Below are 60,948 nucleotides of genomic sequence, written 5' to 3' on the forward strand. Positions count from 1 at the left end.
GAACATAAGTTTTACATCAACTCACTCTGAATAATGGATAGCCAGGAGTCCTTTCCAAAGTAAGCAATTCTTATACTATCACTGAAGAGGCAAGATACAGTAAAATAAAAATATATGGTAATGGAAAGAGTATAGAAGAAGAAACATGGCTGAAGGTAATGACTCCTGAGCAGATAAGCTGCTTGCAGGAAAGATTTCAAAAGATCCCAGTGACAGTTTTACATCCATAGATTAAAAATTGCAAAGTGCGTCATAGGTAAAAGGTGAGGAAAAAGGGGGAGAAAAATGCTTTAAAAAAACAACACCAGAGCTCTTTTGTTCTACCTTAGCTATTTCAAGACACTTTGAAATCATAAATGAAGTGTTCTACCACAAGAAAAACTAACAACTTCAAAGTGATTGTTACCAAATGGCAAGAGATGTTTAATCATTTGCTTCAGTAGACTTGTGAACTGAATTTTTTGCAAATTTTGGAGGAGTTAATACCATTAAATGAAACTTCCATTTCCACTCTGACTAGCTCAACTGCAATAGTATTAACTCCGTATATGAGAAAACCCTCTCTCTAGCGCTGTTTTCTGCATTTGTATGCTCATATTAAGAGATATTTCCTTCTCTCACAGAAGCCAGATATCCATAGTATGAGCAAGAGAGCCTTCTGGAGCACTTCTTATGTAATCCAAGAGACTGAGGGAAGCCTAATTTGGACATACCATGGGTCACTAGAAGTCAGAAGCAGAGACCAATGATGTGGGTCATGGGATGTTCCTCCCCGGAATTACCCTGGTGAGCTGCAGTGATTAGAATCCACGCAAGCTCAGGAAAATATCATCCCCTTAGGTCTGCGCTTTTGATTGACCCTTCCACATTGTGTCAGCTGATGACTCCCTCGGGTTTTGTTCCCATCAGGTACTAAGGAAACCTGCAGGGATGACCCCACTATGTTCACCTTGCAGCTCGCCCCTATCCATTTCCCAGTGTGAACAAAGCCAGACAGCAGCCAAGAACAACCCGTGCCTTATACGATCGCTCACTTCTGCATCCCTGTAGCTGTGAGAAGACAAGCCTTTTCAGCAGTCAGCAGGCTAGGTCTCTGAAATGGAGATTTCCTGCTGCTTTCTACTGATAAAAAGTTATCTGAACTTCTTCCAAAATGTTGCACAAACAAATCTGAAGAGAACAAACAAAAAGTCTGGCAATCTGCAAATTCCTCCAGACAGTAAGCTTCCATTTTGAAGGTAGGATGATCTCAGTTGCAATGAGGTAAATGCAGTCAGATGCCTCACAAGGTATCTCCTTGTATCTGTGTATCTGCGATACACAGAAAAGTTGGGTCTCTATGCTGAAATTGGTTTAATGCTTACCCTCAGATTTCTCCTTGTTGGTGCTCGTGAAGGGCAGAAGGGTACTTGCCCAGAGTTTGGCCTGGAACTGATTGAAATACGGGCCCTGTATTCATTTCATTTTTAAGCATCTAGCTGAAAAAAGGCTTGAGATGATTGATATGAGGATAGCACTGGAGAAAGTCATATTACAACTTAAAGCATAACAGATTTCACTTGGCGCTATTCAGTGGGAAATTGAAATCAAATACAGTAGCAGAGCAATCTGTCAAAGAAAACTTGTTTCACTGAGCAGCAGAACCCACTTAAAAGTACATAACTCACCAGCATACGAAACAAATGACATTTTCATTTCTTTCATTCCTCATGTCTTAAGGATATGGGATCTAATGCATAAGATCCATTATTATAAATCAGAAAAACTATAAGAGTCAATGTCTATAGGTTACTCTGCATTTAAGATTGTTCTGTACCTTTACCTTCTTCCCCAAGGCTTATCTCTCAGCCACATCTGTCTTAGTAAGAATGACATAATGGGAAATTGTTACAGGTTTGAAGAATTTGTAGAAGAATGACTGACTAAAGGATTAGTCATTGCGCTTCCTGCATTCCACAGATAATGACAAGGTACTATCCTCATCACTAAAAATAAATTTTCAGGGTGACATGTTAAACTATATCAGGTGATTAGGAAGAAAGGGCAGGCTGTGTAACATATTGGCTTTTCACAAGAACAACAGAAATATTTTGTCGTTCAAAGTCACTTCTGGTGACTGTATAGTAGGAGTCTTGCAGGAAAGTTGGCGAGTAAGTAATTTGGGTTGGAATTTCTCAAGTTTACCCATGCAGAATAAAATAGACAGCTCAGAAGTGTGTTGAGCTCCAGTATGCCAATGTTGATTACTCAGAGCCATAAGGAAAATGGTAGAATTCTATTTATCTTTTTGCTTAGAAAATTTTTTTTTTGGCAGCCTGAGGGTGTTGAGCTTTTACTGACATTTCCTGCTGGTTTCAATGGCAGTAGTCAAGATGGGTTAAAACCTTTACTGTCTGTGAGCTCTCACTCAAAACTTACCACTTTAGAAGAGGCAGAGGATCACACGGATTGCCCAACAACTTGAACCCAAGTGGATAGCAGTTGAAATTAGTAGGCAGGGCTGTGCAATCTGGTACCCTTTGTCAAGAGCATGGCTGGAGAGGGGTACAGTAATCTCCTTAGCCACTACAACCAAAGCAGGCAGGATCCATGGCTCAGAGACCTTACCAAGTAATTTCCTTTTCCCCTACCCCACTTCAGTCCTTTTCATGCATGTTCTATTCCCACCCTCTTTCGGACGCAGTTTCGCAAATATCATTTGTGGGACTTATCTTGGGGTTAAATACCTAACCTTGTCATATTAAACCACCATAGCCAAGCATGAGCTCTCTCAATCCTGTTTTAACAACCCCCTTGCTCCCTCCAGGCCTGCAATGCTCTGACAAGTCATCCATACAGTGTGAACATATATATCACACATAGGATCTCTCACACAAGAACGTGCATTTCTCATGGCTTTTCTTGTATTGCTGAGCCTGTGTTTTCCTCATGACACTTTGCCTGCCACTTTATGTTAGACCTGAGTATTACATTTCTGGAGTGAGGGAGAAGTCTCCTGGGTAACAAAATACTTTATCAAGAAGAGAAACATGTGCAGAAACATGTCAAGGATACCTTCGACTGTAACCTTTCCCATTACCATTTTTTATTGTATTATTTGATATTAGAAAAAAAAAACCAGCAAGGAGACTATAAATCATTAACTGCAGGTCCATCAATACAGTGTTTCAAGGTGTCACTCTAAAGGCAGCCAGAAATCAAAGACATATTGATCTATGCAGTTGCATGATTAGCAGCATGTCACTTTTCAGTTTTGCACTCCAAACTGTTTTTCTGCTGCTGAATACACATCAGATTTTAGTGCAAGTTAGCAAAAAATATAAAATTCCTCTTTAGGATGGAAAAAGTGATATGTTTTTTCTTCATGTGTCCTTCAGTTATATAAAATGTGGCACAAAAGTATTAATAAGGAAAATATATACTCAAAGATATCAGAGAAGTAGGCCACCAAAGTCAAATGATATGGCTATAATTTCACACAAATTCTTTGTTCCAAAATCTTTGATTTCTGCTGTCTCGCCCAGCATAGGTCAGCAGGCCAATGAAATGTCTTCTTTGACCCCCTGGGGAAGGGACCAAACTCTGAGATGGGAAATAGGCCATTTGATGGGCCAGCATCAAGAGGTAGGTAGCAACAGAAATGGACTCGCCTTAGACATAGGAAGAGAAATCCAGATTTCCCAGTCCTAGTATGTTCCCACTTAGCAAAGAGCTGTGCAACTCATTTGCCCCGGCTGTGAGAGATGTGGCTCTTCACATTTGCCCGTTATTAATAGGAACTATTTTCTTACCCAGGTAGATCACACTGCTGCACTGCCTTTGTATCAAAGGCGCTAATAGTCTCTTTTGATATGGTAGCACCACACCCAAGAGCTATGAGGAAGAACCTTATCTGATGATCTGATGGAAAGAGCAAAGAGTGAGATGGTGGAGACAGCACTGCTGTACAAAGCTCCATGCCACCAGAGAGGGAAAGAAACCTCTGACTGTAGCAGACAGCATGTGACAGCAGTGGCGGCAGAAGCCCAGCACTGGCCACAGTATGCAAATCCTACTTCCTGGGAAACTGCATGGTTTTGGAAAATGTATTCTTTTTAAATCAGAACAAATGTTTGATGAAAGGTTAGAGCTGCACATACACACTGCCAGTGACACTCTTCAGGGCACTCACCTACTGGGAAGCCCAGACTATAGCTCTTATCATCTGCTCTGAGGCTGGACTCATGACCTCCAGGTGAGATCCCTCACCACTGGGCTGCTGTCCGGCTTAAAAGTGCTCAAATTCTCTCTCGTCACATTGCCTCTCAATGGGGAGTATGCAAAGAAAGGCATCACCACATACATCCTCTGTTCTTAAATTCTTTCCATGAGCATCTAGTTCCAAGCACTGGCTGAAAATAGGATCTTTGTTCTGATCCAGTAGAATCAGATGTATGTGCTCTCCCATTTCATCCTCCCCCTTTTCTCTGTCACCCTCTCCTGAAGTCCCAGTCCTCTGTGAGAAGACTTTACCAGACATAACTTCAACAAAGCTTTCTCAATGAAGTTTCCTTTTCAACAAATCAGTGTTTTACAATAAAGTTTCTCATGACAGGAAAATTTTCCAGCTCAGCCTTGGTAAGAGCTTTCTCTGAGACAGGCAGAAGGTTATCCTTACACTTCGCTGATACCATTTAGCTTGTCATGCAAATAAAGTCTCACTGACTGTGTGTGGAAGCCCTTGAAGTTAAAGCCCTGGCTTTTTCCTATGTAGCAGCAGTCTGTCTCAGGCAGCAATGTTCCTGGCATCCCACCAAAGTCCATGGAAAGATTGATGTATACGTTTCAGCAGGCTTTGGTTTAGACACTCTCTCCATAACTAGGAGGCTAGGCCAGTAGGAGATATACCTACATGCATCAAAAAAAAATTATGGCATTTTAAAATTCAAAACTAAATGGCACCTAGTAATTATCCTACCTTGACGCTTGTGTGGCTCTCTTGAAGAGATCCAGCTTATTTCAAGAGTATTCGTAAGAAGATCCAATCCTTGTTGCAGCATTGAAAACAAAATAGATTTGTTCCTCATGGGAAGTTAATGTTGTGCCCTGTGCACCTGTAAGGGGAAGGTGGATAAAGATGGTAAGCATCCAGTCGTCCCCTGATCCTGGAGTTGGTGGAAGAACTGCACCCATACGTCTGGACAGCACTGAACAGACTGCTGCCCTCACCAGCCTGTTCCAGCATGTCCCCATTTCAGAACAGGGAGGAAAGATAGGGTTGAGCTGTCATAGCTGAGACGACTCCAGGCTTTTAGTGCAATGGACCATCACAAAAGGGCCATAGATGTTTTAGGATCCCATGGCCCTGAAACACTCCCTAGAAACCAACTGGTTTCCAGTGACCCAGATAGCCAAATCTGAAAAGATCAATTAATTACTCTACTACATTCTCCAGCGACCCAGAACCCAGAACTGTGACCCTAGAAACTTGGTCTGCTTGAACCTTGTGTCCAGCGAGTCCCCACATAACCACAGTAGGCAGTTTCGCAGTATGTGGAATTGTCATTCTGACCCCAGGCTCCTAAGAGCTCCAGTGAAGCCAACTGCCTTTTTCCTTATGAGCCGTCAGGAATGACTGCACTGAAGGCAGTAACCACACTGAATGACACTCCTGATTGATAGAGCAGCATTGAGCGCCGAGTCTCATAGTGCTCCCAAACCCGTAGGTCTGACTGGTGCTACGATGGGGGAATTCAGGCTTTTCTGCCGCAGTGAGCATGTGAATTGTTCTGCGCAAAATGGACACTGACTGCATTCCAGGAAGGAGGCAGAGGATTGTACAAAATAGGGCTGGAAGGGACTGCACGGGGTCACCTTATCCGTCCCCCTGCCCCAAGGCAAGCTCAGCTCTACCTTAACCATTCCTGACAGATGTTTGTCTAACCTGTTCTGAAAACCATCCAATGACAGACATCCCACGGCCTCCTTAGGCAGTAAAAATAACTTTTTCTGATCTTCCAGAACTCAGCTCAACAAATGTACCAACTTACTTAAAGTACAAAGATGAGAAGGATGTCAACTTTTAAATGTGCAAATGGGATTTAACTTCTTGATTTTAAGGAAAGCACTCATGGATACACGGGTGACAGCACAGTATCTCACACACGTTTATACTGAAAGAGAAGGAGGCCTTCCAAAGCAGCCAGCGAAGGAGTGTAGGCCAGCAGCTGATATGCTTTGAAATAACAGCCATAATTCTGGACTGTTTTATTCCCTTTACACCAATGCTGCTGCAGGCACTTTGAAAGTACCTGTGACCCATCTGGGCACACACAAGTGTATCGGCCCCTCTGTGCTTTGTAGTGCAGTCTTCAGCAGGGCTCACAGCCTCAGTGCCTGGAAGGATTGGTCTTGAGGGAGGTCCCTGAGGTGTCCCCAGTGTGATGTTCTCCCACGCTCCTGCTGGGGAAGTCACCAGGAGGAATCAGTGCAGACGGGTGCTGCCATTTCCATGGGATCTTCCCTTCTCTGGGAGACAGGTGGGAGACAGTTGTCCCCCAGTAGGCTAATGGTTGTTTTAACTGATGGTGGAGGAAAAAGCAAAATAACAGAATATGACTCTGTATGACAGCAGTTCCCCTTTCAGTATGGATGTTTGTGTATGTGCATGTGTTCAAAAAAGTGAACAAGAAACAAGTCTCATAAAGGTCAACTCCTGATTTCAGCATTTTCCGTAACTTCTGACTTCCGTTCTGCTAGCTGGAGTGGAAGAGACCCAAAAACATACGTCCTGTTTGATTTCAAGACAGTTTTCTGGAGGGGAAAAAAAAAAAAAGGATAACGTGTTTATTCTTTCATGTTGTCTTTCTCTCCACCAGGAAAGTGGCTGCACGGTAGTGGTGTTGAACACAGTTAGAGTTTCACCCTTCATCCCTCAAAGTCAAGATGTCTTGAAGATGTCTTCAAAATACCCTGTGTCAATTTATAACATTTTTTGGAAGCCTGCAGAATAGAAATTAATACAACAGTTAGGAGAATAACCAATTGATTTCAGTATAATTAGACAAGCCATACTTAGAAAGAAGGGGAAAGATAGGATGACTAAAAGGCAAGTAGTGTAGTTTCTAATGGAGAACACAGCAGAATGGGAGAGAAGCTCCTCTGTGACTGGTGGATTGATGGCCTCATCCAGATAAAACACATGAGGAATCTGCATCACTTCTCTTCTCCCTGGAAACATACAGTTAGGTGAGACACGACTACGAGTTACTCTCAGGCAGAAGAGTAATTCCTGAGCTACGTGACTGCCCTGAATTCGTCATGTAGCTCTAGCTGCACAACGCTGCATGCCCCAAAGCTTCCCCCTCACACATGGCTGCGAGTTGCTTTTGCAGTATCAGTGACCTGAATATATGAGAGCAAAACTCTCAGAGAGAATTAGATTCAAGAGTCTTGAAGCTTCCCAGGAATCTGAAAGAGCTGGCATTTAGGTCTTCATGGCCCACTAGAGCCAGTTAAAAGGTCAGAAATAAAAGGTTATTGACCTGTGGATTTTCTTGAGACTCAGAGGGCACCATGACTTCAGCCCTTGAGTTCTTCTCACAACACAGGGATCATAAAGGGGTTTGCAGGTCACCGACCCCACAGCATATGAAATCAGGAAAATGACTGGTAAATTTACTCTGTATTTTATTTGATTGCCATTGAATTTAAATAAATTACTAAGCAATTATCACCAATCGGGAAAGCTCATGAAGGGCACAAGTAAGTCTCACTGCAAGAAATTCTAAGTGACATTCTGCAGCCTAAATTACATAGCCAGTCAAATGATGAGATCATAAGGTCCTATGTGACCTTACAGTCTATGAATCTCTGTTGTTTGCCTGTAGCAAAGCCAAGTCTCTCTGTGTCTGATTTTAGTTTTCCCTGCATTCCTTAAGCTATATCTCTCAAGACCGTCCTAAAATCTACGCAGTTGCCCTTTCTTCAAACAGATACAGACCATGCAACAAATCATATTATTATATATTACGCACAAGAAGGGTTTGTTCTTGACATGTTGCCAAGAAAGCTTGAGAACACAAGTCTCTCTATCACTTTGATCATGAAAGACAAGTGGCTCCAGTTATTTGAAACTGTATTTGACAGGATGGAAGTGAGATAGGAAGTGAAATGTTAAACTCTACCATTAAAGATCAATGCTTGAGATATATATATATATATCTATATAAGCAAAACAGAACAGAAGTGGATTTTCAAAAGTCAATACAGGACGATCAGGGGAAGGCTCTGGTAAACATTTTATCAAATATCCCTTTAAAAGCCTGGCCAATGGTGCAAGTGAACCCTTGATTGTTGCTGTGCTCAGAGCACCCTGGCTAATTCTAGAAAGGCACTCGCTGGCAACAGCAGATTGCTGGTGTTTAACAGTGCTAATCTGCATCAAAATGCCGCTACAGCTTTATGAGCACCTTTTCACCCACATTCTTCCCTCACAGCGACTAAATCCTTGAAGTCAGTAGAATTAGTCCTGATCCAGGCTGGTGGAAATGAGAGGAGAATCAGCGCCTTGTCCCTTCGAGTGATAATCCTTGTAATCGTATTTTCCTAACAGGAAAGCAAAAGCCACTGCCTGAAGAAGTTACCCCAACTTTCATCTGGACTTCAAATATTTTGCACACAAAGCAAAGCCTTGGAGAAATGACATCAGAAGTGGATGTTTATTTTAGTGTGGTTGTCCTGACATTACTGAGCAACTCAAGTTTTGCTTCAGGCCAAAAGCGTATTATATAGATGAAAGACTAATAGCCTATCTAGCCAGCCTGATGACTGTTAGGATAGGGCTGAGTGAGAGCAAATTTTTTTTTAATGGAAATAGTTGCAATTTTTTAAAAGATTCAAAGAGCTGAGGAATTCTTTGTGCTTTTCTCTGTATGGAGTTTCTGTTTAAAGACCGTTATCGGCCAATAGACTAATGAGACAGAAGCAGGCATCGTGGTGACAGCTCAAAGTAAACTGGATTAATAGCCCTGGAAGCACTTATCTTCCCTCTAGCCAGGAGAAGATATACCTCAAGCAGTAACTGCTCTAGGTCCCACTACTATGGGTCCCTTGACATGAGAGACCAATGCAACACAGTACAGCTGCCATAGCCATTAACGCTTTCTGCAATCCGCTTTATACTCCCATGGATGGTGTGGGCAAGGACACATAACATGTAACCATTGAATAGCGAGCCAGCAGTCAATTTTTTCCCACAGAAACTGCCCCTTCATGTGTGTTTTCATCCCACGATATCACTTGGCAAATGCAAACTGGTCCATCCATTTTTCATCAAAGGGCACACAATTTCAAGCTGCCTCACCCTTACCAGGGAGGAGGAGCAGGCGTGGGAACCTGCAGACCAGCTGATGTAGAGTAACCTGTTATCTCCAGTGACTTCTTCACATACCCATGGTTTGAGAACTCTCATGCAGTTCTGCAATATTGACACCAGCCAACTGGGAAATCCATTTTCAGCTCACATATGAGAATCAACAGCCTTCAGTCAATTCTAACCTGAGATCAATGAGCCCTGAGCCTAAGCCGCCAACCTTCCTACTATTGTTTTAGCTAAGAAAATCAGTTTCAGCTGTTAGCCTTTTTTCTTCCTCTGGTGAAAACCTGATCATAATTCCTTTGAAACCAAAGTTCACATCAACATTTGTGCTATGAAGCCTGGAATAACATATTAAAACGTCAAGAGCTGTTGTAGAGATCTCAGAGATAAAATCAGTGACAGACTGTGTTGCAGCAATCTGGCTGGTAGGCCAAACCAGAGGCTGATATATTCTCTGACCTGCTTTCACTCAGCCAGCTCTGAGCAGGTTTTGGAGAAGCAAGGAAAATAAGACGTTCCCATCATGTCCTACTGAGGAGAATAGAAGAACTGGAAATGTGGCAGTAGGTCTCAGAATGAGCATTTAAGAATCAACAGCTGTGGCCTGACGTCCGTAACTCCTCCACAGCAGTGTAACGGCAGAGCCACCAGAATGTATCTCCACTTGATCTTTCCACTGTTTCCTTACATTCTGACATCTGACAACACTTATTTGTTTCCCATGCTAGACGTTTTGCTGGGGGCATAGGAATCATTTTTTGTCCGTGTTGGAACATCTGCATGCACCAGGCAGATCTCATTGCGTGTGGTGGAATATCCTGACATATGGTATTACAACAATAAGAAATTACATTTTGCTTTTGTTGTATTTAATAATAGATAGAGATACTGCAACCATTAATCCCAGCTATGCTGTAAAGCCAGCAGGCCTGGATGTCTTCTGTTTGTGTTGTTCCCCACCATTTACTACTGAATGCCCCCCTCTGTTCCCTTCCTGTCCAACAATACTCATTGATCCTCTCTTATCTTTCCATAATTGGGCCATTACTAAAAGCTGAAAGCCTTCTCATCCACAGCTCATTATTTACTAGCTGTTTTCAAACTACATCCAAAAGCAGAGCTGGCTGACATACACGCTGAAGCAACACAGAAAGAGCAGGAGAGAGAGCATTCCCCTGAAGAAAGGGCCACAGGACCTCATAATGTTCTTCCACAGCTGTTCCAGTTAAACATTTTCCTCCTGCTCCCTTAGCTTTCCTCAGTCCCATGCTTGTAGAGTTGGGGATTTGGGCATTACTGCTGCTGACGCAGTGAATGGGCTAACCCCAGGCACCAACGCTGCTCAATAGCTCTTGAAACAGAGGTAAAGGTTCATCCTAGTGCATTGTGGTGTTGACTAGAGCAATAGGGGTATTTTCACACAGATTAATCCAGCAACGCTAGTATATAACTATTTAAACTGTTCTCTGAATTGCAGTAACTGGTCAAACCTGTTCTAACAACAGCTTCTGGCTTTGAGAGCAGGCAATTCCAGTGAGGCTGCTGCTGGAGGGTATCTGATGTTTCAAATGGAAGTATTTTACACCAGTTTGGACTTTCTCCAGGCAACTGTAAATGATTTTTGGGACAGGGCAAAGTCCTACACCTATCTCTCCAACTCAATCATCATTCTTCATTCGCAGCATTTGATAAATTTTTTTCCCACCTTAGGAAAACATATCATTGTAGGCAGAGTGCATATTCCCACCAGGTACTTTAACATAAGCTGTTAATGACTTGTGACTTCCTTATGCAGTCAGGCAGAGAAGACTTGTTTCACACTAAGCAGGTAAGCAAAATTTAAACCAGATGGTTCCAAAAGGAGGGGCATTGACAGGAGCAGGATTAACATAATTTTATATACCTAAGCAGGGGGGCCCCAGCATGGGAGGAAAATAGCAATACATCAACAGCCTTCTGTGCTAACTCGGAAGACAAGACAAGCAGCTCACCATCTGGAGTCCTAGAAAAAACATTCTCAGTTCGGAAGTTCTTGGAATGACTTATAAAACTTGACCTAGAGCATGCATTTAATATAACAAGGTTCTTGGTCAACTTCTGGCTTGTACAGTTGGACTGTAAAGACAGACTGCGAGGCATGGATCGCGTAACATGGAGAAATCATCCATGAGAAGACTGCTTTAAATTTCATGAGCCATCATGTGAATACAATTTCACCTGCCTTTCCAGTTCGAACAACAGAACTACATGGATATGTGGATTTTCAGTTGGAACGGAGGGATGATGCAAATGAAAGCTTTTCGTAACACTTCAGCAGCACCTCACTTCACTGGAACAGGGAGCAAACTGGTATTTGCAATCAAACTTAAATCTGGTTCCAGTAATTAAAGGGATCTTCTAAATCTCCTCCTCAGTGGCAGGAGACTCTATTTACTGGTTAATTAAAGACTGTTTCTTAAACCCTTTCAGAACAGACATTTAAAAAAAGAGTGAGAATGCAAGGCGGCAATTATTGGTTAGGCTCTAACCAAAAGCGAAGATTTACATTTATCCACTAGCTCATATGTGCCTGTGTTTTGAAATGTCTTGTTTCTTTTGATACAGCTGAGGGTGAGAAGGAAGGCGCATGTCTCCTAACAGCTTCCTGAGCACAACTGAGCTTACCAGAGCCCCGTGTCCCAGCCGGGATGGGTGGTGGGCTATGGTGCAGGGGACCCTGAGCATACTCCAGATGTCTACAGACATACAGTACAAGAGAGGGGGAAGGACAGTAAGGGAAAGATTAGCACAGCTGCAATATTAGTGTGACTTTATGACTGTCAGACCGATCGGGGAAAATGTATGTATGCGGTATCTTCAGACGTCAACATTATTTCACTTCGAACAAACTTGCCTATGTTTCATTCTAGCCATTGGGCTCATTGATTTTCAAAGTAAGGGTGGTCCATCAGTCTGGATGCTGTTTAAGGCTCTGGAAGATCAGGATTTGTTTCTGTCCCACACCACAAAGTTCTTTTGTAACCCCTTGTTATCACAGCGTAAGACAGTACAAATTACAGCTTACACGGCTATACTCCTGTGACTCCCTGTAACGAAGTGATTGCTCAGTAAAATTACCTCACGTACACAAGACTCTCTGTCCCTCTTTGCCAATGCACAGCATGAGGTCTCCCCTCAGGGACCTGTTATAAGAACAAATACACTAGAAATCCCCTGGTTCCTGGGATCCATTTCAGTGGACACAAAACAGGTTTTCAGCCAGAGGAGCATGTTGAGCTGTCCTTAGATCCCAGCACTAAACTGCAAAATAAGACTTTCCAAAGCCAAGATCTTAAAACATTTTGCTAATGCATCTAGTCAGTTAAAGGTAAGTTCTTGCAGACCCAATGCTGAATTGTCTGTGGGGTGTTTCTCAGTCAGACAGAAGTGAGTCCTTTTCCTGCTCCAAGGCAACAAGGAGCACCATGCACAGGTCAGTACAGTCCAAGCAGCAGCTGCTACCGCTTCAGTTCATATACTCTGACCCTTAGAGGCTTAGTTCCTCAGCTTTAGAATAACGTTATCTACTCCCACTCAACTTTCTGTCAGTCCAGGCCATGAACAGTCTAGCCGCAGTGTATTGTTCTCTCCAGTTTGTTGTTAAAACAATTACCCGGCATCCTTCCTCATAAATATAGGACTCTGAATGTTTACAGTAGATTACTGCATAATATAATATTTAATTTGATAACACTTCTCTACCTCACAGCCAGAATTAGAAAGATTTATACAGTTCTAATGCAGTTGTCTGTTCGGTCCTATGCAGATTCTTACACCATCTTTATCAGCATAAGACTGCGCGAATTCAGGCAGTGCGCTGAGCACACGTGGGTGTTGCAAAGGACAGCTGAGTGTGAGGGCGAGGGGTGCTTTGTAGGTGTACACCTGAATTTATACGTGCACATATACACACAGGCTGCTATGCCTCGGTTTAGAGAACTTGGGGAAATGTGAGCATAAAGGCAATGTAATGGATCTTTTATTCAAAGGAAGTTAATTTCACAGGTTTCTAAAAACTCTGTTCTTGCTTTTTCCCCCGTGTGCCCCAGTTGTCTCTTCCCACACAAGTCCCGTCTCCTGCCCAGGCGGTCCTAACTCGCCTGTGGAGGTGCTGGGGAAGCCATGCAGACCCCAGCCCAGCACCAACAGCACTCAGTGAGGTTGACAAAACGCCAGGCATGGCGAGAGTCACACACCACAGTGCAGCTTTATGAAGACAGCCTTTGACCACTGTGATAGCTTAGCAGACAGGCATGAAACCAGGCTAAAATCTGATACAAAAGCATCTCAACCGCTTGCACTGTGTGCCTGAATCAGCTGCCTTTTCTTCGTATGCTTAAATCTTGCTGGGTATTTTGAAATAGAGGCTGCATAAAAGTTCTCCAGTGACAAGGCCATGTATGATGGTGCTCCCTACGCTGGCTGTGTTCACAGTCGTGAATTCAACACAAAACTGTACTCGTCGTCTTCAGAGGGCTCTCTGCCTTGTTCCTGGCTCTTGCCATCTCACAGGTGTTTGCTTTTCCAGCAGGCATAGTCGCCTGTCTCCACTGGCTTGATCGTTTCCCTGTCCTCTGTGTGGTCATGGCTGTTAGGAAGTGTCTTCCTCTACCAGCCAGGTTAGCTTTTGGAAAGCTCTACCTCAGCCTCCTCAGCCCTTCCCGCATAACTCCTTTCAGTCATTATGCTTATTTAATCCTCCCTTTGGACTTCTTTCTCATCCATAGCAGGGAAGTGTGACAGACAAGTAAATCTTCAGCTGTCGTCACTTCTCCCCTGGCGAGAAGAAGGACTGACAACCTGGCCTTTTCCCACGGCTGAGCAAACTAGAACCCATGGGCTACACGTTTGCCAGTAAATTAAACCACTAATCTGTTGCACTTAACTGTTACAACAGGTCTAAGCATACTTTCTGCCAGGGCAAATTCACATTCTACTAAATATTACTGATTTATACACATCATTGGTTGATTAGCACGTTCTGTTCTTGTAAGGGTATGTTTTACCTCTCCGTTGCATACTTTCCAACAGGGATGATCTGTCTCAACTCACTGATCAAAAACTGATCACAACCTGCAAAAGGCAAACCCTGCTGTGGTTAAAGTCAGCAAAGTGCAGTGCCATGCAGCTTGCTGCGTTTGTGTAAGTCACTCCAACGCCCAGCATCAATCAAGAGGTGAAAGTTGCTGACGAAGGCCACCTTTCATAAACATTTCCTCATCCCACCACTTTCTCAGCCCTTTCTTTGTCCTCTGGGAAACAAGTAGCCTTTTTGGTTTGCTCCCAAATTCTCCCAAAAAGTATGGGCCTAACAAAGTCACACCTTCCCTTTGGAGAACATCGCAGCCCCCATCACCTTCTGGTGGCCAAAACAGTCAAAAAGTTATGAAGCCTCATCCTTCTATTATTCACAGGGCAGACCATACAGAGGTCTCAGAGCATCCCCTCTGCACAACCCTGTCATGTCCTGCAGCAACAGTCACATAGAGCCCAAACTCCTCATGGATGACAGCAGGTACAGCGAAGCAGTGCTAACCACTCTTCAGCCAAGGCTATTCAGTACTCCATCATGAATCACACACAAAACGCAAGCCAATTCAAAGCATGTAAGCATGTCTTCAGCATTTAGAAAAAATGGGCATGAGACACCAGGTACAGAAAAATTCCCTGTCTTGGAAAAGGGGGATATTTGTGAATGCTACTCCAGAAAATTGCCTCTAAAACATAAAGAAAGATGTCGAAAGAAAAGGCAAAGGCTTCTTTAGGCTTTTGTTTGATTATGTATCAGTGTGACCCACCAAGTTAGCTCTACATCTAACCGGTTGTATAACCTTGGGAGGGTCTCTGAAGCTCTGAATTTCAGTTCCCAGCCACATTCAGCCATCACTTGGTGTTTTCCAAGGAACTCCATCTCCATGGAAACACAGGGGAGAAAGCCTGAGTCGTGTTCTCTGTAACATTGTCAACGATTAACGTTTAAAGGCAATAGTATGATACAAACAAGACAATTTGATTAAATCATATAGTTACGGTTGCCTCCAGAGGGGAGTGACTTCTTCTTATCCTTTAAAGATTATATGATAAGAACAGTCAGTTTCTTCCACCCTTTTAGTCTTTGTAACCAAAAATTGTTTTCACTTTATTCTACTGGATACACATTTAAAATTTTTAGCAATAACTGTTAGGCCTTGAATCTCATTGCTTTTGCAGTCAGGAATGAGTCTTGATCAGAGAACATTGGTTTACGCAATGCTACATTTTCACAGTGTGCAGGCTTGCGTGTAGATTTAAAAATGTATGTATTGGGTGAGAAATAGCAGCATAAGAGGTTTTCAAGTTTCTCAGGCTAATAAAGACCAATTTTTAAATTAATTTAAATGCCAAATTCAACATCTCCAGCAAGCTGGAGGTTGTTCCATTGGAGGCAGAGAGATTCCAGCTCCTGAACACTTCCAGCAGGGCTTCTGAACAAAAGGCACCCTGTTGGGAAGACTGCAGAGAGACTGTGTATGATCAGAGGAAAGCTGGATTGAATGTGCACTGATCAGATGCACCTAGCAACTCTCAGCAGCTCATTAATCCCTTTGTAACTCCGGCCTATATCACTGTGATCATGGCTTTTTATTGCAAAGTGAAAAAACTGAACATCTAAAACTATTTTAAGCATGTTTTTGAATGGTGGATATCTTGAAAAAATGACAATCAACTGTTTGGTTGAAAATTTTAATTGTTTTAAACAGTGGGGGACAAAAACAATAGGTGGAAGGCTGTGGCTAAAATTCGTGGAAAAGGGGAACAAAAATAAATCTGAGTCTTGAATCTGCAAAGGCTGTTCCCTAGAAAATTTTCACTGTTTTGGAGATGGCCTTGCCCACACAGACCTGTTTGAGAGAATGCTTCCGGGCAATGGCCACAGTCAAAGCAAATTCCACATTTTTCCAGTTGTTTTTTGGTGGGTTTTTTTGCAGCAGTAGTGTTGGAAGTATGCACTCAGTGACAGCACCGTAGTCAAGACAAAACACAAGCAACTAGTTCTCTCTTTCTGATCTATAACACATGTTAACTAATCCACTTTTTAATTGACCAGTAAACCAGCAGCTAACTATCTAACGGCCTGTCCTACCTTCATGACAAACTGTTTCTGTAGCTTTGGTTTCATGATTTAGCTAACAACATGTGGAGGCTGAGCAGCACTTTTTCCTTCCAGATCCTTACAGAAATATAAGGTATTTCACTATGACTATCCGGTTAAATAAAAAGAGTCTTTTGAGTTCAAAAATCCCAACAGCACCATTGTTGCCATGCTCCAGCTGCACAACAGTGTGCATGTGTTTTTTTGGCAGTGAGTCCAAAGTGTAGGTACAGAGATCTGAAACACAACAGGAAGGTTTAGGTCTGAAGTTATTTTCATAAGGGCTGATGCCTTTGTTGATGATTTGCATTTCACCTCTACACAATTGGGGTGGTGAATAAACTATCTGTTCTACTCTCTGTGTCAAACACTATTTACTCACTTGCTAATAGACTTATTCCTCCTAACAAAGCCTCTCATACTGTCGTTTTAGAACTTGCAGCAACACCTCCTCTGCCTGCAATGTATCAGCGCCATAACAATGCACTGTTAGCAAGTTTTGTACTTTGTTGGCTAGAGGTCTATGTAAGTCCTGCTCTGCTTCTCACACCCATTGCCTACTAATTCCTTTGTGAGCATGATGTTTACTGAAACAGAATAAAATCTATCTCAGCTACTGGCAGAAAGGGACACTTACCAGCTAATAACAAGAAATATTTTCCTTACAAACTTTACATATTTTAATGTATTTGCTAGCCAACTCCCCCACCTCAGAGATTATCTACCTCGCTCATTGGAAAGATATGGCCTGTCTATAAAACAATACTGATTTCTAGGTGTCTGCCTTATCATAAAAAGACCAATCCTTATTTTATTACATTCTGAAAATGTATTTTAAGAGGTAGAGCAGCAGACTATATCTCTGAAGTTCACATACATGGTTAATATATTCAGGGTTCATACAGTAAAAGTCCTGGTGAAAGAAGACACAATACATGGATTTTGTAATTTAATAGATACCTCCTGTTCCACAAGAGACTCTAAATTCATCGGCTATATTATAACACATCATTCTCATTTTAATTTAGTACCAAATCTTGGTTCGATGGGTCATCACTAGCCTCTACTAGCTTATGCAAATCATACACGTTCATTGTAAACAACTTCAATAAAACATCCTTTCTACTATAATGCCATTTCAGCAGATGGTTTTAAAAAAAAAAGAGAAACATTTGTCTGTTTTAAAAATACAGATGAATTGAAAAGATGTAGTCAATGACCCAATGGGAGAGTGTGGAGTCATATCAAGACTCTTCAGAGCACTGCCCGGTGACAGCACAAGAGGCAATGGGCACAAATGGAAATATAAGAAATTCCACTTAAACATAAATAAAAATAATTTACTGTGAGAGTGGTAAAACATTGGCATAGGTTTCCCAGAGGGGTTGTAGCAGATATTGGAGATATTCAAACCTGACTGGACATGGCCTTGAGCAACATGCTGTGGCTGACCCTTCTGGGAGCTAGGGTGGAGGTTGGACTGTACCATCTCCAGATGTCCCTTCCAACCTCAGCCCTTCTGGGATTCAGTGACTGTGTGACGCTTGAGTGTGCTGGATAGACACTCATTTTCAACTCTTTATACTAATAAAACTATAAAACTATTATATGCACCATGTTCCAGGTCCTGTGTGACTGCAGGTCCTTGGTTGAGATCTTCTGTCCCTTGCTGCAGGCTCAGCTGGAGGAAGAGTGTTTCCCTGAGCTGTGGTTGCTGCAGACAGGGTAGCTCTGAGGCTGGTCACAGTCACAGGCTGCTGTGGGAGAGGCAGTACTCAATCTAGGTGACTTCAAGGAAACCATTTCATATCCAGGAAAGCAAAGAGAAACTTCTCAGGAAGGTTAGTTACGCCACAGGTACCTGCTGCAGGGTTTCTTGCAACTGCTCTCATGCATTTTATAAGGTGATTAATCCACGCAGGATGCCGAACTAGAGTTACACCTGTTTGCCGCAGCATGATGGTAGCCCTAGTCTATGCACCTGATCCCAAGATATGCCCAGTGCTAACCGCACATTCACTAAGCACGTCTCCATCAGAGGTGCTGCTGGTGTTCAACAGCACCAGAGAACGGGTGGGTCACTAGTTGTCACGGTCATAAGAGCAGAAAAAAATAAATTTAAGGTTTTTGCATCTATTTCTGCACAAGTATTGTGAACTGTCAGGCTAGGCTGTCAAGATCACTAAGTAGCTAATCTCCCTATTTATTCAGAGAAGAAAAAGTAATGCCGTTTCCCTCTCTGCCAATACAGCTCTTGGCAACCTGCTGGAAAGTATTTTATACTTTTTTTTTTTTTAAACGCCCACCCCGTGTTTAGACAGGGAAAATTTCAGTGAACACAGAGTATGTTTCAGCATTTTGTCCTGTATAGAAACTAATATAGCATAACTAGAAAAGAATGCTAAAAAAATTCTAACAATGACAATCTAAAACTATTAAAATTGTATTGTTCATATGCTCAGTATTAGAATATTCCAAGCCATCTTAGTTGCTCTTTGTCTATTCTGTTGTTTAAACACTCTTAGGAGCAGGTAGTCTCTGTTTGTCACAGGAACAATCTTTTTGATGCCCTCAATAGAAAAATTAAACAGTTTGGCCATCCCTCAACCCTTTATGTCAGTACCCTGCAGTGCTCCATCATGAAATTGTTTCCTGTTAGCATGGGCCTCAATTCTGCAACTGACATATGCTAACATTATGGTCTCTGAGTGAATCCACTGAACTCAACAGGAGTAGTCAGGCTTTGTGAAGTTAAGCACACACAGACTTGCTTGCAGGGTAAACGTTGTATCTGAGATGACAGAGGGAAAGCTAAAGCATTTTATAGGCCAGCTTTTAACCATAATAGCTCAACAAAAATAGGAAAAAGAGTCTTTATGTATTTTAGATATCAAAAGGAATCCATTGTTTGCTATTCCAACTAAGTAAAAAATTACTCTTACACCTTTTTATTTAAATATTCTTGTTATGAGTCTTGACTGTACAATTGTCTAACCAGCCAGCTAGTTTAACTCTGAATTTATGAAGCCCATATCACACTTTTTAATGTTTTGGTGGTTTTTTTAACGATAATATTTTTCCTCCTTGCAACTTTGAAATGGATTAAAGAAGCAGAAAGAAACAATTTGGTCTTCCAAGAACCAAACTAGCTGCAAGGAGTGAGAAAACGTGCCTCAGCTTATTGGCAGCTGCATTCATAGTTATCTGAAGTTGAGCCTCAGCACAGAGTCAGGATGCAGGGCCACATCGTCAGCTTCTGGGGCTGCAGTTAGCTCTGAGCCATCTGTCCACCGGGGACAGCAATTACAGCAAGGTCATTTCTCCCCATTTTCTGTCCATAGTCCTGGGCTTGCAACGCCAAGGAGCAGCTCGACACAACCCTGAACAAGGCAAAGGCTTGAGGTGAGTGTGTCCTACGCTTTCCTGAAAGCGAGATGGACTGTATATACCCACAGGCTTTTGATCAATAAGGTCACATTTTATTACAGCCTCAGATAAAAAAACCTTTTAAATAGAAACACCCAAATGGACTGCATGAGGTGAACAAAGTGGAGGTGCTTGGACGCAAACACCATGTTTTCTTGGTGGAAGAGGGTGACTCAGAAAAATATGTATTTTTTCCTGAAGCCTTGGCTGCTAATCCAGCAACTGAGAGCATTGAAGAAACCCCATAAAATCTCCTCTGGATCCCTAGGAAACTCTCTTCCTTCAGCATCGCAGAGGCTTTGTGTTAGGTCTGCTCCAACTGGAAAAAAGCTCCTGTATTTCTCAAGGTGCTGCAGTCACCACTCATGCTACCAATGCCTCCATCCCTGCCTCCTGGGCTGCACACCCAGAGTATCTCCCACAGGCTTTTTACTGGAGCAGATCTCTCTGCATCCCACAGTGCCCACCCCGCTGCGATGCTGCAGCCAGGAGGACACGAGCAGATGGGTTTCCTGGCAGCTGCCAAGTCACACCTTGAAAAAAACTTCCACTTTTGTGTAGAAAACCGAGCAAACCAAATGTCCATCATAAGAAGACTGGCAAAAAGGCACCTGCAAAAAAACCCATAAGGTGAGGAAAGACAGACTTACCTACTCTGTGCCTAAAGGGGTGGTATTTTCATTTGGGTGGGAGGTGGGGAGAAGAGAACTCTTTCTTTCGACTCAAATCGGTTTGCTTAAAATGCACAGTAGCTCATAAACGCCAACACAAACCCCCCGTTTAGAGAGATGGTGTTTGGATGGTGGTGAGCGGCGCGAGATGGCCCCTGCGAGAGCGCCTGCATGCACCCAAATGTTCCAGAACCCCGTGCGCAGGGTCACCAATGAAAGGCATGTTTCAGCTAAACAGAAGAGGGCATACATCAGCACTGATGGCTAACCCTTTTAAAGCTAACAAAACACTAGCTAACACAACACATCGGATCTTACCTTATGACATGAGTATTTTCAGGTTTTTTTGCAAAGTTAACCAGAAACAGCTAGATACAGGCCTGTGCCAAACAGGGCTGCAAAGAGCTAATAGCCGCCAGCCATGTGAAAAAGGGGCTAAAGCTCTGCTATTCAGGTAGAGCGAGACAAAGGCAGATCCTCTGCAGGATTATCGGGCCATGGGATAGAGCTCCTGGACCCTATTCAATGGCAATATGTAAGCAAATGTCATCAAAAGCTTTTCACCTCCCTTCCTCCTAATGTCTTCCAAATTCGCTACTCTCCCCGCTCCTGTACGGGCTGGGGCGGTGGGCCTAGGAGGAGTTTACACAGGAACCGGCTGAAAGAGCAAAGGCAAAGGCGAAGGAAAGCAAGGGCTAAATTGGCATGGAAATGAAAGCTGGACCGCTATCCTGTGTGCCCAGGGAAGCCTCCCCCAAGCCACTGACCTCCTCGCACCCAGTGGCTTCCCACACCCTGACCCAGGCCACTCCAGCCGGCCATTCGCCCCAGAAGAACATCTGCGTGGCCCAAGTCCCTTCACAGCGATCCCCAGGCTTTACGCTACTGTTTCCAGTATTTGTAAGACAATAGGTTTCCATTTTTGGAATGGAAAACAAAGCCTGTTGCCTTCAAGATAAAAAGTCCAACCTGCATCTTTCTTTTGCTCAGTACCTCTCCATACTTGTAGGGATGATGAGGAGCAGGACAACATTTTGAGTCTGCCACCAGCAGCTCCCCAAACTTGTCTGCTTCCTATCAGCACTCTTTAGCTAAAGAGTAACCCTCTGCCTGAAAGAACTATTGTCCCTCACAGCTATATAAAAAGCCGGCTCACTTGTGTTTACCTTGTGGCAAGTACCCCCTAGTTCTGTTAGTCCTGGGAGATGACATCTCTGTAAATAGTTTAACCCCTTCTCAAGCCAATTAACAACATGAAGGAGATGATGACAAGTTTTCACAGCCGGTCTCACAAGGCAGCCTGATGTCTCGTTGACCAGCACAGTGCATGCAGTGGCTCCAGGAGAAGGTGCCAGGAGACCTGAGGAGGCTCTGCTGTGACGCCTGTTGCATCCTTCCACAAATCCCCTGATATTAAATATTTTTGCTCCCTCACAAACCTGGTGTTGGGCTGAAATCTGACGAGAGATGTTGAAATCTCATGGAAAGAGCTGCAGATTTGTAAGATTTTAATTTGTATTTGTGACTCTGGTTTATATAAATATATAACACAATTAAGTAACACAGTCAACCATAAAATTTACCTCTGAATCAGAGCACAGGCTATGACCCAAAAATGCTGCACAGTGATTACAAAATATCTAATGAACTTCATCTAATACACAAGAATCAAGTAATTTACTAAATGTCTGATAAAATAAGAGCAGGATTAGGAAAGGTCCTGGCAGAAATTCCAGTGGCTTTGCCTCCTTCACAGCTCCCCATCGCTTCAGAGATAAAGATTATGGTTTCTAGGGTAACTAGACACACACACACAAAAAAAAGGACACATTGTCTAATTCGGCTTCCTGAGACTGTCAGAGTATTATGGGGCCAGAAGCATAGCCTAAACATGATTATGAGAGAAATTTGCAATTTATTTAACCACTTGTTTTAATTCACAGTCATGCCTCACATACATTTTTAATTTTAAGGGTAATTCTCATATTTCAATGTACAGTTTCTGACAAATACTGACACTTTAAAATTCACAGACCATTATTAAAGACACATAGGGGACAGATGGTCCTGTTGTGTATGTGCATATGTTACCACTGAGGGAGTTTGTACTTTGCTTCTTGCCACACCCCCACATAAATATAAAGATTTTAATAAACATATAATTTTCCTATGATATTTATGCTTCTGCATAGTTTATGTGCATCCACATGCACAGATGATAGACCAGATTACCATTTCAGATCACAGCCTTTCACACTGTGGAGGGGAGTAAATTATGCATGTCTTACAGAGGCGTAAGGGCCAGAAGCAGTGATATGCTGGTAAAGCTGGGGACTAGTGATCCTTTCAAACAAAAGAGACTTAACTTTGTCTTATTTGGTATTTGCTAGCCAAGGGTATAGGCACACATAGGTGTTCCCACGTGGACACTTGAGCTGTCTCTTTGTGACACAGCTCTGCTGCATTTTCTTTTTTTGGAAACCAGGAGAAGACAGCACGCTGCTGCTGCTGCTGCAAAGTCCACAGGTCGCTGCCACCTCCTACCTTCAGGCACACTAACCGCTCTTCCCCCATGTGGGCTCTCCTGCCCTCTTTTCCCCGCACTTCCAAAGCTTCGTGTCACGGCATCTGAAGGAGCAGCATGCCTCCACATCTTCAGGACCCGTCTTTTCCATTTACCAAGGTCTGGGTGACTCGGAGACAGCATTCCTTCCTCTGCCTTCAACAGGATTTATGTCACTAACGCTGGCCCAGACAACTTCCACCCAGTTATCCAGGACCTAAATATGATGTTACTCAGACGTCCCAGCTGGGGCAATGGCAATACATTAAACCACGCTCAGCAATGTTCCCAGGCAGCGGAAGGCGATCATCAGTTCTGCTAAATTGTTTGAGTGGCCCCGGCAGGTTTCTGGCCCATGCAAACTTGCGCTCCGCTGGAGTGTTCCCAGGTGGGGTTCAGGAGCCAGAGCATTCCCGTGACCACCCCAAGCAGCTTGCATGTGGTCACCCTGTCTTACCAGGACGAGGGGATGCTCACGGCTCTTCTGTGCCAGCTGCCCTCTGTGACAGGGACCGTTCCCAGGCATGCCCAATTTACTAGTATAGACAGAGCCTTTGAGACTTTCCCAGGTCAGGGCTGATCACCCAGGTATGCTTGATGGAGCCATACTCAGTGCTAATAAGCAGATTCTTTTCTAGTAATTCAAGTTATTTGCTATTCATACTTACTGTGAATAGAGCCAATGCCTTGCAGGTGTCTGTTTTGCAGATTATCAGCTGTTTTAAATCTAAATGTAATTATCTATTTTAAATTCTCGCCATAAACATCAGACCTCCAGTATGAGGAGTCTTCCACATTCAGAGCCCAAGCAAGAGTTTGAATCCATGACAAAGTCCCCCAGTAAGTAACTGGATACCCTAAAATGACACCAGTGAGTCACTCTACAGCAGTCTGTTCATACCCAGTGCTGCAGTAAGGATCCCAGGCCCTGGTGAAGTCCCAATGAAAAAAAACCAAAACACCCAGGTTACTACTGTCCAGCAAAGAGCAAGCAAAGGGCACTGTAACTGATTTAACCTTATCCTGTTCTGTGGGAAGGCTGATTTCTTCCAGTATCCTTTGTATGTCAAGATTCTCTGCGATAAGTGTCTCACTCCCCCAGCCAAGACCGATTGCAAAGGCCTCAAACACAGGTTAACTGAGCGGTGGCGAGGCCTGCAAGTCACTTACTTAATACTGTGGCCCTGACTCTTTAGGGGAAATAAAACACCCCAAGAAACCTGTGACTTTCAGGAGGCAGCTGCAGGAATTTTAATAGGTAGATTAGGAGATTTCAGGCAACTTAATTCTTGCAGAAAGCAACACTTCCTGCTACTGCCTTGCCTCTCTCTCTCTCTCTCTGCTAAGCAAGCGCTACGATTTCATTTCCAGGGCCAGGAACCCAGGTGCTCAGTTACACAAGTCACATTGTACAGGCTAGTAACAGCAACCAAAGCATCAGCATCCTCGCCACACTGTCCTGACACCTCTGCACACCTCCTTCTCTTTTACCCTCCCCTTCAGCGCTGTATAGGCAAAGGGATGAGAAGACAGGTACCAAAACAACCGAGCAAGGAAGGCAGGAAGGAAGGAAGGCCCTGTTCCCTTGCTCCAAAGCAACGGATGCACACTTAAGGAAAATCCTCTTTTTTCCTTGAGGAAAAGGCAGGAGAGCAGGTCAGTACTTAGCAGACCCAAGCAACTGAACCTGTAGGGTGTGCGCATGAATGCCCCTGCACGATGTTATTTTAGACTTGGACAGTGGTCAGCAACACCTTAAGGCCAGAGAGGTGCTAAGCCAACATAGAAAATCAATAGCATTAAAAAACAAAAAACCAAACCAACCACCCTGTATACACATGAAAAATGTAAATACGCTTAAAAGATCAAAGAGTTTGGCTATATGTGTGAATTATATAGAACAACTGGAATGTTTTACACACAGCCAGCATTTTTTGCCTTGAGATTAGGAAGGATTCGAGATGCTTAATTCCACTTCCAAGTCGTATCAGGCACTAGCTAAACTGTACTGCAAGCATCAACAAACTTGCATTTCCTGTTCTTAAACGTTTTGAGGCTCTCCAGTTTTAACTGCTGAACTTTGAGATAGAGATCATAGTAACAGCAGCAGAACAGAACAAAGGAAAGGGAAGTGCAACTGAAGCAGAAGCTTAAACCAAAGCAGTAAACTGCATGTTGTCAGTGTGCTTTTATTAAGAGGACATGAAAAGGACATTATAAGGGATTCAAAGCATTTGGGGGTGGGAATGAAGGGGAGGAAGAAATGACGTTGAAATAAACACTCCATGGAGAGAAAATCTCTAATAATTTATTGACCTTCAGTTTCACATTGTGAAAAAAAAAAATGCAAGTCTTACAAAACCTTAAGATGTAGTAGCAAACAAAAAGACACAACATAGACAATTTTACTTCTTCACTTGCACAGTTTTCTTTTAACACACGAACCACATCGTCAATAGCCAGGAAAGGGAACATTATTCTGCTCTAATCACTCTTATTCAGACAGGTGTCAGACCTAGAGAAAAGGGGCTGCACAATTATACCAGAAGAGGAAGGCTGTCCTTTGTTATATGTTTCTACAGCAACCAGCCTGCAAAATAAGAGGAACCTTCCCGTCTTATGCCAGGGTTTTTGTGTGCACTCCGCTGTGAACTGCATTTGCTTCAAAGTGTGGGGTGTTTAGCAGGACTGGAATGGTCAAGTAGCTAGCCAGGATTCCCACATCAATTCAAAGAGCAAGAGCCTAGCGTATTCCCCGCAGAGCCAGAGGCCCACCCTGACTTCAGCTTCCTTCAGCCTACACACAGGAATTAATCGAGGACTTGAAAGCAGACCACAACTTTGGAAAACAGCTGCAGAAAATTCATCCCACTTTCGGAAGTTGCATGGCACTACAAAACAGATTTCATAAGCTAAGTGGTTATATGCAACGCGGCTTCACGGCTGGACTCTCATCAGCTTGACGGAGAAAAGAGGTCTCGAACCTATATGCCCTTATTCAAACAAGGGGGCCCCCGGCAACCCAGTTCTTCGTTTCCTCGTGCAGCCACTATCGCCTGGGGAGAGGACATGCAAAGCGCTGGAAGTCTGATTTTATGGCTCCCTTCCCCTCACGCCCCCAGGAGTGATCCACAAGATGAAAAGCAACAGCAGTTCAAGGCTGTTTGCTTCAACAGGGCAACCTGTGCAAGTGCACGGATATAGAAAGGAGCCCTACCCTACCTAAGATATTTTCCTATTGCTTAAAAGGCATCTAAGAGAAAAGAATCAATGCTGGGAGGGGGCAGGGGGGAAGGCTATGGGTTTAAACACTTTTTCAATCTATCATTTCAAGAATACAGTTTAACCAGAGGAACTGTAACTGTTCACATCTAGCTGGGCCTCACCCTTTAAAAAACTGCTAACGTCTTTGCTAATTCATCAATGTTCTCTCAGTATTCACAGAACTCCAAATACTCTATTTCTGAAATGTACAGGTCTACTCCAAACAGCAAGTCAAATGTAAGGCAGCACAGAGAAACTTCCAGTGACCAGTGTAAACACTTCTAGATGACAAAGCTTTCACAAATACAGCTACATCACTGTCACACAGAGAAAGGCAAGCATCACCAATGTGACTATTTTTGTTTTGCATGCACGCATGCAGCTGTTTACTTATACGTCAGCACACACCAACCATGTATCTGAATGCGCCAGTTAAGCTGGGCTCCAGAAACATTTAGGAAAAAAACACAATACGATACATGCTTCATGACAGGATCTGGCAAAGAAAGCACCTGTGAAACATAAGCTTCTGAAATCCAGAAGAAAAAGAGTAGCTTCATCTCTGTCTCAAGACCAGACTGGTAAGAAACAAATTTATTTAAAAAAATCAAAGTTTGGTTTCGCAGGATTGTATCTGATGCTTCTGAGTGACCAAGTGTTTAAAGACACACCTAGCTAAGCAAAATAAAAGGCAGCAGAGTTTGAGGGCTATTTTTAAGATTAAGAGGTCTGCAATTAATTTTATATCCCCATAAGAATTTTGCCAGAGCACTTGGGTCTTTGACATCTGGCCACTCAGATGATCATCTGAAATCCAGATGGATGAGGCAATCCAGTCAGTGCAAAACTACTACTCCCCTTCTTCCTTTTTATTTTTTTTTTAATTTTATTTTAAGACTTCATCACTAACCTATCTCGAGGTTTTTTGTTTTTATTCTTGAATCACCATACTCCACTCACTCAGCTCAAGGTGGCTACATCGTACGTACCCCTCCTCCAACCCAATAAATAAATAAATAACTTTGGACAATGACTTCATCTGGGCTTGGTATCCAGAAGCTCTTCCACAGTATTTGTGTTGCAATCAGGAAGCTGCACAAAGAAAGAGCTGCATGAGATTTTGGCTATTTCCAGATTAGAAATTGAAAGGCATGACCAACAAATGAAATGTAGCAAGGACACCATCTACAAGACACACCACATGCAACCTGGGGAGCTGGTGGCCTGAGAAAGTGACCTCCATGGCTTCTTCCTTTAGTACGTGTGTAATTTAAGATCCTACCTTGTAATCCTTCCATTTCCGACCGGGAAGCCACCCCTCCCTCCCACCTCCAACTGTTACCCAACAGTCTTCTTTCTTTGTGCAGCAGAGCAAGTCAGCGATCACAAAATGTGCAAAACATACAACAATTCACGCAAGCCCTCGCAACATGAAGACAATTGCAGGCATTGTTTCAGCATGCAAGCACTGAAAAATAAATAACTACATCTACAACAAATAACATAACAGGAATGGGACAGTTTGAATCACTTATAAATACAGGGAGGAAAGGGAACAAGGAGCATTTGGGGGATGCCATTTGTTCCCCACTGTTGCAGAAACATTCCACCACTGGGCTGTTCCTTATCAAGCGGAAGGTGACTCCCGATGCACAGGGCAATGCAAGGCGGGATCTAAGAGATGCTGTGGGCACTGCCCACAGGCAAGCAGAGTTCCGCAGCAATACCGCTGTATCTTCATTCACAGCGGCACCTCGCTGCTCCAGATCTGGCCTGCTTCCCCTGCAGCTGGCGCTTCAAACCACCACAGAGAGAGATGACAACCATTTCAAATTTCACATACAAACAGCAGAGTCCACGGAAATCAAGTGCTGTGTGCTGCACAGCTCAGAGAAGTTCTGTCTCTTCTTTTTCTCCTTTGAAGGACTGATTAATATTGGCATTAATCCACAGTTACTAGCACAAGGACCAGATCATAGGTTCGTCCATTCATATTTAAACCACGTGCTGAAGCACTGAAGACAGTTATTTTTCCTCCCATTCCTTCATGTCTAGGTTAGATAATTTACAAGGTGCAGATGATTTTCTTCAAATGCAAGAGACGGTGAACGATTTTTCTTCATTAAAACCATTTCTCCAGATCTGAGGTTCCAATTCTCTTCTCCAAATAAAGCAGTAAACTAAAAGCATGGCAAGAAAAAAAAAAAAAAGGAAAAAAGGAGAAAAGACTTAAAGTGGTTTACTGAGACAATGTACCATAACATTTTTGTTAGATGTCAAAGAAAATCTCAAAGCTACACTCGGGATGCAATCCAATTGATCAGCTTCCTCACCCCCCCACCACCTCAGTGTTTCTGCGCCAACTACTGATAAATAAGCCAACCAATAACATAACAATTTGGGGTCAGATTCTGCCTTTATTATTCTACTACACTGACTCTGCAAACCATCCTCCTGACCCCAGAAAGACTGTTTAATCATTAGTCATTTGAAACCTAAATCAAACTGGACCAATACAGTTCAACGTGACAGGCTCTGCATCCTACATGTTTCGACATTTCTATGTTCCCCCAAAATCTTAAAGCTTTGTGGATTTGTTTTAAGTGAACATAACCTTGTGCAACTTCTTTTCCACAAAAGCCCACATATACACTCAGTGCAGAGTTTTTTCTATTCCCAGGCCAAGGCAAACCTGGTTGGAGTGAAGCAGAAGGGGAGGTGAAGGTGTCTCACCCCAGTTCACCATGAAGAATTCTGAATTGAATTTATTCACAATATAGAAAGGAACATATAATCCCCTTACTTAAAACATATCTGCCATTCATTAGAGCAGAAGTCTGCCTCATTTCTTTTCACACAGCAATGTACCATGTGTCAATAATTCCATCCAAGAGTCCTTTATAAAAATTGATTATTCAATGAGAAATTCAGCCTTTGGATGCTGAGATTGTGCTTTGCTTTTTCACTATGAAGCTGTATTAAAATGCCAGCTTCCAAACCATCAACAGCTTATCACAGTCATTTCTGACGGCACTGCTAGAATTTCAGGAGGCAAATCCTACATCATTACAATGCAAAAGGAGCTCCAGTGAACTCACAGTTCGTTTGAATATACCACATTTCTCTCAAGCTGTAATGTCTAAGAACAACAGGGAACGCTCACAGGAAACACCACAGCCTACATAACAGCCCAGAGCATCAAGCCATTTTGCAACTGTGGACTTGAAACACACCATCTTCACAATGTCTAAAAAAAGTGTTGATTAATATTTTCTAGACATTCTTCAGCGTAACGTGCTATTCTTCCCACTGAAACACACTACCAACACTGAAGCCAAAACAATGTTCCCTGTCACAGGATGACCTTGAAAAAATATTATAAACAATTCCGAAACAGAGGGGGAAACAAAAAAAATCCCCAACCTATTCAAAAGCCCTAAGTTTGAGGAACAGGACAAAGCAGACTGAAGTCTTCCTAAAAGCTGTAAGACCAGGGCCACACAGCGCCATGAAAACAGAGGGTAATCAGAAGTAATTTCCTTTTTGTCCCTCCCAACCACTGACAAAGCAGCAGGAGTCAGTAGGAAAAAAACCCTACTTGCTGGATGAGCACACAGCTTTGGAGAGATTTCAGTCTACGGCTGCGTTCAGCCAGTTATCTTCTGTGTTAGTTAAGCCAGTTATCTTGTGTGTTGGTGAAGCTAAAATAATGGCTTTTAACAAGATACTGCAGGGCAAAGGAAAGCTTTTTTGCACCGTTATATTCTGAGGACTCTTTTTCAAAATAAAGCACTCCCTCTCATGCAGTGTAAACTTCAGAACAATTAAGTCAATCTCAGAAGAATAAGTCAATATTTTTCTTGGCACAGACCTGAGTCCGGGCATTCAATACTGCTGCTCTGATAACACTGAGAACTGCTGAAAGTCAGTTAATAATAGAAATTAACTGAAGATGTCAAGACATTGTTCCCAGCTAGGGAGGAAGCTGCCGCACAGAAATCAGGGCTTCCATCTGCTGGCTGTTCGGGGGTGCGATTACTCCCAGCACCCAAGATCTGGTTAAGTCTCAAGGGTTTGCCCTGCTTTCCCAAGGGTAAATCCGGGAAAAACAAAGTGAGGAGCGGATGGAGGGCAGTGTCTCCCAAGACAACCACCCACCTGAGACAAGAGCAGCTGATGGCTCAACACAGCCCACTTTCACACTAGATTTCCAAACTGACCTGCTGCTTTGCACCGGCCCAGCCTCGTATTCTTTACTCAATCAAAGCTCCCAGCCAGCTGAAAGGCAACTACAACATGAATACTCAGTGTATCACAGAGAAAGGAATTTCATGACTACCCTGTGTTTCTAGGTATACACTTCTATCTACTCTGCTTCAAAGACATTTGGGTTTCATGTTTACTGCAAGAGTCAGGCAGATGTCTCCAGCTGCAAAGGACACCAGAAAAAAAAAAAAAAAAAAGTATGGTCTGTCCCAAACAGAAGAACCTAGTGAAATCTTTATACACAAGCTGTTCTTCCTATTTGCTGGAGAACCTCCATCAGTCTGGACTTCTAGGTAACTTAGATGCAAAGGCAGAGCTCTTTTAATTACTGCAACTGTTATTTATTTGCCTTGTTCATTCTAACTTGCCTGCCTTCATGATTAGGCTATACACTGTTCAAATCCAAAAAGAAACTACCAGTCACAGTGCCTGGATTATTTAGGATTAAGCATGCCACTATATTTGTTTGGTTGGCTGGTGGTAACTGTGATTCTGTACTAAAGTCTCAAGCAGGGAGTGGGGGAAAAGAGCAACAGAACACTAAGAGGAGTCTGCCAGATTTGTTGCAAAATACACAGATTAATAGTTCTGGAAAATGTCTGTGACTGATTTTAAGTGATGTAATTCTAGAAAAGATAAAAATAAGGAAAAAATAGTAATAGTTGAAGTAACAGTTAGTAGTTAGCATGAAAAAAACAAATTTGAAAAATAGCATGTGTAAGTACCCAGATTTGTTAGTGTTTTTTTTTTTCTCCCCTCCTCCTAAAAAAAATAAGAAATTCACAACAACCAAAACAAGAAAGGCCAAATTCAGACTTGCTTGCAAGAAGATACAATGCTGAAGTTGCACCCGGTAAGAGCTTCGCCCATTATGTATAATTAAATTGTTTTGGAACAGTGTGTGCTATAGACTGGTAATTATTTTAGCCAGCAATATTAATTATATGTCTCCCCAACACTGTATCTAGTCCAATATATATGACCATAACTATTTTGAAAAAGTCTGTATTTTAAAGTATATCAATGGAACAAACACAACCTTTGTCCATGCAGGTGCAACCATGCTGCCTAGATGAGATGGAAAATTAGGCCTGAAGTGCCTGTAAAACACCCTTCATAAGATAGCAGGTTTCCCCAAAGGCTGTCAGCATAGAGAAAGCATGCTGTCTGCCTGGAAATTCAAGTGAATTCACTATCAGGCTTCAGATCGGAATTTACAGTAGCTTTTGGGGGCCCTGTTACTGGATATACAGAGTAACTTGGCCTCTGTCATCAGGCACCGAACCCTTGTTTATCATGTATTTAGTATCTAAATGCAGAGTAGGATTCAATTTCCAAATTTTCTGCACTTCCACACAAGTAAAGAACTGAGCAAAAATAACACTTCCAACACCTAAATCACGCAGGAAAAGGCCCTGTGGCTGCAAGATATGTGGCAAATGACTTCCAGCATCTTGGCTTTGTCACAGACATGGTGCCTGGCTTACAACAGCCCATGAATATATGTGTCTCAGTTGCTCCACCTGTAAAATTGGATTGAATGTACTCACCCTCCTCAGAGCTGCTGCTGAAAAGCTTTGTGAAAAGCATTATTACAGTGGAATTCAAAGGTGCTGTTTCTTACCTGATAATTTGTAATTGCAACATACACCAGAATTATGAGGGAAGGTGTTTCCATGTGCTGACAAACGCCGTGGGAATTAACGAATAGGGCACAGTCGTTATGCTGTTCCACACATCTAACGTGGGATCGTAGCAGTCCAACGTTTTGCACCTCTGAATGCCAAAATAGCCTCCAACCACGTACAATTTGTTTCCAGATGCCACTGCGTGGCAGCTCATTCGCTTCGCTGTCACATCTCCCACCTTAGTCCACTGGTATGTCTCACTGTTGAATTTATAAGCAGAGCACGCAGAGAATTCGGTATCTCCGCCCATAATAAAAATCTGGTTACCCAGAACAGCTGCCGCTGTGTAGCGCCAGGGCTGGGGGCAGGTGGCTGGGACTGTCCATCTGTTTTCACACTGATCGTAGCACTGAACTTTGGGCAGCTTGTCATGGCTAACGCTGGTACCTCCAAAAGCAAACAGCTTAAGCTTTGCGCTGACTACAGCTGCATTGCTTACTCCCTCTCGCAGCGGGGCAACCATGGTCCATTTGTTGGTCACGGGGTCATATTGTTCTACTTGCTTTAAGGATACTGAAGGGGATGCTGGAAGGCAACCAGTTGCGGCGGTGTGTCCCCCTACTACATACAAACAGTGCTTAAGTTCAGCAGAGCCATGCCCAAACCTAGCTACCAGCATGGGAGCAGCCTTCGACCACTCCTCGTGAAGGGTGTCATACACCCACACATCTTTGGAGACTCCATTTTCTGACCCTCGTCCCCCGGTGATATACACTTTGCAGCCTATGGCACAAGCGCTGAACTCTTTCCGTGGACTCGGTATGTCGGCCTTTGGAATGATCTCCTTTGCCTTTTGGTCCACCAGGTACAGCTTGTCACACATAAAGGTCTGGCCACCCAAAAGAAAAAGTGAATGGCCAGTTTTACGGGGTCTGGCACACAAACTAGTGACCACTCCATCATTCTGCAAGATCTTTAACTTGCATCTTATCGATTCTTCTACAATCTCTTTGCTTTTCCTTTGCTTGGTGATAAGTTCTTCCATGGCCACGTTCTCCATAAGGTATATAGCTGGCAAGAGGGCCAGTCTCACCGTCTGCAATAGCTCGGGCAGATAGCAGTGACGCTTAGTCAGGTCATAGTTGACCCAGTTGATAGCTGATTCATACACCAGCCTTTCATCTTCAGTTTCTAATTCTTCACTGGAAAGGAGCTGCACTACCATGTCTTTTGGCAGCTGGAGGAAGTCTTCGCTTTTACTGATACTCTGGAAGTTGCTAAGGCACATCCTCCAAGAGAGTTCATACAGCTTGGTGCATTGGTGAGCATCTGACAGCAGCAGCATGCCAAGACAGTTGGTGGGATGAAGGTTTTTCTCCAGAAATTCTGCACAAGCATCCCGAATGTCCTGAAACTCCAGCATGTCACCAGCCTCCAGCAGCGACTCCGCGTTCTCCTCGTTGATGATAACCCTGGAGGAATACGCATAGTCCAGAAGAAGCTCCAAGACTTCTGGGTGAATCGAGTTATGAAAGTTGACTTCACTGTCCTGGCTCTCCTTCAGTCCTCCGCTGAACATTGCTTCGAAATAGCGGCTACAAGCAGCTAGAACGGCTCTGTGGCAGGGGAACGACCTGTTCCCAGCATGGAGAAGTACATCTGTGAAGAGACGCTGCTGACGCAGAAGGTTCAGGTGAGTAAGGACACTATCAGCATAGGATGACTTGTGGAACAAGTATATGTTTATGGAGCCAGTGCTGGCCCTAGATTTGCGATTTTCATGCATGCTGACTGACATTTTCTTTCACACCTATAAAAAAAAAAAAGATTAATGAGACAGTTAAATTCATTATTATTTTTTACATACCAAAAAGTGTATCTATTATTCACTATAAGATGGAAAAAAAAGCCTTAATTTATAGATGAGTGGACAGAGAATTGCATCTACCTTTGGCATGTGTTTATTTTTTTGTAATATGAGTTTCACAAATGACATACTCCAAATTCGTTGCCCAAGAGCAGGTTTATCTTGGGAAACCTGATCTCCAACTTTCATAGCAGTACAGTAAGCAAGTAAGTCGGAGGAGAAAGAAAAGGAACCGGGACTGATTTTCTCACCCTTCCCCAACCCAGACCAGCTGATTCATTACATATGTACACATGCACATGCTTGAAACATTCTCCTGTACTGAATCATAGCAGGAAGAGCTACCAGACAGAATACCTAAGGAATGTCAAAAGCTGCACAGGGAACAAAACCCTACTAATCCCATTAGGAAGCTTCCCTTTGGTATAATGATTCCATATGCAACAGCAGAGAATGAAAAAAGGGAACTTTAAAACAAAAACCTAGCAACAGTCATAAAATTACACTTGTGAAACCTTTAAAAAAATGTGACGTGTGAATTTTAGAGATTACATCTTGAACTCTGCCAGCGGCTGCCTGTTGCAGTGATAGAGCATAGACACAGGCAGAGTCAGCAAAAAAGCATGTTTTGACTATCAACTGAAGTCACCGAGGCATCGCCTCTGAAGCTACCTCAAGAGTCAGGTACTCAGAGCACAAGCCATTGGCTCATTTTGAGGTTTGGAGGAGACATAAAACACAAGACAGGTCCTATCCTAACAAACACGATGCGATTCAGTCCCTGTTTGTGGTGGTGAATGTTATGTTATCTGCCATGATACACAAGTCTATGTTCGACTACAGCAGCAAGTTTCCAGATTTAATTCAAGAGTCAAGCCAAACCTGTATGGAGTACAGGGAAAGAGAGGAATATTGGCAGCCATATAAAGTTAATGGCTAAAAAGCCACAGTGCAAGTAATAGGAGCTGAAGCATACAGAGCCCAGTGCAAGCTGTGGCTGTGACCGCTGCTGTAATAATCTCACTTCTCTCTCCCCAAACTGCAGAGGAAGCTTGGAGAAAGAAGAGAACTAAGCTTCCCTAATTAGCATGATATTCACATGCCCAGAGTCCCTTTTGCTGCTCCTTTAAATACGGAACAGGGCAAAAGCCTACCTGGGAAGCACCCAGAGCTCAAAGTCAGAGCATGACCTGGGGCCACTTGTGTAGGTTTTTAATGTGGATATACTTCCCTCTCTCACAGACTCAAACATTTTCATATTACTAAGCATGTTTAAGCAGTACAGAACTGTAAAACTCTATTCCCACATTTCATGCTTCACCATGACACAAGAGCTTTACAAGACAGAAAAAATTAAAAAAAGGCATTTTAAAATAAATATATATATATTTCTAGATTCCTATGACCAGAACCTTCAACAAAATCAAAACCCTGTATGATTAACCTGGGCAGCGGACTCAATTTCAGAACAACCAATTTGTCTACATGCAATATACAACACCTGCAGATTAACTACAGCACAGCAAATACCATCCTCCTTGCTACCTGTGCTAGCTAGCGTACAGGATAATTGATTCGTCACATCAAACAGCAAGCCTGTGATACACCTTTCCCTTCAGTCAAAGCAAAAAAGCCCCTCAAACAAACATCAATTAAGGAACAAAGAGACGCTTTACTGCAAAAGTACCAGAGACCATTTCCTTTAATCTGGAACATGACTTCCTGGTGAAACTTAACTGGGATTGAAAAGAAAAAAAACACTACAGCTCAATACACAATGCTCAATCCAAAATCCTCCAAAAGAGAGAGGAATCCTTCCCCTCAGAGCCGCAGGGCTGGGTAGCTGTCTCACTCTACTACAGAAAAGTTTGGAAAGTTATTTTACCAGTTATTAGACTGTTATTAGTTATTAATTAGGAAAGTTATTAGACCAACCTATTAAATGCACTAAGAACAGAAGAACATAAGGAGGCTGGTACATCTTCACAACACAAATCCTTTTACAGAGAAAATTAAGTTACCTTTAATGCAATTGCATTGCCTAGCAAATAAAGACTCAGACGGCATTCAAGGGTCCTGAGCACTAATCTCAGAATAAAATTACCCATTTAATCTATTGCCAAAAAGATTATACTGACCATATACAGGTTGAAACCTGCTGGAACTCAAGGATTACAAAAAGGGTCATGACTTGAAATACTAGTACATAAACAGTTTGGAGACACAGATGGGAAGGTGAACCCTTTACTGGCAAAGCACCATCATAATATACTATTGTGATGCAGTGCAAAGCATTCACTGGATCTCTACAGACTAGCCTTCCTCACATTGAGGACCCACTCCTGCAAGGTTTCCTTGCCAGGGAGAAGGACAGAAGCTAAACACCCACTCATCAGAGACAACAGAGTCACCAGGATATAAAGATGCTCATTGCCCCCCCTGCTCTCCATCCCAACTAAGTGAATGTGTAGACACCACAGTCTAGGCATTCCAGGATCTCCACAGAAACACAGTGCCTTTCCTTTCCCCCTATACATAGGGTGGGGGGAGTATACTGAAAACTTTCTTTTACCATGCACACAGAGTTCAGAAATAGGGCAGGTAAAGTCCACGTCAGAGGCTGCAAACGCAGGCATTCAGATCTTTCAGCAGGCTCTGTACCCCTGCGAGCGCCACTTGCTTAGCATCATCCAGAACGAGTCCATAACCACAACAAAATACAGACAAACATAAAAAACCCACCCTGCTATTATGAGCATGTTGGAGGCTAGTGAGCTACAGAACATATGCAGAGGGGAGGAACAGATCATTATGTGTTACTCGAGCCCACCCACATCCATAGTAATGAACACCACTGTAAAAAAAAAATAAAAAATTATAAGAGCCATTCTCAAACAGCTACTGAGTAAGGCACTCAGCGTTTCACCCCAGTAAAACAGCAGACTTGGTCTTTCAGTAAGCAGTGCCATTTCTTACAAAGCACTTGCAGATTTCACATATGCTGGTCTTTAACTGTTCCAGTAACATTGCTTTTATCACCACAATGTCATCTATTGAGAAGAATTCAAAGTATGCCAATTCACATTTAAGATAAGCTAACATATTTCCCCAAACAGAACAAAGATACATATCTATGCATCTCTTTTTCCTCCACTGTGGTTGCTGAGATGAGTTCACACATGGACTACTCAAAACACCCTTACAAGCAACCATCATAATTTACTAACAGGCAGTGTTTCTGTAAACATGTCCTTTTGCAGTTTCTGACAATTACCTCAGTCCAGAAACTTACAAGACCATTAAAATGTATAAATGACATCTCTGATTTCTCTATTTGGTGTTGGAAATTATGCAAGCCTCAAATACTTCAGCAGAGGTAATTTACAGTCAGTGAGCAAATGTTCATCTTGAATAATGAGTCAACTACCTTCAGGCATTTTTTCCTTAGAAATAACAATATTTGTATGTAAAAGACAAGAAGTGGTCAGTAAATTACAGATATAGATTTTATCTAGGAACAGAGGTTGAACCAAGACTTTGATTTATAATTACACTTCAACAGGCTACTTGTCACAGCAGCCCAGCAGTAAACACTACTTTAAGACTAAACAACAGACTCCCTGCCCTACTTCTTAACAGCTCTGCAGGACGCTGGTCTCAGCATAAGTCAAATGAAAAATTAAGTATTTTCAAATTAGTGACACATCCCTGATGTAGGCTCATTTTAATACGACTCCGTAATTACATGGTGGTGGTTGCGTTTTTGTTCAGAATCAGCAAGACATCTGAAGGAGAGGAAATCAACTAAACATCCCATCGATTTAACCAACACCGCTTTCAATCGCTAAATCTGCAGCGATACTATCAGTTTCGCAGAGCCAAATCCTTACTCTACCTAAAGTCCTCTAGCACAAACTCAGTGGCTTCCCAGGACCCGCTGCGAGATGGAAAGCAGGACAGGCTGCTCCTGCTAGGAATGCATTACCGCTCACCACATGCAGACAAAGAAACCCAACTCTAAATCCCCCCCGCCACACACAAGTTCATGCCATCATAACGCCTAAACAACTCCGTCTCTGAAAAGAAACTTGCTGGGTTGCTTCCCAACCTGGTAAAGAAACAGCACGACAAGTTAAAATGCGTTTCGTTTTCCTCTGTAGAGCGATAACCACGTGCAAAAACTTTCTGTGCTGGCGCAGGGAGAGCAGCTCCGGGAGCTGCCAGGGCTGCCCCACGCCGGCCCAGGGATGCTCCGACCCTCCCGTGGCCCCGAGGAGGAAGGTGAAGCCCACCGGCGCGGCTAGTAGCCTTCCTCACAGGGGCCGGCACTTCCTGAGGACGGCCGCGTATCGGAGACACCCCACAGCTACCGGCGATACCCACCCACCGGCCGTCCAGCCCGCAGAAAGTGCGATGGTCCCCGGCTCTCCGGCGGAGCCCGGCTCCAGGCAGAGCGGCCGCGCAGCGCTTCGTGGACGCGGACCTTGGCCGCGCTGCCCCGAGCATGCGGCACCCCCCGCACGGCAAAGCGGGGCCACCCCTCGCCGCCCGCCCGCCTCCCCACCACCGCCGCCGGGGCTGCAACAGGTCGGCGGGCACCGACTTACAGCGGCGGCTGCCGGGCGAGCGCGGACGGTCCCTCTGCCTCCCCGGGCGGCGCAGCGCCGCGCATGAGAGGGCAGCGCAGCTGCCGGCGCGGTTCGGCGCGGCTCGGCGCGGCGGTCCCCGCGGAGAGGCGGCCGGGCAGGCTGCGCTGTGCTGCGCCGGGCGGAGGTGGTGCCGCTGGCGGGAGGCGGGCCGCCGAGGGAGGGATGGAGGGCGGGCGGGAGGTAGGAAAGAGGGACGGAAGGAAGGGAAAAAGAGGGTGGTGGCGGCCGCTGCTGCTGCTGGCACCGCCGGCCGCAGCTCTGCCCTGCCGGCGGCGCGGAGAGGGGGTATATGGGCTGGGGGGGGAGGCGGGGGGAGGCTTTATGCAAAGCGGGTGAGTGACAGCTGGGGGAAGGAGGGAGGGAATGAGGGAGGGGAAGGACCGGGCGGTGCTCTCGCAGGGGGTGCAGTCCCGCCCGGCGGCGGGGAAGGGGCGGAGGTGGCCCCGCGCCGCCCCGACCGGGGCTGCAGGACGGCCTGCCCTGCCCGCCTGCCGCGCAGCTGGCGTCCCGCTCCCCGCCGCTCCGCGGGGTTAGCCGGGCAGCGCCCCCGCCCTGCGCGCTAGCGCCGGGCTGCGCGCCCCCGGCGTCCGCAGCCCCCGCCGCCGGACGAGCGCTCCGCGGGGCCAGGCGGATGTTCCGCGGGGAATGAGGCTGCCAGCGCCCGGGGTGAACGAGGGCGAGCGCTCCGCTTGGCAAGCACCGAAATGACTGCACGGGGGTGGGGGGGGTGGGGAAGCCGGGCAGAGGGGCCAGAACGCGGCGGGGGCTGCGCTGCCCCCGGCCCCCGTGGCGTGGCTAACAGAAGCCGCGGCGGCCGAGTCCGGGGAGGAGGCGAGCAGAGCAGCCGTCGGGGAGCCCCGCCGCAGCGCCCCAGGGAGAGTCCGAGGGAGCCTGGACACGGCGAGGGGGCGAGCAGCGCTCCCGGGCGCGGAGCTGGAGCCACCGCGCGTTCGTTGCGCTCTCCTGAGGCTTTCACAGAGCTACCGCTTCATAGCTGCGCACCGGAGCGCTGCGGCAGCGCGAAGCCGAGCCTGGCTTTAATTATTTACTAATTAATAAAGTATGAGAAAAACGCACTTGTGCAAAAGGCCGATTTGAAACGTAAACATATTCTAGACGTAACAGCAGTGTTTACATAGTGGTATTGTGCAGCTCTTTACCAGAAAAATACAGGTTACCATACTAAACATTGTATGTATCGGTAATGTACGATTTGCTAATACCATTTAAAGCAATGGTATCGCTCTGAAGAGGCTTCAAGAAAGAGAACAATTATTTTACTCCCACCAGCGGGAAACTCCGAGCTGCATGTAATAGTTTGGAGAATTTGTTCATTCCTTGTTAATGAAATGTCAGCCAATTTTCTCCTGTTAAACAAAGCCCTGCAAGCGACTCACTAACATGCAGAGGGTTACTTGTACTCCTGCTGCTGGACTCCACAGTCTGCAGATAAGCACGCAGCCAGCGTGCAGCAGGACGCATCTGAAATTCCAGAGAGCCTGGGGGCATGTGCAAGCCTGGAGAGCATGGCTGAACAGGGAGCAGATGAAAGAGTAATTTGTCTCATAGATTATTTCTTTTTACATTATTGTTTGATTATGACATGAAGTATTGCAGATTGCAAGGTCTAAAAATGCTGCACATCTGTATGTAATAAAGTGTGTTTGAAAGCTGTTTAGGTGTGAGAAGCTGTTGGAAATGGTAAACGACCTTACGCAAGGGGTATTCACGGACACCATGTGTCTAATCCAGTGCTCACTTGAGTCATGTAGCTCTAGAGGATTTTGGTTTAGACTGTGTGTATTCGACCTTTGGTGCACATTGCATTGTTCATGTTATGAGTCCAGGTTTTTCCTTCCATCATAACATTTCCCATAAAATGCCTTGATCCTTTTTTCTCCCATTTTCCCCCAACAAAACCTGCAGACATTCCACCAAATCCTGTCTGCTTAGAGCTAATTCCATTACGGTGAATCTTCCACAGTCTGGTGTCAGAAAGTCAGATTGTGTCATCCTATGCAATGAAAAACACAGGGACACATCATCTCATACAGTGTCAGGCCAAACTTCAAACAGGCAGAATTAGCACCATGAGTGGAAAACAGAAATGGTAGAATAATGTTACCTAGTCTATCGCTCAGCAACATCTGACGTGTAAAACTGATTTTGAGTATGGCTGTGAGGACTAGTCAGTGAAAAATGAGGTCTGTAGAGAGGATAACTTACAAGTCTGACCCAGCTGCCCGCAGCACACAGATCTGGGCAGCAGTCCGCATGAGCAGAGTGAGGCAATAATCCTGTTAGGAGAGTGACCAGATGAAGTACTGATCTTCCTTGCCCTCCATAAAACAACGAACCTGTTGAAGTTAATCAGGGCAGAATGATTGGATGAAGCTGTACATCATCTGTTGTGGGGAAACAACTACACCGCCAGACAGCCCCTTCTGTGTGCACGTAACTCAGCACATACACGCTGCGTAAGGTAGTGCTACCGGTGGGAGCAGAGGGAGAACAAAAAGAAAAAGTAACTCCACAGTTCTCTGCCTGTGATTCCACACCTGGAACGCTTACAAACCACAACAGCGGTTCTCTTGAACGTGCTCACAGGAGCTCCTGATTATGCCTGGGTGACAAAGAGCTTCCAAAGCGCCTCTGGTCCTTTCTGCACAGGAGTTAAAACTAGGTAGCTCTGGCTGAATACAGCTTAAAACACATTTAGAATAAGAATGCTTGCCTGGCTAGCATGGAAAAAAAATCTCAAGAAATGAACCTGGTCCAAAGCGAATCTTTGGCCTGGTTTATGTTGGTCTAAGAACTAAGTCAGGTCACATTTAAACACAGTTCCGGTTAAGCCAGTTTTGTAGATGGGCCAATCTGTATTTTGACACTGCTGAAAACAAAGCTGGCCTAGCCTATCCCAGGACATAGTTTAACATGCCCACTGAACTAGTTTAAACATGTTTCTCCTAGTATTCATATGCCAGGATAGATAGGATCTTTGAAGTGTTGCTAAATATTATGATTTTATCACAAATCACAAGATAATTGGCCCTTTTCTCAAAGCCCCAGCTTCTAGAGTCATGTGAAATTGATAATCTCTTAGGGTTGGTTTTGTTGTTTGTTTCTTTTAATAAGAAATCTGGAAAAATGACTACATGAAATCAAAGTGTGGCCTTCAAAAACAGAAAGCATGTAAATCCCCAAATATTTTCAGTTTTCATCTCTCGAGTTATAAGTGCCACACTTGACTCCTAAACTATTGGGGTAGCAAAAGCTGCTTTGTTGAACTCAAATCCAGCTTGCTATGCAGAGAAGCACTGCTGTTTTAACTAAATGAGTTTCACCTTGCACTTTATTTAAATTCATTTGACTTCTGTGTTGAGACAAGTTCTTGAATCCTTGAATGTATAGCAAACTTTATAATATGGCTTTATTGACACTTAAACATTCTGCAGGCATACCTACGTAGCTAAAACATCTTCCAGACTACTCTAGCAACACCAGCAAGAGTTCTAGTGCTGGCAGAGATGTACCAGCACTATAATCCATTTACCAGTGCAGGTTGTTTCATTCAGGAGATGGAAATACATTTTTTGTTTTGTTTTGTTAGTATCAGCTGCATCTACAGAAGCAGGGTTTGCCAGTACAGCTATCTTGGCAACCCTTTTAAATGCAAACAAGCAGTATGTGCCCGCAGCACAGGCTGAGATCTCATTTTTAATGCTATTAAACAGCTGTGTCTTGGGCTTTTGCCTTGTTAGACTCTTTTTAACCACATTATTTTGTTCAACTGCTAAATAAACAGCATGGGGTTAAATGTATTAGTGTAATTTATCTTCATTCCTTCCTAATTTACACTTCGAATGAATTAATTAGAATGATCTAATTAACACTGTACAATAGCAGTACCAGTGCCAGAGATCTCCCAGGAGGATGGGGCCAGGAACACACACACACCCCCCCTCCAGTGACCCACACCTGCTTTCCTTATCCTTTGCCTTTGATGGGCTGCAAACAGAGGTTTGGGTTGATCCAGCCCAATGTGGTACCACGCTCATTTAGTATCAGAGACGCATTTGAAGTGTTTGGTGGGAGGTCAACATTCAGCAGTTCTCAGAAACAATTATGCCAGCTTGCCCACTAGTTCTGAGGGGTGAAATCCCTCTTTGCCATGTTCTCCTTTTTCACCTCTATGTATGTTTATTTTTTGAAAGGATTATGCTCCATCAGGCTGGCGCTTCAGATGTCATTCCTGCATGGCACTCAAACTGAAAAGAAAATACCTGCTGCTGTCTGAAAACTAGCAGCACTAAGGGACAAATGTTGGTGTATGTGACATGTGACTGCTCCTCTCCAAAACATTTACATTGCATCAGCGTGACAGAGGGTGGTGAGGTGTACGTCCCTTGTCAATTGTAAAGTATATGAACACTGGCCCACTTGAAATCAGCGAGTTATGCCATCATCTTACATGTAAGAGACAGGAAAAGTCAGGCCTTGGTTTCTATTTAAGGCTGAATATATTTTGTAGAAAAGATTTTCAGAAGGACCTATTTGTCTGTAAAATAACGTTATAGATGTGGATAATGTCTGGAGTGAGAAAGATTTGCACCTGAGGTTTCTTAATCCTTAGGGGAAACCCTTGGAAAAGACTGATTATTGCATCTAGTCCAGAATTCACAATTCTGCATTATTCCAGCAGTGTGTGCTTATACAGAAAAGTAGTATTGAGAAAAAAAACAACATCTCAGACTACAAGGAGAAACTGTCCACTTCTCTTTTGTATGTAATTCCTCGGTCCATCCTATCATTTTCCAGTTTGTCTTGGTCTCTGGTGACTTCCCCAAAAGTCTTTGCTACCTGACTTCAGTTTTTGTCTATTCCACATTGCCTGTTCTCCATCTTAGCAGGAAAAGTCATTCCTGGTCAACGAAAACAACAGTGATGATGACCCACTTTTGACCGGGTTTGATTAGCAAGGGGTCCCAATTATTACTGGTATGCAAGCCACTTCCCACAGGACCAGCACAGGACTGGGAGTACCACTGCAAAGAGTGGTTGGTCTAACTTCTGCCATCACTCATGGTGACATGGAGCAGAAGTCTTTCTCAGGAGATTTCAGTTCCCTGCGCATATCTTTGCTGGCTGTTCCCATCTCTGAACAGGGACTCCACACAGGGACACCTCCTTGTTTCTCTCCAGCAGCTATCTCCTGTCAGTGCAGACTCCAGGCCTTGCAGCAACTTCTATTTGCTTCTCTCTTGCTAAGTAGCAGTGTCCCCCAGTGGTGACAGCTAAGCTGGCATCTCATTTCAAGTTATCCCACTCCCTAATGAAAAGCCTCCATACTGTAACAGAAACTTGGCCTAAGGACTTGTGAGCTCCCCACATCTTCCAGTTTTGCAGGGATCATGGTCCAGTTCCTCCTCAACCCTTCAAGCCCCTACAAACCTAAGCTCGGAGCCTACCAACGCCGATGAGCCTCTGAGAACACGGCTGTTTAGTCTTTAAGAAGGGACTAGGTAATTTAAACAGAGGACAGTGTGTCATCTAGGGAGACTCCTAAATGATGGAGTTTTTTTTCTTGTTTTCATCTTTTGTGTTAGTATAGAAAGCAGGCAGACAAAAATGCATTCATGCAAACATACAGCTTTGGATTTGTAAGGACAGGAATACACATCCAAGTAGCTATTCGTACATTAATGAGTAGCACTACACATTTAAGTACAAGGGTTTTAATACTTAAGGACTATTTAAGGACTTTTATTCAATGTATTTAAAGGCAAGGATTTTTGACATGAGGTGGGAATACACATACTTTTTTTGGTGGTGCAACTTTGCGTCACTCAAGTCTGAAAACACAGACACGTATGTCTCCAAAAAAATCTACATTTTAGCTTGGGGACTTGTTACACTGCTCCCCTCACTTAGATGCTATTTTGCCCTCAAGTCAGAAGGAAACTAGCTCTTCACCTCTTCAGGCCTGCTGAAGTGTCAGGCCATACACTGACAGATGCCAGAACAAAGAAGGCAATGTGTAGGAGCCAAAATGCCCTGACTGCATCATATACTTAGGAGAGAGCTTTGGATTTCTTCAGGTGGGTAAGAACAAACCTGAGAGAAAAACTTTTTTTTGCTCCATCTGTTTTTCAGTGCCCAGGGGATATTGAGCTAATCTGCCCTTGTGGATATATGGGTAGATCAGGACCTGGGGTGTAAATCCAAGTTGCTGACCTGCCAAAAGTCTATGTCTCAATGCTACTGTCATCCACTGCACCAAATTAAAGTGACAGCCAACAGACGTCTTCTAGTCATACTTTCCATCATCATATACATACCTCTTAGAGGACTAGTTTCCAAACTACAGGCCGTGAGGTCATGGGAAGTGGTCCACAGAACAAAAGTAAACTGTAAAGTTTATATTCAAAAAGTTTTATGATAAGAATGCATGAGAAATTCGGAAGCTTAACATGGTTTGTTGGGGACCACTGCTTTACAGAGACAGAGAGTACAGAATTTCCTGATTTTTATGGGTTTAGGACAAATCCAGACAAGTATTTTAAAGCAAACTTGTTTGTGTAAGTATGGCTTTATTAATTTTCCTGCTGAACAATTCACCACAAACATCTGGAACAGCATTATTAGTAGTTTTGAGGCCACATTAATTCTGGATGTTCTTAAATAGCATTTTTACAGATACTTAAGAACACTTAAGAAAGGAACACTTTTGAAGGCTCTTGGCAGAACATGAGAAGGTTAAAATAGAGTCTCAAATACCTAGTCTTACTCTGTGAAGCTTGATGATTGTGAGGACTAAGTAATCTGATTCCAGACATTTTAACAGAATGAATTGTGTCCCATGGAGTTGGTATTTCTGTGGTTTAGATCTAACTTTTGAACACGTTGCCTACAGCAGGGGTTGTTTCCCAGGCGTTCTTATATACACAAGTAGCCTCAGTATCCTCATCAGCCTATGTCTCTTTAATGAGAAGGACTTAAAAGGACACATTTGCTTGTTTTAAAAGACTTGTTTATGTACTCTCTCAAAGCCTTTATTTGAAACTTTATTGTTCTTGTGAACAAAGGAAACTAGTGAATTGGATCCTGACAAAGAGCGCATGCATTATATAAAGGTTTAAATCCTTCATGGTGTTGGTTTGATTTTTTTTTAATCTTTTTTTATAGGCAAGCCCTTGTAGAAGATGAATTCACTGTTGGTGAAGTGTTGGTGCACTGCAGCAAAACCTTTTTTTAACAGTAAAAAAACAGTCCATGGGTGAAGAAATGTCACACCATAATATGCAAAATCTTGCAAGTTTCACATTCAACAGTGAGGGGAAAACAGATTTCTTAGGTGAAATGTATTCCAAAAAGGCCTATTACCTCTCTGCTCTAAATGTTAATTTGGATGATTTAGTTAAGCCCAGGTTAAGTAGAAGGGCTTAAACTTGGAAGAATGTGGAGCGTGGGCAAAGCTTCAAAACTTTCTTAATACAGTCAATGTGGCATTTACTCTGGTTATTGATTTGCATCTTCAAAGCTCTGCTTTATTTTAGGCTAATGGAGTTTAATTAGAGATCTGATTGCTGCTGAAAGTAGTAAAAATGAAACTGTTGATGCTTTATTTGAGCTAAACATTTTCTGGCGATTTTCCCAACTTCCAGGACATGTCTGAACAGGTTTTTACTTTCCTACTTGAAGAAGGAGCCACTTGGCATGTCAACATATGTATATTTTGGCTTAAAGAAAAGACAGTAGTTTGGAAATACAAAAGACAGCTTCTGTCTTTTGTAACAGGTGGCGTGTTAAGATGTAAAAGAGGTAATACCTTAAATTAGAAAGAATTTGAAGTGCATAGTTGGAAGATAGCTAACTGATCACTTGGGCTTTCTTAAAGAAATGTATTTAAGGTTTTAGTTAACAGGCAATTTCCTTTTCAGAATCTACTTTCATCTGTATGTAAACTTAGAATTTTGCTCAAATAGAGTAACAAAACCTCATGACTCACCACATCCAAATAATTGATTGGAAGAAACATCCAGTTTTCCTTACAGGAGTAATTCAGCTGTGGAAGCAATCATATCCTATGCTGGCTAAAAGATCAGAAGATTCCCGCTAGCACATTCTCTAGATACATTTGAAATTCATAGCTTATTGCGATAAACTGCACATATCACGAGCATCCTGGATAGAAAAATACTTGCAAGTTTTGTCATATCACAATAAACAGATGGGTCAGGGGCTGGCAGCCTTAAGATGATGGTCCTCACGTAGCAGTTGTCAAGCACGCGTAAATGGATTTTGCAGTTCAAAAGTAATAGTTCACCAAAATTTCCAAGCAGATATCTCTAAGTGCTCCGTAGCTTGTGTGAAATGCCAGCACACTTATGGCGCACGCACACACACACACACAGACACACAAAGCCCAGTTTATGGTATGCATAAGCCCAGCCAGAACTTGTGTTTGTACATGTGTAGTCTCATTTTCTCAGCTAGAAACAAAAAATTTATGGACGACCAATTATAAGAAAATTCATCAGATTTGGAAATCTGGCTTCGAAAATTTCTCATGCAAGTTTTACATTTTCATTGTTCGTATGAAGATTGAAAATACCTAAAAACCTCAATAAGTGTTAATACAACTGCCAGATTTTCATGCAAATGAAAGCTGCGTGCATATGTAAAACAGAATCATAAAATTTGCCTAGAGGATTACCTGAGCTCCTATGACTAAGATATTTTGGAAAGACCTTCTGTTCTCTTCTGCTCAAGTACATTTCAAGAAGCTGTCCTTCTGCTTGGGGTCTTTGAGATTCCAGTGTGTTAAATGGCGAGAAAGTTTTGAGGCACAAAATATCTGACAAAAATCATAAGTGGTTTCATCAGATGCCATTGATTTTCCCAGATCACAGTCAGATCAAAAGAAAAAAAAAATAAAAAAAAAAACCAAGAAGCAACTTAGAAGTCTCCTTTCCAATTGATACAGCAGATTCCATACAGTTTTTATAAAATCAATAAATACAATTATTTTATGTTGGTTCTCTGGGCAAGTGAAGTCATGTTTCTGCAAGACAGCTGTGTTGTCTGAGAGCAAGAGAGTCTTAAATTTTCTAGAGTTCCTATGCCTCATTTCCTACCAAATAACATTAACATGTGAACTTCTAAACATGCATTAAGTAATGTGATGTGGTTTAGCTTTTTCATGCTAATGCATCTCAATAAACAGACTGTAGAAATGAAAATACATTTAAAACACAAGGCTCACAGCCCATCCAAATATAAATCATAAAATTTTGTCCGTGATCTTCAGAGTAAATTTAAATGAGGACTAATCTTTAGACTCTGTAACTTGTCCATTTTTCCCTTTCAGTATATCCTAAATATTCTGAGTATTTCAGTGTACCCCGACATACTCCTGGATGAGAGGCAAGCTCAAAAAAATACAGTCCGTTGTTTTAAGGGACCAAAAGAAAAAGATCCTCTAACAATTTATCACTACAACAAGGTTTGTGAGAAGAGGAAATCTCTTCACATGTTCATTCTTCTTCTAGTGTTCTATAACACTACAGCACCGCAACCACTGACGTGGAATCACCATCACGTTCAGCTGTTCTAGTTGCAAGGTCTAATGCTTTAGACACCTCTCTTTAAACCGTGAGAGTCATCAAGTCTGGGCTGAGTTCTGCAGCCATCTCTCATCCCTCGCAGCGAGGTGGCAGACGCTGGCCGCAAGTCAGCGCCTCCGCAGGCAGGACACCAACATCTTCTCCATCCCTGGCCGGGAGACAAGCAGATGGCTCCAGGCAAGGCAAAAAACTGCCCAAAGCTCGGGAGAAATTATGTTAAACTCACTGTTTGGGCAGTCCCTTACCCTGAAACAAACATCTGAAAAGGGATCGGGTGAATCCTGGCTTTGTTGAAGACAGTAGGCAGATGATCGGAGATGTGGTTTTGTCTCACTAATTATTACAGAGCTAGGCAATTATGTTTAGTGAAACTGACATGCATTTATATTACATAGGCTCACAAATGTAAAACTAACTCCACCCTTCCCTCCTTAAATATATCCCTCCTCCCTCTTTTATTATTACGTATGGTACAATTACTTATTCTTTATAGATAAACACATTCTTAAGGAACAGCGGTACTTTTTCCTTTCTTGTGTTCTGCATATATTTATTTCTCTTTGCACATTCCTGTCTTGCTCTGTCTTGGTACAGCACATTCAGGCTGTGTCCTAACTGTTAACAACTGTTAACAACATACATTTCTCCTAGCTGCCCTCCTAGCTTAGCAGTATTTGTCCATAAAGGTAAAAGGAGCTGCAGAGAGGGGAGCCTGCCAATTGCACAGCCAAAATACACTCAGTCACACCCTGGTAATGGACAGATTTTGGAAGGATTGCACAGATTCTACCCCGATAGGTTTTGGTACCACACCCCCTATCTGATCCACTTATTTCAGTAAATCCCACAACCATGCAAAGATAGGTCTGACCTGTCAATGCCTGCGGGCATGGCTGTCCACTCTACCCTGATCTGAACCAACAGTTAACTCGAAAGTTTCTGAAGCACATTTTCTCAACGTTACTCATTTAAGACTAAAACCCAGCTCCTCTGAAGTCAATGGGAGTTTTGCCAGTGAACGTCAACGCCTCTGCTATTTTATTCCTTGGCTTCCTAAGCAGGAACTGCCAATCATGCTGTATTACACAGTAATTTTGTTAGGCATCTAATCATGCTTTCAGTGAAGTAGAGACAAGTTATCCTTTGCCTTTGCCAGCAACAGAACCAGACGCCTTCAGCAAACCACCAAATTCTCTACATGTTTCTTTCGTTGGAAGACAAAACTCTAAATGACTTCAAACCATTCCGACTCCTGAACTGATAAACATTATACCATCACGTATATGTAGTATCAAACTCCTGTCTGCAAGCCTATTTTCTGACTTTTTTCCTCTCTTTCAGGACCTAAGTATTTTACCATTTCCTTCTGAATAGCAAAGCCTGTAGACATTGGTAGATTCTATGTTATATTGTTCTGCACAACTAACACGAAGTGTCCAGAAAATGTAAGATAATAAAAAAATCCAAATCTATTTTTCATGAGAAAATCAACTTGAGCTTTATAAAACTGTGTAGTTATTACTGCAGTCTCTTTGCCTAGAGGTATGTATTTTTGACTGAGCTGTCTTTTTGTCTTATTATTTTAAAAAAACAATAAATCTACCTATGACAAAACATATGGCTAATGCTATTAAGCAATCTTCTTAAAATATTGGCACCTTGGCACAGCAGCTTTTGGCAGAACTGAAAGCAGTAGACAGATAAGGCTTTAAACTGTCTTCCTCTCTTTGTTTCTCTTTCTCCAGTTCCAGATACAGCCAAGGCAAAAAGCCACCTCCAAGCTTCTTTTCACAGTGTTTACATTCAGTATCCCTCGGGGAAGGAAAGCAGAAAAATGGCAGTACATGTGTGCTACTTCAGGAACATGGAATGTGAGTAGCACAAGTCTCCTCCATCCGGGGGTTTGCTTTAAAGCCGTTTTGCACCATCACCGTCGGTAGAGGCAGATCTAAGCACGTGGTGCTATTTGACTGCACATTGCTCCTGTCCACACAATGGACTTGAACGAAGCTGGCACTCTAAGCACTCTTCAGCTGACCAAACATAGTGTTGAAAATGATAATAATAAAATGCACTATGGATTAGTATAGTTTACTTCTGGTAATAGAAATCAGAATTTATTCATAGCCATACTGTGAAGAACATTTACACAAAGCATCCTAGGTAATACGAGTAACTAATGACCACAAGAAGCAGGAGTTAAATAACATGATCTGACCACTTCTCCTGACAAATTAAACTGCAAATACAATACGCCAGCCTTAGAGCTCATTGAACAAAAGAGATTACTTACAGACTGCCAAAAAGAAGGCAACATCTGTTACTGGGGTCTATACAAAGAAAATATTACTGTTTAACTGCAATCAAAACCATTCTGCAGCTTTTAAAATCCACAGTTCACTTTAAATGTATTGTGGGGTTTTTTTGAAACGTGATATTTTGTAAGGTTTTCTTTATCACTTAAAAAAACCTTTTCTCCAAAACATTTCACAATAAATCTTGAAATTCTTTTCAACAGGTCTTACTCAGTATACTCAGTAATACCACTTACAAATGCCTTTTAGTTATATTGTGGTACAGTACCTCTTTGGATCGTGAATCAGTGTTTAGTCATATCTTTATTTGAGACTCTCCATAGTCATAACTTTCAGATCACAGCTGCCAGGCTCCACACTGTTCTTCTAAATGAAATTATTGCAGTAAATTAAATATTCACGGTAGAGATTGTCAGCTTGGGGAGAAGTGTGTATCAATAACTACATTGATTATGTATTAAAGGATCATTCATTCATGAATACACAGAAAGTTAAAAATATTTCAAATCTAAAGTCTTTCATATATACACAGTACTTTAAAATATAAACTCCATAAATTACATAGAATTTACTCTGCATTTCCCCATTAAGTGATTAAATTAATTTTGAGAGCTGAGATTCCTTAGCTGACTAAAGTGTATCAGATTATCTTCTTTGTTGTGTCAAAATCATAGAATATTGGCTGGAAAGGGTCTTTGGAGGTTGGTAGTCCAACTTCTTGCTCAAAGGAGAGTTACTTTGGTTGCTTGTGGCCCTTTTGAAACTCTCCAGGCAAATTATGAAAAATGTCCAAGAAAGGAGGATATTAAGTTTCCTTAACCCACTGATGATGATCTTGCTTGTACCACCCAGGATATTGTTTGCCTTCATTGCTGCAGGGTCACACTGCTGACTCAGGTTCAGCCTGCTGTCCATTAAGAGACCCAGTCCTTTTCTGCAGAGTTGTTTTCTCACCAGCCAGTGCCCAGCTTGTACCAATGCATGGGTTTTTTCTGCCTCAAGTGCAGGACTTCACACTTGTTGAACTTGCTCCTGCTTGTTCCATGGCTGCAAGATTCCATGGGTTTGTATAAATCCAGCTTATTTAAGTATTTCCTAATTTGATCCTTCTCTACTGTGGGTAGCATCTCTGTCCTCCAAACTTCACAACTTGTCAGAGAAACCTTATTAGAATAAAACATAACAGAATAGAATAGAATATTTCAGTTGGAAGGGACCTACAACTAGGGCACTGTCCAAACGCCTCTTAAACACTGACAGGTTTGGGGCATTGACCACCTCTCTAGGAAGCCTTTTCTACTGTTTGACCACCCTCTTGGTAAAGAAATGTTTCCAAATGTCAAGTCTGAACCTCCCTTGCTGCAGCTTTCAACCATTTCTACATGTCTTATCACTCGATCCCAGGGAGAAGAGCTCAGCAGCTCCATCTCCACTTCCCCTCTTCAGGAAGCTGTAGAGAGCAACAAGGTCGCCCCTCAACCTCCTTTTCTCCAAACTAGAAAGACCCAGAGTCTTCAGCCGCTCCTCACAGGACATGCCTTCCAGCCCTTTCACCAGCTTTATTGCCCTCCTCTGGACATATTCAAGTATGGCCTCATTTATGGCCTCAAGTTGTGCCAGGGGAGGTTTAGATTGGATATTAGGAAAAATTTTTACACTGAAAGGGTTATTAAGCATTGGAACAGGCTGCCCAGGGAAGTGGCTGAGTCACCATCCCTGGAGGTATTTTAAAGACGGGTAGACATAGTGTTTAGAGATCTGGTTTAGTGATGGTTTTTGTCAGAGTTAGGTTGATGGTTGGACTAGATGATCTGAAAGGTCCCTTCCAACCTAGGCAATTCTAAGTACCTTCACATCCTTCTTAAGTGGTGGGGGCCCAGAACTGCACTGAGTACTCCAGGTGAGGTTGCACCAACGCTGAATGCAGTGGGATGATCACCTCTTTTGACCACCTGGTGATGCTGTGTTTGATGCACCACAGGATGCGGTTTGCTCTCTTGGCTGCCAGGACACACGACTGGCTCCTTTTGAGCCTGCTGTCAACCAGCACCCAGCTGGTGCTCTCCAGCCACTCCTCTCCAGATTTGTACTTGTGCCCGGCATTACATGTCCCAGGTGCAGAATGCAGCATTTGTTCTTGTTAAATTACATGCCATTAATGATCACCTAATGCTCCAGTCTATCTAGATCCCTCTGCAAGGCCTCTCGTCCCTCAAGACAGTCAACAGCACCTCCCAGTTTAGTATCATCAGCAAACTTGCTAATGGTGCATTCAGCTCCTGGATCCATATCACTGGTAAAAAGATTGAACAGAACTGGCAGAACCTGGAAGGCTTAGCAGGAGTTTCTGCTAGAAAAGACTGAAATAAATAAAACATTGGGTACCTCAGCCTCTTCCATACCCTTCATTAGTAGATCACCTGCCTGATTGAGCAGCAGGTCCATATTTTCCCTGGTCTTCCTTTTACTGTCAGCATACCTTCAGTAGCTCTTCAATACTACCTAAACTTTGGTCTTGCGAATTCCATCCCTGCATGCCCAAGTGATGCTTCTCTACCCCTCCTTGGTGGTATATCCTGTCTTCCACTTCCCATACAATTCCTTCTTGTGTTTGAGCTCAGTCAGATGGTCTCTGACTATGTCGGTTTCCTGTGATGCCTGCTGTATTTCTTGCATATTGGGATAACCCCACTGGCCAATAAAGATGTCAGGCACAAGCAGGTTGAGTCTACTTGAAAACGGGGCAGAGGGACACAAATTTCAAAAAAAATGTTCCAATTTGGGCTTTGAGAGCATTTGATTGAATATTTTGGCTTAGAATTACTTTTTTTTCTTCCTAATGGGACCATTTCATGTTGTCTCTCACATCTAAATTACACATTAAGGCTGAGACATACTAGTGCCTTAGTCCCTGTCTGTCAGGGCTATAGATTATGAGTAAATCCATATGTGACAGTGTAGTTATTACTGCAGTCAAGGGGTTGACAGAAACACTGTTTGAATCTTGGACATGAATGTCAGGCCTTTTTCTCTAAGCCATGGTTTCCTTTTGCCTTCCTCAGTCTTGTTACTGAACAAAGCACGTGTACCTACTCTGCTCATTACAGACTCAAAATCGGAAAAGGAGATACAAATCCGGTGAGAGTTCTGAAAAGCAGGAGCTTGATGTTGAACCTGAATTCAGAGATGCCTGCCTGAATTCAGATGCCTTCCTGGAGGGATGGGTGGAGAATATACATGAAAAAGTAATCTAAGCATAGTGTTCTGTGTCTCCTAAAGCTTAAGAGTACAGGGATTTAGAAGAACTATAAAAGAAAGAGCTGAAATAGTTGAGACAGGAAATGATTCAAGAATAATAAGAATTTCAGCAGAGCCAGAGCGGAAGCAAGGAAGAAGCCTGGCAGTGCTGTAGAGATTGTGAGAGGTCAGTGACACACAAGCAAACTGTAAAGAGGGTAGCAGGCTTAAAAATCAGTTCAGACTCAAGGATGGCTTAAAGATTTGTCTTTCACCACTGTAGGAGCTAATTAAGCAAATTATTGCATTAGTTGAAGTCCTCTTACAAAGTTAAAAAAAAAGATTTCATAGCTACCAAGTCAGCATCCCTGCAGACTTTTCCTCCCTTTCAATAAAAGTTAAGGGAAGGAGGGATGCACTAGAAGAACTACAGCGGTATTCTGGTACTGACGCATGTCAAGGCTGGCCTCAGTGCTCTTCCTTTAAAACAACCTATAGCATATATTTGGAAATACACATGTAGAGGATTTATTTGTTTGAGGAGATATTGCAGAGTAAAAAAAATAACTAAAGAAGCTGTAAGAGATTTGACATTGACAGCTCTTCTACAGGTAATAATAATGGAAAAGGACACGAAACAGAAGGATTTTAGCAAATGCAGAATATTGCAGGATCATCTTATGTAGGCAGAGCTCAGTGGACTCAACAGAAAAGGGAACAGTAAATAAAAGAAAGTTGTAGGTGCCATTCTTAAAAAAGCTGTGATGATTCAGGCTTAAAATACTAAAAACCTTAGACAAAGAAAAGGTGTAGAGGAGAGAGCAGCTCTGTTATGTGGTTTTCAGGGCTGTTTGGAAAGTAACGATGACAAAAGCAAGGTGGACAGGGTTCAGTGGAATCCCTTTTCCATCTAATAGATGTTTAATTCACCTTACCTGAAAATTCCATGCAAGACTGTAAAAATGGAGACTGTGCAGCTGGCTTTTATGCAAAGCTGTTGTCTTAATGAGAAAATGTGAAAGACTGAAGAATAAACGTAAAAGAATAATTATTTCATGGACCTGTAAATATAACAGAACACAGTTCTAGAGAAGAAATAAACAACTCTTAGATCAAAGGATTCATAGATCACCTTCACTGGAGGAATAAGGAGAAATTTATTAGTTGCTTTTTTATTTTTCTTTTTTTTTTTTAAGCCAGCTCACAATAAGTATACAGCTTAATGTCAACTTAAATTACATCTGCAGTTTTCTGACAGATTCATTTGCTTTTTCAGGTTTATGTCTAACACACTGACAGTTTCTAATCAATAGGAGACAATTCCCTTTGAGAGTTATTAAAATATACCTTGCATTTAAATGCAATAAAAAGCATGACTGAACATGCCTCTGTTCCTCATAACACATAAATACCACATCTGGTCCATAAAAAACATGCATTATGCAGAGGTTGTATGAATGCCAGATACGTATTATTACATGGAACTGTTTTATCCATCTAGACTAATTTCCACATGTTTTATTACTTGTAGACAAGAGTATTGTCAAAACTGTTGCTGGAAGTCCATTTATTTCAAGAGGGCAAGGGACAGGGATAGCGAGTTAAGCTACAGGAAATGTTTGTGATACAGTTAATGGCAAGTCATGTGACTGAATCATCAGTGCTATCATGTTTAAAGGGATGCACTTAAAATTTCAATTTCAGACTAAAATTTCAGTTGACTGCATTTTGAATATGCACTTACTTATTCTTCCAGCAGTAAATGGCACATAATTGCAGGTAATATTTACAAAAAACAGAGCAAGCAACTAATGGAAATTAAATGGAAACCATTAGTACAAAAGTTGCTGGTAATTATATCCATATCCAAAAACACATCAAGCAGTTAGCTAAAAATTCTGGAGACATTGAAAACTAATATCCTTTAATTCCTCCAATTTGGAATCGGGCTGTGGGATTTTTCTTGGTTTTTTTCTCTGTAAGGAACAGAAATGTGTTTTCAAACATTTGAAATGAAATCATTTGAAATGAAAGTGACAGTTCTCAAGGAGCCATATGACATCTGAAAAGCTTGTTTGGGTCCCCCACAAAAGCAAGGTTCCTAGTGCTATAGTAAAAGTATGAGGTAGAGGAGGGGATGAAAAGGCATGTAGGTGAGCACATAAAGGAAAGGAAAAGCAGCAGACACTATGTCATAAAAATGGTGTTTCACCAAGACGTCAGAAGAGACGGGGCTTGGTTTAGTTTGAACATAACAAGGTAGAAATGAAGCAATTGTAAGAATGCCATTAGAAAGTAGGCACTAACATAAGGGTTGGATAGTAGCCACTAGTTTTCCTTGTAATGAAAGTACATTTCATTAAATGCAACATTTGGTTTAGTGAAGTACAAGCTATACAGAGATGTGAAGATTACCAAATAAAAACACACTGATTTTTAGAATATTTGGTGTGTCAGTGTGACATTTCTGATTTTATCCCTGAAAAAAACCTTAGAATGACTATAGTAAATTTACTTTGCAATCCCATTCAAAATGGCATCTTAATGTGATCTCTTAACTTCTGTTTCTAAGAAGTGACATTAATGCTGCTGGAAAGCTATGACATAGTGGCCATTACTGAAACCTGGTGGGACGAATCCTACGACTGGAACGTGGCTATCGATGGCTACAGGCTGTTCAGAAGGGACAGGCGAGGAAGGAGGGGCGGAGGTGTTGCCCTCTATGGTAAGGAACGGGTAGAGTGTGAAGAGATCTCCCTAAAGAACAGCCAAGAGGAAGTCGAAAGCTTATGTGTAGGAATTAGAGACCGAGGCAACAAGGGGAACCTTGTGGTTGGTGTCTAGTATAGGCCACCTGATCAAGGGGAACCTACTGATGAAGACTTCTTCCTCCAGCTACAGGAGGCATTGCGCTGGAAGGCTTTTGTCCTGCTGGGGGATTTCAACCACCCTGACATCTGCTGGAAAAGTAACACTGTGAGCTGTAAGCAATCCAGGAGGTTCCCAGAGTGCCTTGACAATAACTTCCTAAGACAGGAAATAGACAGCCCTACCTGAGGGGATGCCATACTGGACCTCATAGTCACCAATGCGAGTGAACTCATCAAGTTTGGAGGCAGCCTGGGCTGCAGTTGCCATGCACTGGTGGAGTTCACAGTCCTGAGGGATACGTGACAGATAAGGAGCCTAGTCAGGACCCTGAATTTTAGGAAAGCAAACCTTCGGCTCTTCAAGGAGTTAGTCAATAGGACCCCCTGGGAAATGGTCCTCAGGGACAAGGGGGCAGAACAGAGCTGGCAGATCTTCAAGGACGCTTTCCATAGAGCACAAGAGCTTTCAATCCCCAGGTGTAAGAAATCAAGCAAGAAAGGGAAGAGACCAGCACAGAGGAGTTGGGACCTGCTGGTCAAACAAAAAGGCAAGAAGGAACTGCACAGGCAGTTCAAGCAGCATCGGGTGTCCTGGGAAGAGTACAGGGATGCTGCCCAGGTACGTAGGGATGAGGTCAGGAAGGCCAAGGCACGACTGGAGCTGAACTTGGCAAGGGATGCTAAGAATAACAAGAAGGGCTTTTACAGGTACATCAACCAGAAAAGGAAGGTCAAAGAAAGCGTGCCCTCCCTGATGACTGAGAATGGCAAACTGGTAACAACAGACGAGGAGAAGGCTGAGGTTCTCAACAACTTTTTTGCCTCAGTCTTTACTGCCAGCCTCTCTCCTCACACCTCCCGGGTTGAAGGACCACAAGACAGGGACCTGCGGGACAAAGTCCCTCCCACTGTAAGTGAAGACAAAGTTCGTGACCACCTGAGGAACCTGAACATACACAAGTCTATGGGACCTGATGAGATGCACCCCAGAGGCCTGAGGGAATTGGCTGATGTAGTTGCCAAGCCACTCTCCATGATATTTGAAAAGGCATGGCAGTCAGGTGAAGTCCCTGGTGACTGGAACAAGGGAGACATCGCACCCATTTTTAAAAAGGGCAGAAAGGAGGACCCTGGGAACTACCGCCCTGTCAGCCCCACCTCTGTGCCTGGGAAGATCATGGAACAGATCCTCCTAGAAGCTATGCTAAGGCACATGGAAGACAGGGACATGATTTGAGACAACCAGCATGGCTTCACCAGGGGCAAGTCCTGCCTGACCAACCTGGTGGCTTTCTACAATGGAGTGACTGCAGCAGTGGACAAGGGGAGAGCTATGGATATCACCTACCCAGATTTCTGCAAGGCCTTTGACATGGTCCCCCACAACATCCTTTTCTCTAAGCTGGAGAGATAGGGATTTGATGGGTGGACTGTTTGGTGGATAAGGAACTGGCTGGAGAGTCGCATCCAGAGGGTAGTGGTCAATGGCTCGACATCCAGATGGAGAGGGGTGACAAGTGGTGTCCCTCAGGGATCCGTACTGGGACCGGTGCTGTTCAACATCTTCATCAATGACTTAGACAGTGGAATCAAGTGCACCCTCAGAAGTTAGCTGATGACACCAAGCTGAGTGGTGTGGCTGACAGGCCAGAGGGATGGGATGTCATCCAGAGGGACCTGGATGAGCTAGAGAGGTGGGACCGAGCAAACCTTATGAAGTTCAACAAGGCCAAGTGCAAGGTCTTACACTTAGGTCAGGACAATTCTCATTGTCAATACAGGCTGGGGGATGATGTGATAGAGAGCAGCCCTGCAGAAAAGGACTTGGGGTTGCTCATGGATGAAAAGCTGGACATGAGCCAACAATGAGCACTTGCAGCCCAGAAGGCCAATTGCATCCTGGTCTGCATCAAAAGAACCGTGGCACACAGATCCAGTGAGGTGATTCTCCCCCTCTACTCTGCTCTCGTGAGACCCCACCTGGAGTACTGTGTCCAGCTCTGGAACCCTCAGCACAAGAAGGACATGGACCTGTTGGAGCAGGTCCAGAGGAGGGCCACGAAGATGATCAAAGGGCTGGAGCACCTCTCCTATGAAGATAGGCTGAGAGAGTTGGGGCTGTTCAGCCTGGAGAAGAGAAGGCTCCAGGGAGACCTTATAGTGACCTTCCAGTACCTAAAAGGGGGCCTACAGGGAAGGTGGGGAGGGGCTGTTTGCAAGGGCATGTAGCAATAGGACGAGGGGCAATGGTTTTAAACTAGAGCAGGGTAGGACATTAGGAAGAAATTCTTTACTGTGAGGGTGGTGAGACACTGGAACAGGTTGCCCAGAGAGGTGGTGGAGGCCCTGTCCCTGGAGACATTCAAGGCCAGGCTTGATGAGGCTCTGAGCAACCTGATCTAGTTGAAGGTGTCCCTGCTTACTGCAGGGGGGTTGGACTAGGTGACCTCTAAAGGTCCCTTCCAACCCAACGCATTCTATGATTCTGTGATTCTATGAACTCCAGGCTTTACTGTCCTGTAACATTTCCTATACTGGCACTGAAAACCTAAAAGTTCTATTCAATTCATTGTAGATCCTGTTTCAAATTACATACTACTTCTCATACCTTATCTTCTTTTTTAGTAAATCCTGAGCAGGAGCACAGACATTTAAAAAAACACCCAAACGTTTCAATGACCAGGTAAAGGGAAGCAGTCCTAATCATGTCTCAGAGAAACCTGGAGGCTACAATCTATGATTCTAAGGTCGATTTCCCAGTTAAATGGTTAATTTGACTACCTCTTTTCATATTTACTAAACACCAACATTTAAAACAGGTTTACACTACCAACATTCAAAACAGGTTTACACTATATGCACTAAATACCTAGAAAACATTTCCAAATTGCTTGAGATATATAATGTCTGGGAGGGTAAAATTAATTTCAGTCCTGTGAATAGCACAACCTTACAACTTGTATTTACCTGAAACCCAACGTAGACCATAAACATAACTCGAGACTTAGACAGGACTCAAAAAATGGGAAAATATTCATCATCCCCTCTGTGGGAAAGTAACAGAAGATCAGCGAGGAGGGTTGTAAATACGCTCAAGTGACTCGCACCTGGTGTGCTGGGAAACACATATATCGCACTAATTGTTGTTCAGTCTTATGTCCTTGCAAGTAGAACATCTGCACTTAGACAACGTAAGTCTGCTATGGACTTAGGGACACCTTATCTCGCCACTTGAGAATCCTGCCTTGTTGTTGAAGAATATCAAAACACAGTGGAAAACTAGGCCTGCTTGAACCTTTGAAATACTGGCTAGAACAGGGAGTCTGTGCGCTCTCGCTCTCTCACTCTCTTGCTAACAAGGCCTCTCTTGCTAATAAGGACTTTCTCTTGCTCCGTGGTGCCTGCATCCCCTGCTTGCATGCCTCTGCCTGGGTGCTGCTTTGGAGATTCCCCGATCCATGACATATCAAGATTAAATTTGTTCTTTGTCTTTCATCCATGATTTTGTGGTTGTTCCTGTGTCCTGCCTGCATCGGCTCACACACTGTCCATGAAAAATGTGATGGTTACTGCACTACCACTGATAGTTCCTCAGAAATTAAATTAGGATGATCATCAATAACATACCCTACTTCTCAGGCTAAGGCTTATGCTGCTGCAGCCATTAGCCCTTTTCTCTAAAGACAGTTCCAGCGACTGCTTTATTGATTAGCATTTCAGCAGGCCTCTTAAATTAGTCAGAAAACTTGTGATTTTGTGTACTACTAGCTACAAGACCAGGACATCTGGAATAACAGAGTGAGAAACACAGTAGAGGAGATTATCCTTGGTAAACACAAGACCCCTTGGTGGCAGTGAATAGCCAGCTGAATCACTTCTCAATGTGGTCTGAGGCCAACGCCAGGAGAGTTCTCATGTCCCCTCTCAAAAGGTTATGCATAATGATTGAGATAGCTGTGATAAGACTAAGGAGGTAATTAATATTTCTCACTGTATGTACCAGCCTAAACACAAATGCATTTGCTCCCCTTTCTCTT

General features: G+C 43.2%; 1 protein-coding gene across 2 annotated transcripts; it reads right to left on the minus strand.

Annotated features, from left to right (window-relative positions):
* Positions 1–25,475: 25,475 nt before the first annotated feature.
* Positions 25,476–39,144, minus strand: ENC1 (ectodermal-neural cortex 1). 2 transcript variants are annotated; one of them, XM_063320218.1, is made up of 3 exons: positions 38,822–39,144; positions 32,344–34,157; positions 25,476–28,633 (listed from the first exon to the last, which is right to left on the minus strand). In XM_063320218.1, exon 2 carries the CDS (start codon positions 34,143–34,145, stop codon positions 32,376–32,378), a length of 1,770 nt encoding a protein of 589 aa, XP_063176288.1. In that variant the 5' UTR covers positions 34,146–34,157; positions 38,822–39,144; the 3' UTR covers positions 25,476–28,633; positions 32,344–32,375. The 2 variants fall into 2 exon arrangements, with proteins under 2 accessions (XP_063176288.1, XP_063176289.1); XM_063320219.1 differs by lacking the exon at positions 38,822–39,144 and adding an exon at positions 38,598–38,738.
* Positions 39,145–60,948: the final 21,804 nt, after the last annotated feature.

The sequence above is a fragment of the Chroicocephalus ridibundus genome, chromosome Z (genome assembly GCF_963924245.1).
Source record: "Chroicocephalus ridibundus chromosome Z, bChrRid1.1, whole genome shotgun sequence".
NCBI lineage: Eukaryota > Metazoa > Chordata > Aves > Charadriiformes > Laridae > Chroicocephalus > Chroicocephalus ridibundus.

Bases quoted from the DNA above. Each gene is read 5' to 3' on its own strand.
- ENC1 (XM_063320218.1), bottom strand. From the start codon at position 34,145: ATGTCAGTCAGCATGCATGAAAATCGCAAATCTAGGGCCAGCACTGGC.